Below are 71,599 nucleotides of genomic sequence, written 5' to 3'. Positions count from 1 at the left end.
TGGATGGAGCCAAATACAGGACAATCTTGGAAGAAAACCTCTTGGAGTCTGCAAAAGACTTGAGACTGGGGCGGAGGTTCACCTCCCAGCAGGACAACGACCCTAAACATAAAGCCAGGGCAACAATGGAACGGTTTAAAACAAAACATATCCATGTGTTAGAATGGCCCAGTCAAAGTCCAGATCTAAATCCAATCCAGAATCTGTGGCAAGATCTGAAAACTGCTGTTCACAAACGCTGTCCATCTAATCTGACTGAGCTGGAGCTGTTTTGCAAAGAAGAATGGGCAAGGATTTCAGTCTGTAGATGTGCAAAGCTGGTAGACACATACCCTAAAAGACTGGCAGCTGTAACTGCAGCAAAAGGTGGTTCTACAAAGTATTGACTCAGGGGGCTGAATAATTATGCACACCCCACTTTTCACTTATTTGTAAAAAATGTTTGGAATCATGTATGATTTCCGTTCCACTTCTCACGTGTACACCACTTTGTATTGGTCTTTCACCAGGAATTCCAAAAAAATTGATTCATGTTTGTGACAAAATGTGGAAAAGTTCAAGGGGGCCAAATACTTTTGCAAGCCACTGTAAGTGTACATGGGAAGGGGAACTAGGAAGCACACAGGGCGCATTTCTCTAAGTCTAGACTTTCTGAATTGTATCCTGAAGTGGAAAACAAATGTGATAAACGCCACGGCTCTCCTTGTCACCTTAGCCACATGTTTTTTCTGTGTCCTGAGCTGGAAGGTTTCTGGACTGGGTATTTTGCTATTATGTCAACTGTTCTTGGGGTAACTCTTTATTCTTGTCCCCCTGATTGCTATATTCGGGATTCCTGATCGCTCACTTACACTTGACTCTACACAAAAAGATATCATAGCTTTCACAACCCTATTAGCGAGACGTCTAATATTGTTGCATTGGAAGTCTGTTAAGTATCCTACTATTTCCCAGTGGCTTAAAGATGTTATGTGTTTTTTAAAACTTGAAAAAATTAAATATACGTTGAGAGGTTGCACAGCCAAATTTTTCCACAAGTGGCAACCCTTTATTTCTTATTTTACTGGTCTAGAGGTATTGTGTGAGTACAAGAAAACAATTATTATAATATGATGTGTTAAATTTGTTTAGATCAGAGGAATAGGGAAGGATTTGTCTGTGTTTTAGTTTGGCTTAGCTGTAGGCCTGAGAGTGTGTGTAATTGTGTAGAGGGAAAGGAATTTATGGACACTGGGGGTCTGCCTGTCGTAAAAGGAGACAGGAAGCTACAGTTGGGGGTTGCTGATGCTGATGCTTGTACCTTTAATAAAAACTCATAATTGTTATAACTTAGAAGTAGGTTTGCAGGAGACTCTCCACCTTAAATGTAAATGTAACAAGAGGCCATTGGCCCAGTGGATGCAGAGTGGGGGTCTCAGTGTTTGTAATATGTTAACTGTGTTTTGTATGTTGTCTAAAGGAATTTGGTGTGGCTTGGGTGAGGAGATTACTTTTATGACCGGCAGGAAGTCACATACACAGAGACACACACACAGTGCTTTGACTGTTACGACGCACCCACACCTACATGCACACTCACTCACGTGCACTCACACATACACACAGGTACGCGCACACACAGGCACTCACGTGCTCGTGCATACACACAAATACAGAGTTTGCAGCACACCATGGGGGTTTTATGATGGGGTCACTTCTGTAAAGCTGGCTGTAACAAACAAAGAGGTAGGAGATCTGCAGAGGGACACCGGCCTGGCACGTCTCCCCTTCTAGAAGATGCATGCTTAAATGAAGATGAATGACGATAAAGGTTTTGTGAAATGACTACTGAGTTCCGGTGCCGTCTCTGGATGCCCGAGGAATAAAAAGAACCGGGGTGAAACTGATTTCGCAACAATTGCCTGGTTAATTGTTATTCGGTAAGTGCAAGTACTGTGTTGTTTTCTTTTTTCAATAAAAATATTTGTCAAAAAAAAAATTGATTCAAAGTTTTTATTTGTATTTTATTGCTTTTCACTGTCATTTTAAAGATGAAGGCCAAAAATTATTTTAGTGTGAGTGCACACTGAAAAACAAAGCAATCGGAGCCACAACAGAAATATTAGAGACTTGAGAAACGATAGAAGACAACTGAAGAGCATGACGACAGAAATATATTCTTAGAAAAACAACATCTAACCAAGTCTGTAGGTCTTCAAAATGAGAAAGCATCATGTTGGAAATAGTTTCCAACAGGTTGTCTGTTATATGTCAATATATACGTATGTCACAAATAAAAGTGTCTTGTAAATTATGGGGTTTTTTTAAAGAATTTTCTCCCAAATCTCTTACATGCTAACTGTAACGTGTTATTTCTGCTAAAACCTGAACTTAAATGTGTATATGGTGTTTATCTGTTTTTCTCCCTGTTTTAGATGCACATATCAATTTGGAATTCTGCCTCCAAGCCAGAATTGCCAGAATGCACCACGTGTTGGCTGTTTCACTGCCCTCTGTGCCCCACTCTCAGCCCTGCTGTCAGGGCAAAGATTGAGGAGCATATAAATGGACACATTAAAAATGCTTTGCCTTCAAAGGTATGTTGGTATTAAATATACCTCAAAGTTAAAGTTAAAAATTTGCACTTCTTTTTGCACTTCTGCAGTCTCTTTGTTGACTTACAAGTTGCTTTTCACATTGTACAGTTCAGTGCATTCATCAGCAAGAAAAAAAGTGTGTTTTTATTAAATATATTTTTTTTCCTGTTCACCACATTTCTTGACAGCTCTTGTGATCCACACCATTTTGCTTTCATTATTGAGGATGGCTTGGATGTTTTTGTTAACATGTACAATCTGATTGTAAGATAAACTGATTGTATTCTATACAACTGCATTTAAATTACATGTTGGGGGTTTTTTTCTCTCTTACAGGCAAAATGATATGCTGGTGCAGGCTGCCATGTAGGACGACAGGACATGTTCAGTGCCCTGTCTGTAACATGACAATCATACGGCGTGGGGATATGGCAAGGCATTTATTGTCATGTCAGCATTCTTCAATGCCAAGACAGCCACCACTATCAGGACTGCTCCCTGCTGCACTCTCCGAGGAGCCCCGCCTCCCTCCCACTGCACTCTCCGAGGAGCCCCACCTCCCTCTGTCTTCCCCCACCTCCCTCTGTCGCCTGCTCTTCCAGGGGCCAGAGCAGGCGACATTGAAGGAAATTTAAAACTGCTGGCTAAGGGTAAACGTAAATACAGTAAGATCATAATTCACGTCGGCAGTAATGACACCCGGTTACGCCAATCGGAGGTCACTAAAATCAATATTGAATCGGTGTGTAACTTTGCCAAAACAATGTCGGACTCTGTAGTTTTCTCTGGTCCCCTCCCCAATCAGACCAGGAGTGACATGTTTAGCCGCATGTTCTCCTTAAATTGCTGGCTGTCTGAGTGGTGTCCCAGAAACGATGTGGGCTTCATAGATAATTGGCAAACCTTCTGGAGGAAACCTGGTCTTGTTAGGAGAGACGGCATCCATCCCACTTTGGATGGAGCAGCTCTCATTTCTAGAAATATGGACCAATTTATTAAACCCCCCAAAATATGACTATCCAGAGTTGGGACCAGGAAGCAGAGTTGCAGTCTTACACGCCTCTCTGCAGCTTCTCTCCTCCTGCTACCCCCCCAAAAACCCATCTCCATTGAGACTGTGTCAGCTCCCAAACAGACAAAAAACAAACCAAAAACCAGCAACAAACAACTTAAACATAAAAAATCACAAAGAAAGAACAATACAGTATCCACATCTGAACCAAAGAGTAAAACAGTGAAATGTGGATTATTAAATATTAGGTCTCTCTCCTTCAAGTCTCTGTTAGTACATGACTTAATAATTGATCAACAAATCGATTTACTCTGCCTTACAGAAACCTGGTTGCAGCAGGATGAGTATGTTAGTTTAAATGAATCAACACCCCCGAGTCATTCTAACTACCAGAAACCTCGAAGCACAGGCCGAGGGGGCGGTGTGGCAGCAATTTTTCACACCAGCCTATTAATTAACGAAAGACCAAGACAGACTTTTAATTCATTTGAAAGCCTGATGCTTAGCCTCGTCCACCCCAGCTGTAAAACTCAGAAACCAGTCTTACTTGTTATCATCTACTGTCCACCTGGGCCTTACACAGAGTTTCTCTCTGATTTCTCAGACTTTTTATCTGATTTAGTGCTCAGCTCAGATAAAATAATTATTGTGGGTGATTTTAACATCCATGTAGATGCTAAAAATGACAGCCTCAACATGGCATTTAATCTGTTATTAGACTCAATTGGCTTCTCTCAAAATGTAAAAGAACCCACCCACCACTTTAATCACACTCTAGATCTTGTTTTAACATATGGCATAGAAACTGAACATTTAACAGTGTTTCCTGAAAACCCTCTGCTGTCTGATCATTTCCTGATAACATTTACATTTACAATAATTGATTACACAGCAGTGGAGAGTAGACTTTATCACAGTAGATGTCTTTCTGAAAGTGCTGTAACTAAGTTTAAGAATATAATCCACCCACTGTTATCTTCTTCAATGCCCTGTACCAACATAGAGCAGAGCAGCTATCTGAACTCTACTGCAACAGAGGTCGATTATCTTGTTAATAATTTTACCTCCTCAAGCAAGCAAGCAATTTATTTATATAGCACTTTCAGATCAGCCCCCTCTGAACACAAAGTGCTGTACACTTGACATGCCAAAATGATATATTGAACATGTTAAAAAATAAGAAAAATAATAATATAAAATAAATAAAATATATATATATAAATGATTATTAAAATGACATTAAAATAAATAAATAAGATTAGCACAAATAGCAACAACAATAATAAAATAATATAAAAAATGATGATGAGAATTACATTTAAAACAATAAAATCAATAAAATCAGGGTCAGACTGTGTCATATGCCAAGGAGTAAAAATGGGTTTTAAGACGTGTTTTAAAAGTGGACAGTGAAGGGGCCTCTCTAATGTGCTGGGGCAGATTGTTCCACAGATTAGGAACAGCAATAGAGAACGCCCTGTCCCCTCTGAGCTTCCTCTTGGACCTGGGTACCTCCAGGAGCAGCTTGTCAGCTGACCTGAGAGACCTGGGGGGTGAGTAAGGATGCAGAAGCTCAGAGAGGTAAGTTGGGGCAAGACCGTTTAAACATTTAAACACAAACATGAGAATTTTAAAATGAACTCTAAGATATACAGGCAGCCAATGGAGTGAAGCCAGGATGGGAGTTATGTGCTCTCTTTTACGAGTTTTGGTTAAAAGTCGTGCAGCAGAATTCTGGACCAGCTGCAGACGAGAGAGAAGATGCTGACTAACTCCACAATACAGAGCATTACAGTAATCTAGACGACATGAAATAAAAGTATGGATTACCGTTTCAAGATGCAGCCTGGATAAAATAGGTCTTACCTTTGCCAAGCACCTTAAATGGTAAAAACTGGACTTGACAGTAGCTGTCAAGAGAAAATTGTATATATGTGATCAGCTACATGAAATGTATTCCTTTTATAATTAAGCATATTTCTACATGACTTTTCACCTAGTAACTTGTGTGATGAACTTATGCAGATACCAACCGCATCCTGTCGTTCTGAACATTTAGATGTAGAGAAGACTAAGCTCAGCTCTTTTACGAGAACATACAGATGTAGAAAAGGGAAAAACCCGCTGCCTTGACTGATGTTATCTTCACACACACACACACACACACACACACACAAATCATCTTGTATAAATAAAGGACGCGGACAGTCAATAGACGCAGATCCTGTGTTCATGGCTGCCCTCGCGAGTGAAAGAACTGCAGTGTTTGTGTTTTCTAAACTCAGGAGTCTTGGCTAAAGAAAGAACAGCAGGGTGATTTAAAGAAATCCCCTGTCATTTAAATTGGTCCTTCGAACCTAGAGATGGAAACACCAGACACGTTTCTGTGACTCCAATAAGGTCTGACTTCTGCATCCTGACGCCGTGGGTAAACCAGCACCGAAGTCTGTCGACAGCCCTCTCCAGGTAGAGGTGAGAGTCCTGGAACGTTGAATTCGGGTCCAGGCCGGTGGTTTAGTACTGGTCCACGACGTTGGGATCCAGATGACCTGAACAACCAGCAAAAGACGACTGAGGGTGAGAAAACACTTTTTGGTCTTAAACCGCCGGAAGGGTTTAGAAGAATGCGCAAAATAGGTTAGAAGTAGCCGGAATTACTTCAGGAAATGCGCAAAGGTTGGAAGTAGCCGGAATTACTTCGGGATACGCGTAAAATAGGTTAGAAGTAGCCGGAATTACTTCGAAAAAACACGTGAAATAGGTTGAGTTCGCCGGAAGGAACTAAGTTTAGATTGGTTCTAGAGGTAGCCGTCAAATACCTCGTGACAAATAAGGTTTAAGTTCGCCACAAGGAACTGTGTTTAGAGTGGTTTTAGAAGTGGCCGTGAAATACTTCGTGACAAATTGGCGCGCAAATGTCTATCTGTGTGTATGTATATGTGTTTTATGTATATGTGTTTTGGAAGTAAGTTGATTTTACAGCACAATAAGCTGCTGAACTACTTCCATTGTTTTTTGTTGTTTTCTTTGTGTATCCTGCAAAAGCTCAAGTACTGGTGATAAAGGGGAAAGGTAGAAGGGCGTGTCAGCAACCACCCCCGAGTTTAGTACCAGAGAAAGCTTTGCAGTTCTGTGATAATGGGGAATCAGCCCACAAAACTCACTGCTGACGAGCAGTGGCTAGAAAAGAAATGTCCAGGCGCCGGACAAATCAGTGGTTATAGATGAAGAAATCCAAAGAACACCTAAATGTCCCACGTGGGAGGGAAAATGTATAACTGTATGTATAATGTATAACTAAATTATAAGAAACCCTCCAAGCAGAAATAAATACTGAAAAGGATGCTAAAAAGAAATCAAAGCATACACAAGAGTTGTATTTTAAAGCATGGAAAGAGGAATGAAGTGGAATAAACAAAAGGTTAAATTAAGGTTAACTTAAATTAAAGTAGAGCTTATCTAGTGTATTCAACATGATAATAGGAGATAATAGGAAGGATAACAACCTGTAAATTGGTACAAATGAAACAAATTGGGAAAACCAGATAATTCACACAAAATATATCAAATAAAAAAGAGAGATGCATAAGGCATATTACGGCTGTGTCATTGGTCAGCCAAGGAAAAGCAAATGTCTCCAGCTTGGGAAGGTGTGAAGCTGCAGATTCACACAGACCCGTGATGGATACATAATAAGATATAAACTAATATACTATTGTATATTAGTAGTAAAGTAGTGTATTGTAATATACTATTGCTGTTATAATAAAGGAAAAACAATACAATGATAACATTAACAATGACATAATATTAATAATAAGAGGCACCTCAGTCAGTTATGATGTGAGGTGGATAATTGTTAAAAGTAGTCTGATTCAAGCTTAAGGTTTGCTCAAACTCAGTACAATGATATATGAGATGAAGAAAATAAGGAAAATACCAAATCTAATCAAGTGCTTAGAGACACTTGACCTGTTTGTAAACCTGTTAGCCTAGATGAGACTCTCTTGAGATGAAGAGCAATCCTATACTAACAACTAATAAGTCAAGCCCTGAATACAACAGCTAAAGCTACAGGTTTGAGACAACACAACAGTGCACTGGCTGCTGATTCTATTTTTAGACGGTGTGTGTGTGAGAATGCAAATGAGGAGCGGTGACGCGCATGCAGAGTGTTGCTTTCGGCGTAGAGTCTTATTGAGCTTTATAACTATTGTTTGCAAATATTGCTAAATGCCTGTGACTGAGATGCTGGTTTTGCTCACTACAATAGTATAAATAGAGTGTGAATTCATTACTGTGGATGTATAGTAATTGACTGAATTTTGATAGATGTATATATCTTGAGCCATAAATGCTGGTGTGTTTTATTTTTTCAGTTATGTGTGTGTGGTGAGAAGCTGTGAGAATGATGAGAGGTTTCAGTTTCTTTTTCTTCTGACTTGCTCTTTCTGATTATGGAAGGCATGTCCAAAATACGCATAGGAAAGTGTATTTTGAGTGATTTCAACTGTGTGAATGCTGTCAGTATTTGATTTGAGTGACTCTGCGTGATTTGTCTGAGTGAGAGAAAAGGCAGGGTGTGTGAGACGATTCATGGCGTCTGAAAGAGGTTAGAACATTTAAAAAGTGTGTATGAAATAAAGGAGTGTGAAATATATTTCTTTTGTGATGTAAAATAGGATGTTTAAAGTTTGAAAGTGCTTTTAATTCAAGAAATCCATGAGTGATGTTATGAGAGGTTGAGTTTATTTTTCTGATTGAAAACACATAAGTGTATACGCTACAAACTGACCTAAAGAATGGAGATGTGTGGGAAGAAGTGTTAGTTGTCCTGATGTGTGAAAGAGCTCTATTCAAAAGTGCGTGAGTGAAATGAAGGTGTATTGTTTTTAAATCAAGATTTAGGAGAATTACTGATTGTTTGTAGACTGTGAAAATTAAGGGGAGATAGAGTCTGCCTGTTGCCTGCAGAGTCTGCACAAACTCAGTGATAAGATGCATGAATCAAACCTTATTGTAACAAATACTTGCAATGAAGAAAGCAGCTTACACTCAATTAATATGAACGCAAAGCCTTGGTGCCATAGGCAATTGTTTTTTGTTTTTGTTTGTTTGTTTTGTAAGTTTGGAAAACAAATTTGTGATCATACTTGTGGATCACAGTGACATATAATGATTAGGCACATGATTTAACAATGACGAGTTTTAGAGCTGTGAGCTATGAGCTGTAAGCAATGCAAAGTTTTTCCTTAACTTAAAAGTTTGAAATATGTAAGATGTATGAATTCTTTGAGAAATAGGAATTGCCTAAAATGCCCTAAGTCAAAATGTAGTGTTGCATCTACAAAGAAGAAAGCAGAAGAAGCATTCAGTAACTTGAAACTGGCATTACAGACAAATACAGTTTTGGCTTTGCCTGATTATGATAAGCCTTTCTACTTACACGTAGATGGACGTGCAGGCCTGTGCAGCCGCAGCAGAAGCAGTAAGAAAGTCAGCTGACATTGCTTTAGAGCACAATTTAATCATCAGAATACCCAAAATAATATGATTTGATGACTTGTGAAGGTAAACCGATACTCCCCAAGTCCCTGTGCAGAACAGCAGCATTAGTGACACATGGGGTGACCCATGTGTCCTCAGAGGGGGGGGATAGTCCAGGTCCTTAATACACACTTTTATACTCTAGTGATTATAGATGTATTCTCAAAATGGCCAGATATTTATCCAGTGAAAAAAGCAGATGCAATTTCAGTTGCAAAATGTTTATGCAGTCATTCTGGCCTGAATGGCCTGAGTGCATAGGCCTAGTAAAAATGTGGATGAAATTAATACAAGGCTCTCAAAAAACTGACATCATTTGAGGTTGTTCATGGGAGACCTTTTCCACTCCCAGTGACGAGTGAACTCTTAGAAAAATCCATCAGAGAAACAACTCTGGCAGAGTGGATGGCAAAACTACTAGAAAATAAGGATATTGTTTTGAACAATAAACTGCCGTAAGACTCTCCAGTCTCTTGCAGGTTGAAACCAAGTGTTATTGACAACACCCACAGCCTGTAAAATTGCAGAGAGACCATCTTGGATACATCAGAGCCACTGCAAAAAGGTTGAGGTCCCGGGAAGCCCCGACACCGAGGAGGAAGCGCCTACGCTTGGTTGTTTCGGGGGTGAGGGTGGTAAGTGCGTTCTTGGGGCCCCCGTAGGGTAAGCCCGCACTCCAATCTCTATCCGATCAACTTTAGGCAGCCAGGTGTAGGTGTGAAGGGGAACCCTGATGGTTACCTTGACTACAAAGCTCACCCTTACAGGACCCCAGCCGATGCCAACAGCAGCTGAGCCACGAGGCAGACAGAGAAGATGGACGTACGACAACTTACACCTAATGGACATGACACAAGATCACATCCATTCTTGGATGAAAAATGCCTGATACAGAGATGTGTTTAGCAAGACCACAGAGAAAGACTGTTACGTCTGCTCGCACATGCCGAGCATATTAACACAACCATATATGGGAAACACCCTGGGACAGGTGCACTAATTCTGATCTCTGACCACCTTCAGAGTGACTTTTGCAAAGTGAACAACAACAACAACATCGTCATCCTCATCCAGGAAGAAACGCTCAACTTCAACAGTCAGACTACATGACTCAATCTGGGAAACCGACGTACCTGAAGAATTCAAACTTTGGACAACTGGACAAAAGGTACTCAACTCACTCCTCCTGTGGGCAGGAGTTGGAGAACATGCTCTCAGAAGTGAGATAATGGACTATAGATTCGGCTTGTTTCTTAAAGCATCCTGCGAGGTCAACGAGGGACAAAACAAAGAAATAGACGCTCTCAGAATTGCTGTAATGCAACATCGTGTAGCACTGCACATGATCCTGGCTGAGAACAAACACATGCTGCACTTACATATCAGATAATGTACATCCTTCAGACATGACTTCAAGTTTTAAAGAGACTGTTGATCGTCGTTGGACTTTTCCTGATTTTATTTTGTTTTCTTTATTTGAGTTATTACTTGTTTAAAGCTGTAATTTCACAGATGATAAGTTTATCATTCACAGCATAAGCAGATATACTGAAATCTATGAAGATCATGAAGACTTCTTTTCCTGTTTGTTTCATGAAGATGAAGTGTAACTTATGATGTAGTAACTAAGAAAGTGAAAGACAAGTAGTTACTTATTGTACATTTCATTTCTCTGATAAACAGGGCGGAATGTCAAGAGAAAATTGTATATATGTGATCAGCTACATGAAATGTATTCCTTTTATAATTAAGCATATTTCTACGACTTTTCACCTAGTAACTTGTGTGATGAACTTATGCAGATACCAACCGCATCCTGTCGTTCTGAACATTTAGATGTAGAGAAGACTAAGCTCAGCTCTTTTACGAGAACATACAGATGTAGAAAAGGGAAAAACCCGCTGCCTTGACTGATGTTATCTTCACACACACACACACACACACACACACACACACACACACACACACACACAAATCATCTTGTATAAATAAAGGACGCGGACAGTCAATAGACGCAGATCCTGTGTTCATGGCTGCCCTCGCGAGTGAAAGAACTGCAGTGTTTGTGTCTTCTAAACTCAGGAGTCTTGGCTAAAGAAAGAACAGCAGGGTGATTTAAAGAAATCCCCTGTCAGTAGCCCTAATTTGACTGTCTAATTTAAAATCACTGTCCATCTTAAAACCCAGGTTTGTAACAACAAATTTAAAATACTCTGCCAGGGGTCCCAAATCAATAGCAGAGGGTTCACAAGGTCCACTAGGACCAAACAGAATCACCTCAGTTTTGCTTGAATTACACCTTAGAAAGTTTAGGGACATCCAAGATTTAATGTCTTCTAGACATGCTAGAAGTGGCTTAATAGACAAGGCCTCTTTCTGCTTCAGAGGCAGATAAATCTGACAGTCGTCAGCATAGCAGTGGAAGGATATTCCATGCCTTCTGAGGATGGTTCCCAGGGGCTGTAAATATAATGAAAAAAGCAGAGGCCCTAAAATTGAGCCCTGCGGGACCCCAGACTGAAAAGTGGCAGAGGAAGACTCATACCCTAAAAAGTTAACACTAAAAGTTCTGTCACAAAGATAAGACCTAAACCATTTCAAAGCAGTACCACGAATGCCTGCAAGATGGTGCAAGCGAGACAGTAAAATGTTGTGGTGTACAGTGTGAGAGGAGTAGGAATGTTTTGCTGCTATTATTTGCTGCTATGTTTATAATCATCATTAACATTTCATGTTAATAGTGATGTTGCATTCAGATGCATTCAGATGTTCAAATATATGGGTATTATATTAGTCTTTATTACAAGTCCAAGGAGAACCACTTTAAACTGTGGAGTTGAATCTATAATTTTAAATGTTTTTAATGCTTCTATAATCTCAGTGTTTCTGTGTAGAGGGCAGAGACAGGAAACACGTCTGCAGGGCATGCTCTTGCAGAAGTGAAACTGAAAGCAGACTCTGAATGCAAGTACTGTGAGTAGGATATGAAACTTTTAGTAGAGGCTTTTGATTAAAACATTTATTCAGTAGATTACATATATAGTTCCAGTTAGGTTATTATATGTAAGGATGAGCCTCTGTTCCGGTGAAAGGTCAGAAGTGTAACGGGTGAGATGTGAGAGCATTTAAGGGCGAGACACACATACAGACACATATAGTAAGAGAGGTCACGACACGTACGCAGTACACAGCATGCACGCGCCCTCGCACATGCACACACACACAGACTCATTTAGTAGGTAAGAGTTTATAACTGCAAAGTTTGGGTGCGTACGTGGTAGTCCAGGAAGTGCACCAGATGTCCCAGAAGATAAGCGACAGCGAAGACGAGCTGAGGGGAAGCACCGACCCGAAGACAATGTTCTTTTAAAACTATGTTAAAGGTTGTTGACAGAACATTTGTGGTTTTGAGTGACGTATGCTTTGTTTAAATCTGCCTAGCAACAGAAAAGGGGGCTGTACTATCTTAACCCTATAAAACCGTTGTCTGAATATGGTAAAGCAGTTCAATACTGATTGGGTTGTTGAACTCACACATGTGTAATTCATTAAAATGCCGTCTAAATTGTACACGCCTGGATCTGTGGTTATTTATGGATTCCTCTCTCAACATTTGAACCTTAACATTTGGGGGCATCGTCCGGTGAGAGAGAGGGAGGAATTTTGAGAGATCCGGGGTCCGTGGTAATTGGACGGGCAGACGGTAATCAGTGGTGAAAGTGAGCAGGCATTCCCCGGGGCATTTAAAGGTAAGACACTGCCTGTTGAAATATATTTCCAAAAGGTGTCACATTGGGCATGTCAAATTAAAAGCCTGGTCACTGTAATTACTGGTGAATGTCTGTTTTTTAATTTTGGTGAAGTTTTCATGAAGTTTACCGGTTGAAGTAATGATAATGAAGTATAAGTGACAGTACTGAGTAATGAGAATAAAGGAATGAAAAGAGAAAGCAGTTGAAGTGAACTTAGAATGATAGGGAATTTGGTCATTTTGTGGGTTCAAGTCCCATTGGTTATGCAACCCTTAAGAAGTTTCTCGGAGGTGACGCTCCCTGCTGGATAGAGAAATCTATCCTTCACCTAGCTGCGACTAGGGATAGTTTCGGGCAACATTCGAGGAGGACTTGGGAATCTCCAAAACTGTTGAGGGTTGTCCTTAATCTTAATCCTGGTTCGGATGTAGATTGTTGTTTCAAAGTATTCTAAATTCTTCTAGAACGTGTAGAATTATAGGAATTATTTTAGGGTTACTGTTCATAACCATCATCTTTATCATTGCATTAATTATCATTTCATCCAAGCATTTATTGAAGTGCTGGCATTAGGTTATAATTTGTATTACAGGGGTTATCATAATCAAATATTAACAGGTTTATTACCGGTTGAATCTATAATTTAAAGGTTTTCGAATGTTTTATATTCTTACACATAGTCTTCAGTGGGGGAGAAGCTGAGTTGCAGGCTGACAGGAAACGGTGTGCTTTTGCAGAAGCGAAACCGAAAGCAGAGCGAGTGAAAGCCAAAGAGCCAAAGAGTTAGTATGCATTTATCTTTGATTTAAGCTTTTAGTAGAGGCTTTTGATCAAAACATTAATTCAGTAGAGTACACATATATAGTCTTGGTTCGGACATACACGTAACCACACGCACACTTAGTTAGAGGAATCACTGATAGGGGAAAGTTCAACTAAGGTTCAGAAAAGCAGATGCAAACTCTGCACGCACAGACAGACAAATAGTGAGAGGTCATGCAGTACACAGCATGCACGCGCCCTCGCACGTGTACGCACAGACACACATACACACACACTGTTAGGGTGTAGGTGAAGGTTGACTGATGAAGCAGTAGATGCACGATGCGAGAGCTGAGCTGGCTTACGGGAAACCACCGAGGAGAAGATGGAAGCCAGTGTACTTTTAATTGTGCCTTAAGTTGTCAAATAGAACATTTGTGGTTTTGAAGCTGATGTATGTGATGACGCAATGAGGGGGCGTCACTAAATATACTCTGATGCATATAAAACTGTATTTTGATGTTAGGAGGATGAGATTGTGGGGCTGTCTGCTTACAGAGTCCGCTCATTCTCCCACGCGTGTCATTTCATTAAAATCATCGTCTTTACCCTTTGGACCAGTGTGGTTACTTGCATTCCTCCTGTGTTTCCTTCCCTATATTTTGAACCTTAACATTTGGGGGCTTCGTCCGAGGGGGGAAGTGAGACAGGACGGAGAAAGGTCCGAGGCGTCAGGCGCTCAGGCATTGGTCAGTGGTCAAAGTGAGTGACAAGCCGGCATATAACAAAAGGTAGGCACCACCTGTTGATCTTATGAACCAAAGTGTGTCAAATTGGGCTGTGTAAATTGAAAGTCTACTCACTGAAACTACTGGTAGATGTCTGCTTTGATTTTGGTGAAAAGTTGAAGGTTGAAGTAATGATAATGAAATGGAAGTTTATAAGTGACAGTACTGAGTAATGAGAATAAAGGAATGAAAAGAGAATTAAAGCAGTTGGACTGCGAAGTGAACTTTTAGAAGGATAGGGAATTTGGTCATTTTGTGGGTTCAAGTCCCGTTGGTCATTTGGTCTACGTGTGATGGTCATTTTTGTGGGTTCAAGTCCCCTATGTCCACAACGGGAGATCTGCCTCAATCTTATCCGGCTCCGGGTGTAGATTGTTGTTTCAAATTATTGTAAATTTTTCTAGGACGACAGCGGCGTCTGTTAAGAAGCGCATTTTCTCCTTGGTAACGCTTGCGCTAAGACAGGACGCTGATCTTAGACCTACTAGGACAGTAGGGATAGTACCGTCGACAGCGGGGGAGAGGTTGGGAAACTCCGAAATTGCTAGGGGTTCAAGTCCCCTATTCTTGCGCTTATTGGGTATGCTGGCAAATTATGTTAGGTTTAGAAATCTGGACAGGACAGTCTGGGACCGCCCTGGTGAATTGAGCACAAAAAGTCTGGGACTGATCGGTTGGAGCCGTTATGTTCTATTATCGAAATTACATAGGAGTTGAAAAGGCCTAAAAAAATCTGTGCAGTTGTAATTAATAAGACGTCTGTAATATAAAATATGAGATCTATGAGTAAGATCAGTCTCTGTGTCAGTCATGCACAGCCGGATGTGCACTGATTGTGTGTGTAAATGCAAATGAGCAGCAGTGACGCGCAGAGAGGGTGGTTTCAGTTCTCGAGAGGACTGAGCGCTTTGCTAAATGCCTGTATATAAGAGGTTGGTTTTGCTTATTATGAGAGTGTAAATACAGTTTGAATATATTAGTGTGGATGCATAGTAAATGACTGAATTTTGATAGATGTATATTTCGTGAGCCATAAATGTTGGTGTGTTTTATTTTTCAGTTATGTGTGTGTGGGGAGAAGCTGCGAGACGATGAGAGGTTTCAGTTTTCTTTTTCTTTTTCTCTTTTGACTTGCTCTTTCTGATCATGGAAGGCATGTCCAAAATACTCGTATGAAAGCGTATTTTGTGTGATTTTAATTGTGTGAAGGCTGTCAGTATGTGATTTGAGTGACTCTGCATTATTTGTCTGAGTGAGTGGAAAATGGAAGTTTGAGAGAGAGAAGGCAGTGTGTGTGAGACGAGTCATGGCGTCTGAAAGAGGTTAGAATATTTAAAAGTGTGTGTAAGAGGAAGGTGTGTGTGACTGATGATGTCAGGGGAGCACCCAGAGAAATAGACAGAGTTAAATTCTAAGAAGATGAAGCGAATGCATGTTTTAAGAAAAAGTAATAAAGTAATAAAATTATATTAATTACAGGTTTTAGAAAAGAGACAGACTGAGAGAAATAAATACATGAACTAACAATTACATTAATGAATTGAAAATGCACATACACAAACTGTTACATGTGAAATTATTGTTGGAAAGTTTAATAAAGAAAGCAGTTTACACTCCTTTAATTTCCAGAACCAGTGTGTCCCCTAGGCCTGATAACACCCTTGCCCAGTTGGCTCCTGTAGTAGGCGGGCATGGAAGGCTGGACAGCCCATGACGGGTAAGATCCCACCTCGAAACCCTGGGACAACCTAAGGCAAGGCGCAGTCACGATTGCTCGAACCTAAGTCCCGGAGTGACCTTGGAGTCACTGGAGGAGACGGGATTTAACAGGTAAGGCCACTGGGCACAGGCGGAGGGGAAATGTCATTAACAAGGATCAGTGATGAGCCAAAGAGAGAAAACACACCCTGTCAAAAGGAGTTTGGAACACTGGAAAAGAAACATTTACAAGATCACAAAGATCATAAAGAAACATTTATAAGAATCACACATACAAACAGAAAATGCACTAACCTTACAGAGATAAGCTCATGAAGAGTAATGTATAGATAGTGATTAAAACTTGGCTAAGAACACAAACATATGTAATTAAATCAGCCTGCTGATTTCATGAGGGTTAAAATGGTGTGAATGTTGAAGAAAATACACTTAAAACACACTTGGATAAAATAGAGTTGTTGTGGAATAACTCAAACGAAGCTGTATGACAAGGGAGTGAGTTATGGAAAAAAACAAAAAACAAAAGAGAAGTGATTACTTAGGAGTGCTCTTGCACTGATTTATCAAAGTAAGTGATTAGTATAGAAAGAAAATGAAAATAATTCAATAATGTGATAAGGTTTAAACATGTATTCCTCTTGTTAAGTTGGCTGTTGAGCTGTGGGTTTATGCAAATTAGCTGGAGTGAGTGAGTGACAAAGACACTTCCTGTGTGCGTGTGTGTCGGAGGCTTTCAGTTCAAGAGAGATCGGGGCTGATGAAGAGTATTGGGAGAAATATATAATGGTAAAGTATCAGGATATTTGATTACGGTGGTCAGGTCTGTTCAGAGGGGCAGATTTGGACAGGAAATTTATAATTTAAGGATGATATGTGGTTGAAATTGGTTTTTATCTTGTGCTGAATGAACACATGGTAAAGTGAGGAAGGGTGACATTGTGCAAACGGTCTTTGATCTTTTGACGAGGTTTTCGGTGTGTTGAACGGGTGAAATTTAAGATTGTTTCAGATTTTTGAGGCTGTTGTTTTATTTCCAGAGAGGGTGTTTAATTAAGACATGGATATGTCTGAGAGGGGCCCCAAAAATTTTTTGTAGTAGTGCACTCAGGAAAAAACCTGTCAGGTGATTTTGTTTTGTACTTTGATGAGCTAATAATCAGCTCTCTTTTTCATTTTTGTTTTAAGCAGGCCTGGAAGAGAGTGAACGGACGGCGTTGACAAAATTACCAAGTACGAAAATCAGGTGGGCTTTACAGAATTATAATTGATTACAATCAGAGATTGATTGGCGGCAAGTCTCTGTCTAAAAATGGATTGTATCGATTCAATCCAGTCAAAAGTATAGAGAACTCTTTTTCTAAACAGGAAAACGAAATAAAACGAATGATTGAGCTCATTTTGCTGATGTGGAGCATCTGATGACGTGCGCAGGAGGCTGCAGATCAGCAAAAAAAAAAAAAAAAAAAAAATATCATGTGTGAATGCATGGGAGTGAATGCGAGTGGTTGGACCAAGGGGGGAAATAAATAAAAGGTTGACAAACAGGACAAGTGGGAGACTTAAATCTGGGGATGCTGATTTTGGGATATTGATGTTTGTTTTGAGAAAATTATTTACTGGGGTTGGATTATGTTATTACACTATAGAATGCTAAATGCTAAAAGGGGAAACATTGTTTGATGAGATTCAAGTTACCATTAACTGAGGTAACTCAGGATTAATAACTGTTTTGTTTAAGGTTATTTTTGTCATGACACAGACTAGATCATAAAGGGAGAGTTGAGTATGAAATGTAAGGCACAGGTTTTGTTTTCAGGAAATTCCGAGGATCCAGACTTTCCATGGAGCAACGAGTTGGAGAAGATTTGACATGATGATTAAATTGATTTTGTTCCTTAAACACAGGTTTTCAGGGCTGGAGCAAAACACCGGAGAGGAGAATTGCTGAGCTGTTCTGAGAAATGAAATGACTAACCTTTTTTCCTTTTGATTTGTTAAGCTTGGGTGGAGCATGTTGAGTTTTTTGCCACATGAGATGTGTCAAAAAAGAGAGGGATTTAAGGTTTAATTTGTTTAATTTGAAATGGGTTTTAGTATGATTTTATGACGATTGGGGTTTTTTGATAATTTAAATATGGTAAAATTCTTTAAATTCTTTAAAGAGAGGATTAAAATGAACTGAATTAGGTTTAGAAGATGAATTGCTGATAGTAAATAGATTTATTTTTAGGGTAGAGGAGAGCTTTTTATGAGGATGTTCATACACATTGCATTTTGTGCCTTTGACGGAGTTGTGGCTCAGAGAGTCGTCTCTTGAGGGTCATAAACTTTTGGTTAACGTTATGATTGGCCAATCTACTGTGAGAATGACCTGAGTTATTGAAGGATTGCACACGCTTACAGACATATAGAGCTCATTAAGACCTGACAGTATTGATTCCAGGCAAAAGGCCTGAAATCCATTTAGCATTTAACTGAATAGGAGTTTCGTTTGTAACTAAATTGGGTAACATGTAAAATATGGAGATAACACATGCAGTTCTAAATTAGTCCTCTTATATAAAATGCAGTTACAGAATAACAAATACTTGTTGAAGGGATCAAGTTTTTGCTTTAAACCAGGTCCAAGGGGGGAAAAGCTTATGTATTTTGGTTAAAACTGATAAAATATAATGACTGATAAAATATAATTAGAATGTACCATTACATTGAGAGTAGTAAAATGAAATAAAATGATATATTAAAACAGGACCTTAAACACAGGAACTGTGAGTGTTAAAATGAAGTTAGTGTCAACACACAGAAGTTGTTCCTAGGGAGCTTTTAGCTATGATGAAAGTTATTTAGGAGTAATTGATTATATGCTTAAACTTAGTTGATTAAAATGGTTGTTTTCCTTTGATCCTTTTAGTAGAATAAGCCCTTATAATGATTTTATGATGATTTTTCTTGTGAAAGGTGACTTTAGATGAGAGGCCCTTGCAGCAGTGACAGTTTGTGCACAGGATGTTGATGATCAGATAAGGAGCAAAGAGGAAGCATATGCAGAGACGTGCTTCCTTCGATTCTCTTGAAGGCAGTGCTTGAAGAGTTTTACAAATGCTGAGTACGGTTGATTAAGATTTGAAAATAAAAGTCAAAAACCAAATATGAAATTAGGTTCATGTTTTGAGAACAATCGAGGAACAGAGTAACTTAGAGCATAGTAGGGAGAAAGTGTTTTCTATCCTTTGCAGGAGGCCCAGAAGAGAGGGACCCAGAAGAGGAGCAGAGACCACTTAAGCATGAAGTGTTCTCAAGTGGGAGCGGGCATTTTATAACTAAGACCACCTAGATGACATGAGGTTGTCTGATTTGTTAAGTCACAGGATGCCAAGAGAGGGTCAGAGCTAAGAACAGTGATCCTAATGTCCATGATGTCTGGGATGGACAGGGGAGCAGCTGAATGGGCCAAGGAGTGACACCACACACAGTATGGTGACCTCTTGTGGTCAAGAGGTCAAGAGAGGGTAGTGTAGAATTATAGGAATTATTTTAGGGTTACTGTTCATAACCATCATCTTTATCATTGCATTAATTATCATTTCATCCAAGCATTTATTGAAGTGCTGGCATTAGGTTATAATTTGTATTACAGGGGTTATCATAATCAAATATTAACAGGTTTATTACCGGTTGAATCTATAATTTAAAGGTTTTCGAATGTTTTATATTCTTACACATAGTCTTCAGTGGGGGAGAAGCTGAGTTGCAGGCTGACAGGAAACGGTGTGCTTTTGCAGAAGCGAAACCGAAAGCAGAGCGAGTGAAAGCCAAAGAGCCAAAGAGTTAGTATGCATTTATCTTTGATTTAAGCTTTTAGTAGAGGCTTTTGATCAAAACATTAATTCAGTAGAGTACACATATATAGTCTTGGTTCGGACATACACGTAACCACACGCACACTTAGTTAGAGGAATCACTGATAGGGGAAAGTTCAACTAAGGTTCAGAAAAGCAGATGCAAACTCTGCACGCACAGACAGACAAATAGTGAGAGGTCATGCAGTACATAGCATGCACGCGCCCTCGCACGTGTACGCACAGACACACATACACACACACTGTTAGGGTGTAGGTGAAGGTTGACTGATGAAGCAGTAGATGCACGATGCGAGAGCTGAGCTGGCTTACGGGAAACCACCGAGGAGAAGATGGAAGCCAGTGTACTTTTAATTGTGCCTTAAGTTGTCAAATAGAACATTTGTGGTTTTGAAGCTGATGTATGTGATGACGCAATGAGGGGGCGTCACTAAATATACTCTGATGCATATAAAACTGTATTTTGATGTTAGGAGGATGAGATTGTGGGGCTGTCTGCTTACAGAGTCCGCTCATTCTCCCACGCGTGTCATTTCATTAAAATCATCGTCTTTACCCTTTGGACCAGTGTGGTTACTTGCATTCCTCCTGTGTTTCCTTCCCTATATTTTGAACCTTAACAAACGACAGCGGCGTCTGTTAAGAAGCGCACTTTTCTCCTTGGTAACGCTTGCGCTTGGGCAGGACGCTGACCCTCGACCTACCCTGAAGAGTAGGGATAGTACCGTCGACAGCAGGGGAGAACTTGGGAACCTCCGAAATTGCTAGGAGTTAGAGTCTCCTATTTTGCGCTTTTTTGGCTACGATAAATTTGGTTAGGGCATTAGCAATCGGGCCACCGTCAGGGACGGAATACTGGCTAAAATTGGTCGCAAAAAAGTCTGGGACTTGATCGGTTGGACCGTTATTATTAAATTTGTCGAAATTATATAGGTTTAAGAGGCCTAGAAAAATCTGTGCAGTTGTAATTAATAAGACGTCTCTGTGTAATATAAAATATGAGATCTATGAGTAAGATCAGTCTCTGTGTCAGCAATGCACAGCCGGATGTGCACTGATGGTGTGTGTAAATGCAAATGAGGAGCGGTGACGCGCAGAGAGGGTGGTTTCAGTTTCGAGAGTATTGAGCTTTATGACTATTGTTTGCCAATTTTGCTAAATGCCTGTATATAAGAGGCTGGTTTTGCTCATTACGAGAGTATAAATAAAGTTTGAATATATTAGTGTGGATGTATAGTAATTGACTGAATTTTGATAGATGTATATATCTTGAGCCATAAATGCTGGTGTGTTTTATTTTTCAGTTATGTGTGTGTGGTGAGAAGCTGTGAGAATGATGAGAGGTTTCAGTTTCTTTTTCTGTTGACTTGCTCTTTCTGATTATGGAAGGCATGTCCAAAATACGCATAGGAAAGTGTATTTTGAGTGATTTTAACCGTGTGAATGCGGTCAGTATTTGATTTGAGTGACTCTGCGTGATTTGTCTGAGTGAGAGAAAAGGCAGGGTGTGTGAGACGATTCATGGTGTCTGAAAGAGGTTAGAACATTTAAAAAGTGTGTATGAAATAAAGGAGTGTGAAATATATTTCTTTTGTGATGTAAAGTAGGATGTTTTAAGGTTTGAAAGTGCTTTTAATTCAAGAAACGCATGAGTGATGTTGTGAGAGGTTGAGTTTATTTTTCTGATTGAAAACACATAAGTGTATACGCTACAAAACTGACCTAAAGAAGGGTGATGTGTGTGGAGAAGTGTTTGTGTAAAGAGAGAACACAGAGAGACGGATGAGTTAAACTCGAGGGAGATGAAGCAAAACAGAGTTTTTAAGAATAAGAAATGAAAAGAATACTAATTCTATGCTTTAGTGTGCCAATACAGGTGGACTTCTCTCAACATTGGAACCTTGAGTGCAGCGGCATAACAATAGATTAACAGAATTGGGAGAAAATAAGCCAGTCTTTGGCTCGAAATTGTGCAGCTTGATCTCTCACTTTGTCCCTGAAACTGAGAAGAAACTCAAAGGACAGTAAAGGACAGTCAATTTCCTGATGAAGACCGACAGAACATCGTGGACTTGGAGAATTAACTGAAGCTAAAAGCAGTGCAAGTGAAAGCAGTAACACTGACGACCACTGATGAGTCCAGCAGTATGAAAGATGCAACATGCATGCTGGTGAAGAACAGTGTGATGTGTCTGCTTGAAGGCACTGACTCTCATATTTGCCATGCTTGGAGCAATCTTGGAAGAAGAATACTGAAAGATCAAAACAGAGAAGAAACAGACTGTGTTTGCTGGAGCTTTGAAGCCCGAACAGGACACTGTGGATGAAAAAGGACCGGTGAGAGATGAAGCTGGACGAGTTTGACTGCGAGAATATAGGAGATAATTGGATTGGAAAAATTGAAGCCGGAACTCATGATTGTTTAGGGATGTCCACCACAGCATAACAAAGAGGTAAACATTAGAAAAGGTAAGAATAATGAAAGAAAATAATTGTCATTACCTTAATGAATCGAAAACACACACACACAAGTTGTTACATGTGAGATTATTTTTGAAATGAATCAGAAGTGAAATAGTTTGAATCTAAAGCTCAGTGAAAAAAATGCATGAAGTAAAAGTGATTATAATTTAAGATGCAATGAAGAAACAGCTTACACGTAGTGTACATTAACATGAATACATAGAAATGCAACGAAGAACTCAATGAATTAATTCAATGAAGAAGCAGCTTACATTCAATTAATGTAGATTGCGAGGAAGAACACGCTTACATGCATGGCATAATTGGTATTTCTGACCAGAGAGAGGGAAATGGGTCATTTAAGCACTTGTGATAATAATGAAAATGTCTTAGTTTTGTTATTTTCAGGAGTAAAGCAGACTTGGACCAGTTCTCCAGATGCCGCAGTCGGAAGGAAAAGTGTAGGTTAACATCAATGGAGAAGTTAAGGCAAGTTTTTGGTTGAATTGTTCACAGCGTGATGTGTCTATGAACCTGAAAAGCAAGCCCTAGCTCCTGGCTGAAGACTAGGAGTGCTTTATTTAAGGTGGGAAATTAAAGTTTGGGTTAGTAATTCAGGGAAAAAAGAAAACTGACTGCTTAACTGGAGAATTGGGAAGTGTCTGGGAGACTGTGAAGCCATAGATGCAAAAATAACACATACACATACACATACAAACAGAGAATGCATTAACCTTACAGAGACAAGCTCATGAAGATTAATGAACAGATATTGAATAAACCTGGCTAAGAACACAAGCATATGCAATGAAGATCAGCTTGCTGCTTGTATGAGTGAGAGAATGGTGTGAATGTTTAATAAAATAGATGGAAAAAACAAAAGAAAAGTGATTAGTGTTTATAAGAGTGACTCAGGAGTGCTCTCGTACTGAGTGATCAAAACCAGTGATTAGTATAGAAAGAAAATGAAAATAATTCAATAATGTGATAAGGTTTAAACATGTATTTCTCTTGTCAAGTTGGCTGTTGAGCTGTGGGTTTATGCAAATTAGCTGGAGCAGAGACACTTCCTGTGTGTGTGTGTGTCGGAGGCTTTCAGTTCAAGAGAGAGCGGTGGCTGTTGAAGATTATTTGGCGAAATATATACTGGTAAAGTATCAGGATATTTGATTACGGTGGTCAGGTCTGTTCAGAGGTGCAGATTTGGACAGGAAATTTATAATTTAGTGATGGTACGTTGTTGAAATCGGTTTATATTTTATGCTGAATGAAAACATGGGAGAGTAAGGAAGGGTGACATTGTGCAAACGGTCTTTGATCTTTTGACGAGGTTTTCAGTGCGTTGAATGGGTGAAATTTAAGATTGTTTAAGATTTTTTGGGGCTGTTGTTTTTCATTTTAATAGAGGGAGTTTTGATAAACATGGACATGTCTAAAAGGGCCCATAGTTTTTGTAACAGTGCACTTAGGAAAAACCTGTCAGGTGATTTTGTTTTGTACTTTGATGAGCTAATAATCAGCTCTCTTTCTCATTTTTGTTCTAAGCAGGCCTGGAAGAGAGTGAACTGACGGCGCTGACAAAATTACCAAGTACGAAAATCAGGTGGGCATTACAGATTATAATTGATTACAATCAGAGACTGATTGGCGGCGAGTCTCTGTCTAAAAAAGGATTGCAGCGAGTCAATCCAGTCAAAAGTATAGAGAACTATTTTCCTAAAAAGGAAAACGAGATAAAATAAATGATTGAGCTCATTTTGCTGATGTGGAGCATTTCATTAGGCTGCAGTATCAGCAAAAATATCATGTGTGAATGCGTGTGAGTGAATGTGAGTGACTGGACTAAGGTGGGAATGAATAAATGTGGACAAATTTACCATGTGAGGAAAAGAAAGGGGATGCTTTGTTTTGCTTTTGCCATAAGCAGGACAAGTGGGAGACTTAAATCTGGGGATGCTGATGTTCCCTTGAGTGAATTTCTGTTTTATTGATTTGGGTTAGACCATATTATTACATTATAAAATGCTAAAAGGGAAACATGGTTTGATGAGATTCAAGTTACCATTAACTGAGGTAACTCATGATTAATAACTGTTCTGTTTAAGTTTATTTTTTGTCATGACACAGACTGGATCATAAAGGGGGAGAGTTAAGTACAGGTTTTGTTTCCAGGAAGTTCCAAGGATCCAGACTTTGCATGGAGCAACGATTTGGAGAAGATTTGACATAATAATTAAATTGATCTTATTCCTTAAACACAGGTTTTCAGGGCTGGAGCAAAATACCGGAGAGGAGGATGGCTGAAGTGTTCTGAGAAATGAAATGATATGACTAACCTTTTTTCCCTTGTTAATTTGTTAAGCTTGGGTGAAGCATGTTGAGTTTTTTGCCACATGAGATGTGTCAAAAAAGAGAGGGGTTTAAGATTTAATTTGTTTAATTTGAAATGGGTTTTAGTATGATTTTATAACGATTGGGGTTGTTTGATAATTTAGAGATGGGAAAACTGAGGCAGAGATTGTTAATTCTAAAGAAAGGAGTAAAAGGAACTGAATTCGGTTTAGAAGATAAATTGCTGGTGTTAATAAGAAGTTGTATATAAAACTTAGAGGGAAACTGTGGGAATAATAATAATGGGGAAGATTAGTGAAGATTTTATGAGAAGAAAATGTGGGATCTCTTTTTGATTTTTAGAATAAAGTTGTTATAATGTAGGCTTTAGAAACAGATAGTAAATAGATTTATTTCTAGGGTAGAGGAGAGCTTTTATGAGGATGTTAAAAGTCTCGCTGACTCAAATGAATAATATTGGAGATTATATATGTAGAAATGATTTTTTCATACACATTGCATTTTTGTGCCTTTAACGGAGTTGTGGCTCAGAGAGTCGTCTCTTGAGGGTCACAAACTTTTGGTTAGCGTTAATGATTAGCCAATCTACTGTGAGAATGACCTGAGTTATTGAAGGATTGCACACGCTTACAGACATATGGAGTTCATCCACACAGGACAGTATTGGTTTGAGGCCTAGGGCCTGAAATTCATTTAGCTTTTAACTGAATTTGAGCTGGCCCTGTAACAAGTGACAGACAAGAGGAACTGAATAGGAGTTTGGTTGTGACTAAACTGTGTGACATGTAAAATATTGGGATAACACATGCAGCTCTAAATTAGTCTTATTACATAAAATGCAGGTACAGAATAACAAATGCTTGTTGAAGTGACCAAGTTTTTGTTTAAAAACAGAAGCAAAGGGAAAAAGCTTATATATTTTGGTTAAGTCTGAGAAAGTATAAATTAGAATGTATCATTATATTAAGAGCAGCAAAAATGAAATAAAATGGTATACCAAAACAGGTTATAACACAGGAAATGTGAGTTTTAAAATGAAGTTAGTGTCAACACACAGAAGTTGTTCTTAGGGAGCTTTTAGCTATGATGAAGTTTATCTAGGAGCAATTAACTATGTGCTTACACGTAGTGATTAAAGTGGTTGTTTTTTCTTTGATCCTTTAGTAGAATAAGCAGTTTTCTTGTGATAGGTGACTTTAGATGAGAGGCACTTGCAGCAGTAGCGACAGTTTGTGCACAGGATGTTGATAATCAGATAAGGAGCAACAGGAAGCACATGCAGAGACGTGCTTCCTTTGATCCTCTTAAAGGCAGTGCTTTTTAGAGTTTTACAAATGCTGAGTACGGTTGAATGAGATATAAAAATAAAAGTCAAAAACCAAATACGAAATTAGGTTCATGTTTTGAGTGATATTAGGTTGAATCAGGTTTGAATAAAGAGAACCACTGAGGAACAGAGTAAGTTAGAGCCGTAGGAGGAGAAGGTGTTTTCTATCCTTTGCAGGCGGCCTGATTTCCACTAGAGAGGGACCCAGGAAAGGGACGGACCACTGGAGATTCACAAGTGTAAGGGGTCTCTCACCGGGTATGAGTGGGTTCAGGGGTGAGGGAGGAGTGCTGATTGAGCTCTGCTCGCACTCTTATTCTCTCCGGCCTCCGATCAACTTTAGGCTCGCTGATACTTTGGTGTGATTAACCTTAAGCATGAGTGTTCTCAAGTGGGAGCGGGCCTTTTATTATTAAGACCACCTAGATGACATGAGTTTGTCTGGTTCGCTAAATCACAGAATGCCGAGAGAGGGTCAGAGTGGGAAAAGTGATCCTAATGTCCATGACGTCAGGGGTGGACAGGGAAGCAGCTGAATGGGCCAAGGAGTGACCCAACATAATGTATGGCGACCTCTGGTGGTCCAGAGGTCGAGAGAGGGGATTGAGAGGAGTAGGAATGTTTTGCTGCTATTATTTGCTGCTATGTTTATAATCATCATTAACATTTCATGTTAATAGTGATGTTGCATTCAGATGCATTCAGATGTTCAAATATATGGGTATTAAAATCAAATCAAATCAAATCAAATCACCTTTATTGTCACATCACATGTGCAGGTACACTGGTACAGTACATGCGAGTGAAATTCTTGTGTGCAAGCTTCACAAGCAACAGAGTTGTGCAAAATACAATAACGTGCAACAAGCAAAATATAAAAATGGTTAATCTAAAAAGTAATAAATATATGTACCATATATAAAGGTATATACATTACTGAATGTGTGTACTAAATATGTTTTTCTACGTGTGTGTGTGTGTGTGTGTGTGTGTGTGTGTGTGAGTGTGTATATACATGTTTTACAAATGAAATAGAGTAAACAATAAAATAAGATATATAAAATATAAAATATACAGAGGTAGGTATGTGCAAAACAGTGGCATTAATGTACAGTATGGAGTGCATAATGTTGAAGTTCCAGTAGTGAGGGTGAGGTGTCTATGACGTGTTCAGCAGTCTGATGGCCTGGTGGAAAAAGCTGTCTCTCAGTCTGCTGGTACGGGACCGGATGCTGCAGAACCTCCTTCCTGATGGAAGTAGTCTGAAGAGTTTATGGCTGGGGTGACTGGAGTCCTTGATGATCCTCCCCGCTTTCCTCAGGCACCGCTTCCTGTAGATGTCTTGGAGGGAGGGAAGCTCACCTCCAATTATCCGTTCAGCACACCGCACTACTCTCTGGAGAGCTTTGCGGTTGTAAGCGGTGGTGTTGCCATACCAGGTGGTGATGCATCCAGTGAGGATGCTCTCAATGGCACAGCGATAGAAGGTCCTGAGGATGCGGGGGCTCATGCCGAATCTTTTCAGTCTCCTGAGAAAGAAGAGGCGCTGCTGCGCCTTCTTCACTGTCTTGTTTATGTGTACTGACCACGTAAGATCCTCAGCCAGATGTACACCAAGGAAGCGGAAGCTGCTCACTCTCTCCACAGCGGCGCCGTTGATGGTGATGGGGGTGTGTACTCCTCTGCACCTCCGGAAGTCCACTATCAGCTCCTTTGTCTTTGCGACGTTGAGGGTGAGATGGTTGTCTTGACACCAGTGGGTCAGGGCGCTGACCTCCTCCCTGTAGGCTGTCTCATCACCGTTGGTGATAAGACCCACCACTGTAGTGTCGTCCGCAAACTTCACAATGATGTTGGAGTTGTTAGTGGCCGTGCAGTCGTAGGTGTAGAGTGAGTACAGGAGAGGGCTCAGTACACACCCCTGTGGAGCACCAGTGTTCAGTGTGATGGGGGATGAGGTGGTGCTGCCCAGTCTGACCACTTGGCGTCTGTCAGACAGGAAGTTAAGGATCCAGCTGCAGAGGGAGCTGCTCAGTCCTAGATCCTGCAGTTTCCTGTCCAGCTTCGAGGGAACGATGGTGTTGAATGCTGAGCTGTAATCTACAAACAGCATTCTCACATACGTGTCTCTCTTCTCCAGGTGTGACAGGGCAGCATGGAGTGTCAGGGCTATGGCATCATCAGTGGACCTGTTGTGGCGGTATGCGAACTGTAGAGGGTCCAGTGAGTCGGGTAGTGCAGAGCAGATGAAGTCCCTGACCAGCTTCTCGAAGCATTTGCTCACGATGGGGGTCAGGGCTACAGGTCGCCAGTCGTTCAATGATGAGATGGTGGAGGATTTGGGTATATTAGTATATTAGTCTTTATTACAAGTCCAAGGAGAACCACTTTAAACTGTGGAGTTGAATCTATAATTTTAAATGTTTTTAATGCTTCTATAATCTCAGTGTTTCTGTGTAGAGGGCAGAGACAGGAAACACGTCTGCAGGGCATGCTCTTGCAGAAGTGAAACTGAAAGCAGACTCTGAATGCAAGTACTGTGAGTAGGATATGAAACTTTTAGTAGAGGCTTTTGATTAAAACATTTATTCAGTAGATTACATATATAGTTCCAGTTAGGTTATTATATGTAAGGATGAGCCTCTGTTCCGGTGAAAGGTCAGAAGTGTAACGGGTGAGATGTGAGAGCATTTAAGGGCGAGACACACATACAGACACATATAGTAAGAGAGGTCACGACACGTACGCAGTACACAGCATGCACGCGCCCTCGCACGTGCACACACACACAGACTCATTTAGTAGGTAAGAGTTTATAACTGCAAAGTTTGGGTGCGTACGTGGTAGTCCAGGAAGTGCACCAGATGTCCCAGAAGATAAGCGACAGCGAAGACGAGCTGAGGGGAAGCACCGACCCGAAGACAATGTTCTTTTAAAACTATGTTAAAGGTTGTTGACAGAACATTTGTGGTTTTGAGTGACGTATGCTTTGTTTAAATCTGCCTAGCAACAGAAAAGGGGGCTGTACTATCTTAACCCTATAAAACCGTTGTCTGAATATGGTAAAGCAGTTCAATACTGATTGGGTTGTTGAACTCACACATGTGTAATTCATTAAAATGCCGTCTAAATTGTACACGCCTGGATCTGTGGTTATTTATGGATTCCTCTCTCAACATTTGAACCTTAACAAGTGTCAAAGGCAGCTGTTAGGTCAAGGAGGACAAGAACAACATGATTACCAGAGTCACAGGTAAGGAGGATATCATTAAAAACCTTTAAGAGTGCTGACTCCGTGCTATGAAAGTTTTTAAAACCTGATTGAAAGACCTCCAGGATACCATTCTCATTTAAAAAATCCATCAATTGGCAATGTACAATTTTCTCTAAGATTTTAGACATAAAGGACAACTTGGAGATAGGTCTGTAGTTAGCCAATACAGTGTGGTCCAGGGCAGGTTTCTTAAGCAAGGGTTGTACTACCGCATGCTTAAAATTCGCAGGGACTACACCAGATATTAAACTGCTGTTTATAACAGTAAGAACAGCCTGGCCTATGCTAGGAAAAATCTCCTTAAAAAACTGTGGTGGGACAGGATCATTTGGGGAACCAGAGGGCTTCAGGTGGCCGACCACATCCTCTAAAAATAAGAAAGAGTCACAGGCTCAAACTGGTTAAAAACAGCAGAGCAAGGGATCAAGACAGAGGGGTCAGACTCAGGGGAAGAAATGAGAGCCCGCGTGGTTGCAACCTTCTTAATGAAAAAACACATAAAATCATTAGACAGTTTATGAGAGGCCTCCAAACAGCCACTTTGTGGAGCATTTAAGACTGAGTCAATAGATTTAAATAACACACGTGGATTGTGACTGTTGGAAGAAATGATCTTAGAGAAGTATTTTCTTTTAGCCTCTTTGACTGTATCCTGATAGAGGCGCCAGCAGTCCTTTAGGATTTGAAGAGACACCTGCAGTTTGTCCCTCTTCCATCTGCGTTCAGCTCTACGACACTCCCTCTTCACAGCCCGAGTGGCATCATTAAACTCACTACGTACGACTCTGGATACTGTAGCTCCTGTGAAAACTAAGGCCTCAAATCAGAAGTACCTGACTCCGTGGTATAATTCTCAAACATGTAGCCTAAAGCAGATAACTCATAAGCTGGAGAGGAAATGGCGTGTCACAAATTTAGAGGATCATCATTTAGCCTGGAGAAATAGTTTGCTGCTTTATAAGAAAGCCCTCCGCAAAGCCAGAACATCTTACTATTCGTCACTGATTGAAGAAAATAAGAACAACCCCAGGTTTCTCTTCAGCACTGTAGCCAGGCTGACAAACAGTCAGAGCTCTACTGAGCCAACAATCCCTTTAACGTTAACTAGTAATGACTTCATGAACTTCTTCACAAATAAAATTTTTATCATTAGAGAAAAAATTACCAATAATCATCTCACAGATGTAACATTATCTACAGCTACTTTTAGTACCATTGATGTTAAGTTAGACTCTTTTTCTCCAATTGATCTTTCTGAGTTAACTTCAATAATTACTTCCTCCAAACCATCAACGTGTCTTTTAGACCCCATTCCTACAAAACTGCTCAAAGAAGTCCTGCCATTAATTAATGCTTCGATCTTAAATATGATCAACCTATCTCTAATAATCAGCTATGTACCACAGGCCTTCAAGGTGGCTGTAGTTAAACCTTTACTCAAAAAGCATCTCTAGACCCAGCAGTCTTAGCTAATTATAGGCCAACCTCCAACCTTCCTTTCATATCAAACATCCTTGAAAGAGTAGTTGTCAAACAGCTAACAGATCATCTGCAGAGGAATGGCTTATTTGAAGAGTTTCAGTCAGGTTTCAGAGCTCATCACAGCACAGAAACAGCTTTAGTGAAGGTTACAAATGATCTTCTTATGGCCTCTGACAGTGGACTCATCTCTGTGCTTGTCCTGCTAGACCTCAGTGCAGCGTTCGATACTGTTGACCATAATATCCTATTAGAGCGATTAGAACATGCTGTAGGTATTACAGGTACTGCACTGCAGTGGTTTGTATCATATCTATCTAATAGACTCCAGTTTGTTCATGTAAATGGAGAGTCCTCTTCACACACTAAGGTCAATTATGGTGTTCCACAGGGTTCAGTGCTAGGACCAATTCTATTTACATTATACATGCTTCCCTTAGGCAGCATCATTAGAAGACATAGCATAAATTTTCACTGCTATGCAGATGACACCCAGCTCTATCTATCCATGAAGCCAGGTAACACACACCAATTAGTTAAACTGCAGGAATGTCTTAAAGACATAAAGACCTGGATGGCCGCTAACTTTCTGCTTCTTAATTCAGATCAAACTGAGGTTATTGTACTCGGCCCTGAAATTCTTAGAAATATGGTATCTAAGCAGATTCTTACTCTGGATGGCATTACCTTGGCCTCCAGTAACACTGTGAGGAACCTTGGAGTCATTTTTGACCAGGACATGTCCTTCAACGCACATATTAAACAAATATGTAAGACTGCTTTCTTTCACTTGTGCAACATCTCTAAAGTTAGAAATATCCTGTCTCAGAGTGACGCTGAAAAACTAGTTCATGCATTTATTACTTCCAGGCTGGACTACTGTAATTCATTATTATCAGGATGTCCTAAAAACTCCCTGAAAAGCCTTCAGTTAATCCAAAATGCTGCAGCAAGAGTCCTGACAGGGACTAGAAAGAGAGAGCAGATTTCTCCTGTTTTGGCTTCCCTTCATTGGCTTCCTGTTAAATCCAGAATTCAAAATCCTGCTCCTCACATACAAGGTCTTAAATAATCAGGCCCCATCTTATCTTAATGACCTTGTAGTGCCATATCACCCTATTAGAGCACTTCGCTCTCGCTCTGCAGGCCTACTTGTTGTTCCTAGAGTATTTAAAAGTAGAATGGGGAGGCAGAGCCTTCAGTTTTCAGGCCCCTCTTCTGTGGAACCAGCTTCCAGTTTGGATTCAGGAGACAGACACTATCTCTACTTTCAAGATTAGGCTTCAAACTTTCCTTTTTGCTAAAGCATATAGTTAGGGCTGGACCAGGTGACCCTGAATCCTCCCTTAGTTATGCTGCAATAGACGTAGGCTGCCGGGGGATGCAATGAGATTTTCCTTTCCAGTCACCTTTCTCACTCACTATGTGTTAACAGACCTCTCTGCATTGAATCATATCCGTTATTAATCTCTGTCTCTCTTCCACAGCATGTCTTTATCCTGTCTTCCTTCTCTCACCCCAACCAGTCGCAGCAGATGGCCCCGCCCCTCCCTGAGCCTGGTTTTGCTGGAGGTTTCTTCCTGTTAAAAGGGAGTTTTTCCTTCCCACTGTCGCCAAAGTGCTTGCTCATAGGGGGTCATATGATTGTTGGGTTTTTCTCTGTATCTACTGTACAATATAAAGTGCCTTGAGGCGACTTTTGTTGTGATTTGGCGCTATATAAATAAAATTGAATTGAATTGAAATGCCCTCACTGTGATCTTAGTCTTCTTAAAAAACACAAGGCTCACATGATGAGGAGGCATTCAAACAGATCAATATATGTTTGCCTGGCCTGTCATCTGCACTGTGTTTGTGTACAGGGACTTCCTTCTCTTTGCTTTTCAGTTTGCAGAGGACATGGAGCTCTTTTTAAAAGCATGTGCTGACGAGCAGGGACTACGGGTCAATGTGATGTTTGACATTTAATGGACAGATGAAGGCACTGGCTGTTTGTTTTTTGTTTTTTTTTATGTGTTGTTGGGTTTTTTTTGTTGTTGTTGTTTTCTTTAAGGAGTGCTACCGCAGGTCATTCTTACCAGCAGCTGTCAGATTCTGTAACAGTAGGGTGGACATTAGGTAAGGCTGCACTTTTTGCAGCGATCTCGTATAGAAAACTATTCCGTGCGTATATAAAACAGGTCCGCGGCTCCGAACCGTAGTAAAGGGACCTCTGGCTAATATGTCGGGTTTGTGTCGGGTTCATAGCCGAAAACTAGCTTTACTTTGTTGTCTGGGTCAACTTTGCTAGCGAGAGACAGAGAGAGACGTTGAAAGGCTGCTCCAACGGAACTTATTGTTTCGGAGGAAAACACGAACACAGTGTACAGTCGAGTCTTAATAGCTTACTTACAACTGGACTACACTGCCCATGAGGCTACATTCTTAAGGGCTATGCCTGTAACACTCTGCCTATTATCTTCATATTAAATGAGTTTTTGAATAATAATTTTAAACAATATTTCTTCAAGTCATTATGAGGGCTGCAAGTAGGGGTGACATGGGCCGTGAGATTGAGACACAGACATTAGAGCGTCTTAATGCATGTTTTGTTTGGGTTTCCACCGGCGTGGAATTACCAGAAATAGAGAGAGCATAGCCTAACATATGAAACAGGAAAATACCGCCCTGTAATCCATTTATTTCAACAAAGTAACTGTATTCTGAATACCACCTTTTTAGACGGTAACTGTAACGGAATACAGTTACTCCTTTTTTGTATTTTAAATACGTAACACCGGTACATGTACTCTGTTACTCCCCAACACTGCCTGTAAAGCGCTCACTAACAAAACAGGAAACTGAATATCTGCTGAAACTGATCAGAGCCCCTGGAGCTGTAACCAAATTGGACCACCTTAAAGGTTACTGGCAAGTCTTCTTAACTGAACATGCTTCCAACATTTCAGCCTTTGTGACATCAGATGACTTTTTATAGTCTCATTGCATTTGATATCAGTAATGCTCATGTTACCTTTCAGAGGCTGATAAAGTTCTGAGTGGCCTCTCCAACTGCAGTGCCTATTTGGATGACCTGGTGGTTTATCCGGAAACTCGGCAAGATCATTTGCAAATGCTACGCCAAGTATTTCACCATTTGGCTCAACCTGCTCTGACTCTCAACCTGGCAAAGTGTGAATTTGCCAAGGCCACTGTGACATACTTAGGCAGGGAAGTGGGACATGGTCAGGTACGGTCCATGAATTTCAACTTTGTTGCAATTAATGATTATTCCACAACTAAAACAAGGCGTGAGCTGCATAGGTTTCTGGGAATGGTTGGTTATTACAGCAAATCTGCAGAAATTTCTCCTCCATAGTCCAACCACTAACCATTAACTAGTCTTAATTGCCCCTTGGGGATAAATAAAGTCTTTCTGATTCTAATCTACTGTCCAAAGATTGATTTTGTTTGGTCAGGTGAGTGTCAGGGTGCTTTTGAAAGTGCTAAATCCCTCCTTTGCCACACCCCATGCTCGCTGCACCTGAGTTGACCTGACCTTTCAAATTGGAAGTTGGGGCTGGAGCAGTGCTGTTGCAGGAAGATGTGCAGGGTTTGGACTGCCCCGTTTGCTATTTCTCCTGCAAGTTTAACAAAAATCAGCTCAATTATTCCACTATTGAAAAGGAAACTATGGCTTTGTTGTTGGCTCTTCAGCACCTCCAAGTTTACCTGCAGTCCAGTATTTTGCCTATCGTTGTGCACACTGATCGTTTTCCTTTCACGTATATTCAACAACAACCAGGGCCTCATGTGACAGGCTCTGCTGACGCAGGAATACACTCTAGGCATTCGACATAAGAACGGAACTGAAAATATTCTGGCTGATGACCTTTTCAGGTTGTGAGTATGATTTTGGTTTTTGTTTTTCATAAGCTGCAAACCCTGTTTTTTAATTTAACCTGAAGGGGGCTTGTCCGGGATTGCAGTTTTTCATCCGATTATAAACTACAGATGATGGAATCACTTAAACTGTTGAAGCTATTCAATCACAAAGTCTTTCACAGATAGCTGAACACTCGACATCTTTACTTCTAAGATTTGTTATTGCATCAAAGTTAAAATTGGCACCAGTGAGGTTTCTCAACATTTCATATGTTTTCTTGGCTTCACAATTTAATTTTCTGAGTGGAAAGGTTTGCGCTTGATGCTTTCTGGCAGAAATTTAATCTTATTATTTTCAATGTTTTGGCATTTGATGAGGTTTAAGCAAAGATCTTGTCTTGGGTTAAAATTTAAGTTTTCAGCAATGCTTACCATATTTAGAGAGCCCGATTGGCAACAAGCATTAAAAGTAACCTTCCCCTGATGTCTACTCTGAAATCACAGCAGCAGTAACTTTGCAGCAGGTCTATGAAGCATGGAGTTGTTGGAAGATTATGTCTTATTTATTATCTTTCAAAATACATAAGCATGTGTGTTAGCACTGACCTCAGGCTGTTATTAACTATCAAATCGTCCATACAGTCTTCCAAAAACACCTGGGGAAAAAACAATAACCTGCTAAAGATTACATGTAGTAGATGAGCAGATGCAAGCTGATAGTGTCACAGTAAGAAGATGCTCCAGTGACAGTGCAGAGTCACATTTAGTTAAATAACCAGAATATTAAAAAACATATAAACAGAGTTCATTGATACTGCTGCAGCCTCTAGAAAGCAGAATAAGAAACAGATCCCGTACATAGCCAAAGTTACCTGAAAGCTCGTGGTTCACCTGAAAGTTAAAACCCGGCAGCTCCGGATCTACTTCCTAAATTTTGGACAGGAAGTAGATAAACAGCAGTCTGGTGCATCTTTCCAACTTTTCTTTGTTTAATCAATTAATAAATGTATTGATGAGCTGAGATTATGTGATAGCATTATTTTACATATAGAAACAAGCAACCAATCAGGTGAAAGCATGTCCCAGCAGTGTGCCAGTCGGTGACAGTGTGGACAGATGTTTGCCGTGCAGAATCTGTCACGTAAATCGTACCATCGTGGGTGCGCCCGCTGAGCACTGTCCATAATAATCCTTTGCTGTGAGCCTCCAGCTGGTGGTTTAAATCTTCATGTTTACTTTTTATTCACATTTTGATAAATACTGTAAATGTTCTGCTGGTTGTGACTCTGGATTTCTCTCAGCTTCATTTGGTTCCAGTCCAGGCCTGGTCCGAGTGCGGCGACGGGACACAGAGCTCGGAGTCAGAGTCTGACTCCCCCTCAGCGATGTAGGACCGGACGGCGGTGCAGCAGGCAGCTCCTCCCCCACCGTGGTGATCTCCCAGGTTGTTGGAGGAGTAGAATCCATTGTTGAGGAAGTCCAGGTTGTCCCTGGACTGGGAGATGGAGAAGCCACTGAAAGAACGCTCCAGCTCCTCGTGGTCCACCGATGGAATGGAGATAGAGGTGTCACTGTCAGGCTTCCCCTCCTCGCCTCCTCCTCCCATCCCATTGGACCCCTCTCCTGCCCTCTCCTGTTTCTCCGCCCCCCCTCGGTCTCCGGTGCTGTGTCGGTTCGATCGGTTCCCACCGTGTCTCTCCCCGGATGGAGGAGGGGGCAGTCGAACCAGTGACCCATCCCCCACCGGACTTGGAGTATTACCCTGGCTACAATGAGGAGGGGGCGGAGCCTGCTGGTGGAGCTGGGAGCTGATGGGCTGCCAGGAGGTGGAGGGAGGACATGCGGGGGGATTGTAGTCCCTGTGTCCGGTGGAGCTGCTGGAGCGAACCATCCTCATCACAACCCGAGCCTTCTCCGCATGTTCACCTGGCAACCCTCTGTGCAAGATGTAAACACGTTAGTAAGTAACCGCCATTTTATCAACAGGCAGTTCTGAGATTATCAAAAGGAAGTTGTTTATGAACAGCCAGATCTGAGGTCAAGTGGAAGATAACAGATTCCTTTTTGCTAAAGCATATAGTTAGGGCTGGACCAGGTGACCCTGAATCCTCCCTTAGTTATGCTGCAATAGACGTAGGCTGCCGGGGGATTCCCATGATGCACTGGGTGTTTCTTCTTCACTAACTATGTGTTAATAGACCTCTCTGCACTGAATCACACTTGTTATTAATCTCTGTCTCTCTTCCACAGCATGTCTTTATCCTGTCTTCCTTCTTTCACCCCAACCGGTCGCAGCAGATGGCCCCGCCCCTCCCTGAGCCTGGTTCTGCCGGAGGTTTCTTCCTGTTAAAAGGGAGTTTTTCCTTCCCACTGTCACCAAAGTGCTTGCTCACAGGGGGTCATATGATTGTTGGGTTTTTCTCTGTATGTGTTATTGTAGGGTCTACCTTACAATATAAAGCGCCTTGAGGCGACTGTTGTTGTCATTTGGCGCTGTATAAATAAACTGAATTTAATTGAATTGGATGGTCGGGCCTTCAGGTCAGGTTCAAGTTAGATTAAAATTGGGAAACATTTATTATATTTTTCTCATCACTACTGTGACTTTGATGACGTTACCCTTTACTTGTATTTTCATTTACATTAATGACATGATGAACAAATAAAAAGACACTGACTGCATGATCTTGGCGATGGATTGGCTCTTCTCCAGCTGATCCACTGGACTGTGATAGGGTGGTGCTGGGTCTGGCTCCTTGGATCCAAAGTAGGCGTCGGTCTCAGCCTGAGGGATTCCCATTCGCTGGATGTAGATATTAACCAAAAAGTCGAGCTTTCTCTCCATGGACAGGACCTAAGGGAGAAAACACCAGCAAAACAGACTCATGTCTGAAACCATAGCAGAAAAGCCACCAGGTGTACTCTTTATAGTCTGTTGGTTACCTGCTTCTCCACCTTCCCCAGGCGTCCCATCATGCTCGGGTCTTCAGGTAGCTCCTCACTGGCTGCTTTGGGACGATCCTTATCTGCAATTGGTGTTCCTCTGCCAACGATCTGATCCACCCTGCCAGTCAGGAGACAGAGTGAGTCAAGCTGTTCAAAACCTCATAAAGTCTTACCTCATGCAGTTTTACCTAGACTGGAGGTTCTTGATACGGGCAAGCATGTCCAGGTGTCCGGCTGAATACTGTTCAATCACATCCATGACATCATAGGGACGAAGACTTTCCTTAAACTTCCTCTTGGATACCATGAAGCGCATGATGCTAAGAGAGGAAACAAGACAGCCAGCAGTCACACCACATAGACTTGTCTGAAATCAAAAAACTGAATCTGAATACTTAGAAGATATTCTGGGGCTTTTCTGTACAGGGTGCTGTGTGGTTTCTTTATCCAAGTCCTGGTGACCAGTTTGAGTTGCACGCTGTTTACCGGCATGCTTTGGCATAAGTGCCTGGATTGCTAATGAGGTCAATCAAGTCTTGACCACATCCATCTACAGTCTGTGGAATGGGGATAAGGAATGGTCCGTATCTCTACTTCAGTCCTGAAAACTGTGGCTCACAGTCCTGCTGATAAGCTCTGGGCTCAGGGTCACCACTATGGAGAAACATGTTAAAAGTAACGGTTTAAGCTTGGCCCAAAGATGAAGACGAGATCAAAGCTACAAAGAGCAGGCAAAGACTGTTTCGTTCTCTGACAGTCAAGTCAACCAGAACTTTGAAGGGTTATCTTTAAAAACGTCAGTGATACCTGGGATGGAACAGTAACGTTAGGGTAGGCCACATTGTGTTCATCTTTTTAATCACATTTTGTAGACATTTATATATTCCATCCATCCATTCACTTCCGCTTATCCTTTTCAGGAGCCTATCCCAGCTGTCTTAGGGCGAGAGGCGGGGTACACCCTGGACAGGTTGCCAGTCTGTCGCAGGGCTAACACACAGAGACAGACAACCATTCACACTCACATTCACACCTATGGGCAATTTAGTTTCCAATTAACCTATCCCCACTAACTGCATGTCTTTGGACTGTGGGAGAACCCACACAAACAGGGGAAGAACATGCAAACTCCACACAGAAAGACCCCGGCCTGATGGTGGAATTGAAGTCAGGACCTTCTTGCTGTGAGGCAACAGTGCTAACCACTGTGCCACCGTGCTGCTCCATGATATTTCTATATTTTACTACAATGTTGGCTTTATTCTGGGGGTTTTAGGAGGTGAGGTTATAGCAGGTGTAGTGTGCCTTGCAGACGGTGGGTCATGGAAGTCACCTCCATTCGCACAAGCTCCAGGATCAAAACAAACATGGAAGCTAGCCCACAGCTTGTTTTGTTTACATGCCGCAACATTTGTGTTTCTAATGTTGGGCTTACACTGTGCGATTTTTGGCCCATTTTTCAGTCGTGCAACCGTTTTGGTGATCGGCCCGAGTTTGGCCTTCATCGTGCGTCGTGCATCGTGTAGTATACGGGGTAACGAGAAGCGATTAACACCGCACGACCAGCTGCCGATCATCAATCGCTTGGTCGGGAGGATTTCAAACAGGTTTGAAATCCTCCCGACCGTCGTGAGGGCGTCACCGCAGCTGCTCACACTGCGCACGTGCAAACACATAAATGTCGGTGAAAAAGACGGAGTAGCACAGCTGTGCAGCGTGTTATCTGGACACAAGCGATGGAGGCACTTGTAGAACTTTGGAAAGCTCATCTGAGTCTTTTCGATGTGGCCTCACAAAATTATCACGACCACAACAACCATGAAAATAGTTGGATCTACACCGCTGCTCAATCACAACTGCCTGATCAATGGTTTTCATTAGCAATTTAGCAAAGTTGATGGTGGTGGTGGTGTGCGTGTCTGTGTGAGTGAAAGAGAGAGAGGGAGAGCGAGCGACAGAATTTCCGTTATAACCTTCATTTTATGGACGCACAGTGTGAGCACTCAGATCGCATCAGAGCATCGGGCCGTATAGTGTGAGACCCTGCATCGTGACCTACGAACTTATAACCCCTGCGAGTCAATTGTGCAGTTTGAGCTGAAGCTGAATAACGCGACTGAAAAAAATCGCACAGTGTAAGCCCAGCTTTAGTCTCTGCTCTGAATTGAGCTGAGGGGGGTAGCATACAGCATACAGCAAACTAAGGACAGCCAACACTTCTGGACATTCAGCGTACGTCCTGAGGGAAGCTGGTTCTCTTTGAGGAGGTTTTATTTCTACTGGAGCTGCTGCATGTCTCATTCAGAATTTAGTTCTGATCCAGATTCCAGAACCAGACAGCTGGACTGCTGGAGAGCTGCTGAGGCAAGACCTGAAACTTCAGATAACTGATGTGCCTGAATACACCAACAAAAACCACATGAGAAATGATAATAACAATAATAATTGTAATGTCTTAGCAGAGGTGCTTTTATAACACAACAGAACACAGTGAAACAACATAAAGCAATGAAGCTAACTGAGGTCAGACTGACTGCTCTTACCCAACAGCTGATGGGGACCTTTGACCCTGGGGTGAGTAGAAATTGAAAAAAAAATACAAAAAAAACAAATAAAAGTAATGTGAATAAAAAACATGATTCAGTGCAGAATAAACAGCAAATAAAGGGTGAGCAAAGCGATGAATGGTGGCAGAAAAACGAATATATGCAGGAAACTGTTCGTACCAGATGGCTCTAATGGTAACCTTTAACGCTGGGGTCAGGTCCTGAGGGACAAACTCACAGTGACAGCTCTTGTTGTCATCAGCCATATCTTCTCCAGGAAGGCTGGCCTCTAAAACGGCAACAAACAGAATGGATGTAATTGACCACACACACACGGGACTGCAGAACCTGGGGGACCCAACGTGTCATTACAACGAGAGACCTCAAACTAGTTCACATGATGTCTGGACAACAAAAAGAAAACAACTAAAACAAAACTAAAATGTTGTCACAAACATGACCTGCAGGTGGCGATATAGCCCCTCACGTCATAATGTCCAACAAGACACCACTGCATGTAAACAAAGTAGGAAATGTGACTGGCTTTTATCCTGCTGAAACGCTCATGGTAACCAAAGCTCTGCACACAGACTGAAACCCCATGTCCCTGTTTACCTCTGCCCTGATGGCCTCCCTTTGTGTATTCTGGTGTGTGTGAGTGTGTGCTGACCTGGGGAGCTCTTCTGTCTGAACTCTTCGTCCTGCATCTCTATCAGCACTACAGGAGGAAGAGGAGAGAGGAAACACCTTCATCACAGACGATCACACTCATCATCACGGTCACCCAGAAAACCAAACGATTACCAAATTTTATACCTGCAAGTGTTAGCCTAGTTTAGCACACACCGAATGTGTTAGCCTAGCTTAGCACACACCCAATGTGCTATCCTAGCTTAGCACACACAGAATGTGTTAGCCTAGCTTAGCACACAGAATGTGTTAGCCTAGCTTAGCACAGAGAATGAGCTAGCCTAGTTTAGCACACACAGAATGTGCTATCCTAGCTTAGCACACACAGAATGTGTTAGCCTAGCTTAGCACACACCCAATGTGCTATCCTAGCTTAGCATACAGAATGTGCTTGCCTAGCTTAGCACAGAGAATGTGCTAGCCTAGTTTAGCACACACAGAATGTGCTAGCCTAGCTTAGCACACACCCAATGTGCTATCCTAGCTTAGCACACACAGAATGTGTTATCCTAGCTTAGCACAGAGAATGTGTTAGCCTAGCTTAGCACAGAGAATGTGCTAGCCTAGTTTAGCACACACAGAATGTGCTATCCTAGCTTAGCAGACACAGAATGTGTTAGCCTAGCTTAGCACACAGAATGTGCTAGCCTAGCTTACCACACACCATATGTGCTAGCCTAGCTCAGTGTGACTGGAAGACGAGGAACGCTGTGATCTGAAATGGATGCAGAGCTTAAACTTGACAGTCAGGTTGTAAGATCTAGCTTTTTTTAATGTGAGGCACTTTATCTAAAATAGACCCCATTTTATCAAGGCAGCTTTTTGAGACGGTAATCCATGCCTTTGCTACATCGAGGCTGGATTACTGTAACACACTTTATTGTGGGGTTAGTGATGCGTCCATCAGGCATCTGCAGGTTGTGCCTAATCCTAACCCTGCAGTGCGACGTTTAACTGGCACATAAAAATCTGAGCACATTTTTAATTAACTCCACTGGCAACCTGTACATTTCAGGATCCTTTATAAATCTCTTAATGGCCTGACTGCCCCCCCCCCGAACTACTACAGCCATATACACCTGCCCACTCCCTTAGGTCTGCCAATCAGCAGCTTGTTAAGGTACCAAAGACTAAGTATAAATTTAAAGGTGGCCGTGGTTGTGCTGTAGCTGCTCCAAAATTGTGGAATGATCTGCCCTCGCAGTTTAGGCAGGCCTCTTCCCTTTCTGACTTTAAGACTCTTCTAAAAACAAATTTTTTTATTTTAAATTGCTTTATAAAGGTGGTATGGTAAATGGACCCAACAATGGACTATGGGAAGCGCTTCGGCTCCCTTAAGGCCAAAAAAGAGAGAATGAGGAGGAGCTTCTTCCCTCAGGTATCTGGTCCCTCAACCAGGTGTAGGACTGGACTCTCTCTCATTCCTGTACATCAGCAGCTGTTTATTCCACTGCACACGGTTTATTTGCACACTTTTATAACTTCTTAATTTGTTTGCACATATAGAATCTGCACATTCTATTTGTTTTTATTTATAATTTTTTTACCTTCAATTTTACTGTAAATTTTTACATTCTAAACGTGTATAATATACAAATTTCTGGCTAGTTTAAAATTTGAATGTGTAAATATTAGAAGCAGAGGGAAGTTTATCTGAAGAGCAGAACCAGAGGGATCCCACGAGCTTTTCTATAACGTTTGAAACCGAGGGTTTACGTGAACTTTACATGAACGCCGTGAACTTGAATGCTATAAGTCTGATATCACGTCTCAGATTACAATTCCTGAAACATCCAACAGCTAACTGCTCATTAAAGGGACGTCCACACAGGAAGAGGCTGCACAGCCAACCGGAGAACATAAATATCACAAGCATTCAGGTAAACGATGACACGTGAAATGACTTAGCACTTTGAGGTGCTCTAAATGCTGATATAAAAACCATTGAAACTGTAACCAGAACCACTTAAACCAGTCAGAATCATTCACACACCAAGACTCCACTGACGCTCAGATGATGAGCGTGGATCAGTCACACCTCCAGTTTCCTCTCACGACCTTCTCCTCTTCCCTCGTTCTTTGTTTTTCCCTGCTCTCATGTGTCCTGCATGTCTCAATGACCTCAGGTGATGTCTAATGAAAACAAAGAGCTGGGTTCCTCTTCCATTTTTGTAGAACAAATTCTTTATTTGACACAAACGTTCGTCCCACAGCAGAGTGAAACGGCTCCGGCCTCGCTCACATCCACTGTGAAGCTTTGGACATTTGCACCTGTGCCATTGTAGTGTTGTGAGCCCACACATGACGAGTAGAGATGGCGCCATACCACTTTTTTATGTCCGATACCGATATCATAAATTTGGATCTGCGAATACCGATATGAATCCGATACAGTCGATTTTATAATCAATAAAACTGTTTTTTAATGTCTCGCTGCATTTTGTACAAGTTCATACTCACGTTTTAAAAAACAAAACAAGCTATTCTGTTACACTGTATGCAAAAAATACACCACACCCCAAATATTTCACAGTTCAGCAATACTGATCTTTGTATTTACACTTTTAGCAGAACTTTAAATCTAAGTATTTAAAGTAAAATTCAAAAATAATTTAAAATGCAAATTTATGCAGATTTCAAAAACTCTTTGTTCTGAAAAAAGTGCAATATCAGCACAAAATAATGTTTATATTCAACAACTAAAAAAGTGGAGCCTTTTATACTTAAAGCTGAACATAAACAGACATCCAGAGTGGAAAGCAGTGCAAATAAATGCAAACACTTCATGACACTCACCTTTGATCAGGATGGATGTCAGTGTGAGCTGTTTCTATCACATTTGAATTTTTGTGTCATTTACATACATAAAAATACACATTTTTCATAGTTTTTTTTCTGGACCATGAAACTGTTTGGCCATGTGTCGTCCCTGCGTGGGGGAGCACACGCTGGGCTCTCCAAATCATGGACAAACAGTATCCCACATTCCTGATTTTTAGTTCACAAACACTTCTTATAACGACTAACTTCTCCTGAAACGTTGGAGGGTTTAGCTCTTTATAAAGTAAAGTCACAGGATAAAAATAATTATCAGTCGTTTGTTAAAATAATAATTTTCTGTCATAACCCTCAAACTGAATGGTAATGTAACAACACACATTTTTCACTTTTTCACAAAACTAAAACACACTACTTCCACATCTAATGTCTGTAATGGAGTCGGACTAAACTGGATCCGCACTCCGTGCCAGCGACTGCTCGTGGTGTGGGGGCAGCGGGTTTCTCCCCGATATCCGATCCAGTAATTTAGGTCAGGATCGGATCGACAGAAGAGTTTGTTCACCCTGAGTCGTCATCACTGGAGCTCAGATTCCTAATTTCACCTTTGATTTTAATCTGATGATCGAACTCTGACCGGACAGATCGGAGAAAGTTTGCTGATGGAGGTGTGACAGCAACAGACTCTGGATCAGTTTGAATCCAACAAAAACTGTCCTTCCATGCAGGTGAACCCTGATTCACTGATTCCTTCGGATGGATTCGGTTCCAGGCTGACAAACACGATGATGATGAAGTCTTCTAAATCAAACATTTGATCTCAAAATAACAGCAGTTTAGTGACTAATGCTTAAGTAAAGACAGACCACATCTTACAGAGTGTCCTGGTATGCAAACAGGAGAAGCTGCTGATTTTTCTGAAGATGTGATTTTAGTACAGATTTTTGGGTGACTGGTATCGACACTGCTCGGCTTGGCCGGTCTTACCTTCGGAGTTCTGACGGGATGCTGCTCCCCGGATCCTGAAGGCCTGCCTAGTTCTGCTGCGTTCTCCAAAGCTCCAGCTCTTTGGAACCTTGCTGGGACTCTCTTCCAAATTGGGCTCTATGCTGGGGGACCGCCGCAAGGCCTGGACTCCCCCAGGACCTCCAGGTACTCCAGGACCAATGCCAGGAACAGGACCCATTCCAGGTGCAACTCCTGGGCGAACGGGAGGAACCAGTAAGGAAGGAAGGAAGACAGAGTGCTATTTCAGGTCCCGATTACAAGTAACGTTCTTTGCTTAAATGGCTCCTCCTGGATATGACTGCCAGTCCTTGATGTGCACAAAGCAGTAACCACCAGCTCACAGGGGTGAGGAGGTTAGCTATGTTGCCTCACATCCTGGGGTTCAACCCATCCTATAAAAGGTCAAATAGGCTGACCCCCCCCCAAACGAACAGTGGATGGCGTGTTATCTGACTCTGTGTTTAAAGGCTCATTTAGCAGGTAGCTGACATCAGGATCAGGATTACTCCCAGACCAGAAACGTTAACATTAAAAAAAATCAATCCTCTACAAGACGGTGAACACCCACCGTGCTGAGGAGAACCTTTGCCTTTGGTTCCTGAACTCCGAGGAGACGAGAAGACCCTCTCCTTTAGACTCACCTTCTGACTGTGGGAGGGAGCAGACAGACCAGGAGATTTTTAGTCACATATGGAAAATGATCAGCTCTTAAATCCCTTTAGGTTAGGGTCATATAATTACACAACTAACCAAACAGATAACATTCAACCCTCTGACACTTTAGTCTTCACAGCTGATAAAAACTAAGGAGCTTGGAAAGAAAACGACTGGAAGACGTTTCATGTCTCATTCAACAGTCTTATTCAGCTGTGAGACCTCACCCCATCATGTTTGGTCTTACAGTGGTTTCACCCGAAACCTCTGGTGATAATGACCGACACCTTTGTTCACACCTTGGCTCATGAGATGAGGAACGTGATTAATAATGGGTCAACGAACCTCAACCAAGACACCTCTTGGATGAGAGGTGAAAGGTCATCACAAACATGTAAGAAGTCCAGGTGCTTTCTTTCCAAGCTCCTCATAGTACCATGAACTGATGCCTCAAAACCTACACAGACACACAGGTGTTAAACCTGGAAATATTTCTTTGTTCCCTGATTGCAGAGACTCAGAGGAACCATTTAAAACAAACAAATTTAGGGTGATCACTGCTGATGATTTAGACATCAGAGGGTTCACCTCCTGAACTTCACCAAAGGAAATATTCTAATAGAAGGATGTAAGGCAACACGGATCTAAAAGGATTTATGCGACAGCTGAACGTTTCTAAAGCGATGGTTGAGTAAGATGTTGGGAAATCTGATGTGAGTCCTTGGAGAAGAGAACACGGACCTGGGAGAAGATTCAGGCTGAACATCCTTCCTGCAGGGAGATAAAGATTGCCATTAATCACTGACTTTAAAGATGATTATTCATCAGATTATTAAAGATTATTATTGTTCTTCAGTTAAACACCAATGAGCCAAACAGTGACATGGTCAGCATGACATCACCCTTTGGTTTTGGATGTTCTGAATTCAATTCAGTTTAGTTTTATTTATTTAGTTCTAAATCAAAGCACCAGTCGTCTCAAAGCACTTTGTATTGTAAGGTCAAGACTCTACAATCAAATGACCCCCTATGAGCAAGCGCTTTGGCGACAGTGGGAAGGAAAAACTCCCTTTTAACAGGAAGAAACCTCCAGCAGAACCAGGCTCAGGGAGGGGCGGGGCCATCTGCTGTGATTGGTTGGGGTGAGGGAAGAAAGACAGGATAAAGACATGCTGTGGAAGAGAGACAGAGATTAATAATAACTATTAAATGCAAAGTGTCTGTTAGCATTTTAGCTCCTGAAATGTTGTTCTCAGGTGTTCTCAGGTTAGTCCGAGGAGGGTTTTCGGCTCACTGGTGCAGTTATGGCGCAGTCGTTGTGTGGAAACGTTCAGACCTGAATGAGAGTCCTGATTTGTTCTTGAGGTTCCTTAGTAAGTCCAACTGATTGAGAGGAGGGATCAACCTGCAGACACAAGTTTCACAATCACACAGTTTAAGAATCCCTGAGGAGTGATTGGCTGCAGGTGTACAGGTGCAGTCTTACCTATACATGGGGACAGACACTGTCCTCTCGTAATAATCCCAGGTAGATGTCAGATCGGTTCGGCTCAGATTTGTGGCGTAAACCCTCCAGGCTGCCTGTCGACACAGGAAGGAAGCAGCTGACTCCTAAAAGGTCTCACGTGAGGGTGCCAGTGTAGATTCTCACCGCACAAAGTCAGTGTGATGTCAGAGCGTGGGCTCACCTGTATGAGTCCTGCTGCGGGGTTTCGTCTCTTCTCAAAGTGTTTCTGCCTGTGCTGCTCCTGAACCTTCAGAGCAAAGCCAGAACCCAGAATCCCCTGAAGAGAAACACAGACAGGTGAGCTGGCACGAACAGGTGTCTCAGGTAAACCCAGGTAGATAAAAGACTGACTCACAGCCGGCAGAGCAAAGAATGAAACTCCAATCAGAGTGAAGGTTGCAGCCAGCAGACGTCCATTCCAGGTGATGGGGAACTTGTCTCCATAACCGATGGTTGTCAAGGTGATCTGAGATACAAACAAACCGACTACATCGTCCCATCACGGAGGAGGAAACACCAGTTGGTTCACACCTGTACTACACCTGTGCTGGATGTCCTGTCTGGACTGATTAGGTGAACGTGTTTTTTACTGCCATACTTTTAGTTCATGTATTTTGTTTTGCACTATGCATATTTTATATGTCAGTCGGTCATTTATTGCGGGAATTCTCATGTAGGAACTATTGTACTGCATGTTGGTTCTGCTGGTGCACCTGAGTGAGGTGCACGCCCATGTTGAAGCAGGAGAGGCCCATTTAAGTTGGAGGAAGTTCAAATGTTCTTAAAAGTATGTGTGACGTGCTCAAAGCGGGGGTCAGCCAGCGAGGTATGTTGTAGTACAGCGGTCCCCGACCTTTTTTGCTCCACGGACGGTTTAATGTCAGACAGTATTTTCACGGACCGGCCTTTAAGGTGTGGCGGATAAATACGACAAAATAAAACGATACGACCGAGACAAAAACTGTGGTATTTTGTAAATATAACAATAAACATGAATTCACTGTGTAACTGTGTAACTTTATTAGCAGCGTCCTCCTGAAATGCACCAACAACATTGAGAGTAACATCCTCCTCTCTGCCCCTTAATGCTCTCCGGTTGCTATGGTAATGCGTAAACATTTCTTTCAAAATAAGACACACAACTACAACACAGGAAAGACCCAGGGAAACAGAGTTAACGATAAAAACCCTGAAAACCATCAATTTCACACCCGAGCCTCAACTCTCATGGCCCGGTACCGGTACTGGTCCGTGGCCCGGGGGTTGCGGATCGCTGCTGTAGATCATTTATGTCTCTATTTTGCCCGTCTTACTATTTCATTGAATTTTATGCTGTGTTTGAGTTCGATGGTGGCGTAGTTTGTGATCAAGGTGATGCTGTAACAACATCAATCCGGAGATTTTACAGCTCAGTAAAGCCGACCTTATGCCATCAGCAAAAAGAACTCTTTGTTGTCCTGGAGAAGAGGTGGAAGTGATACTGTTTATACCTGCTGCTTTGCAGCTCAGATAATTAATCACAGGCAAACAGCACCTCACCTGATCTCAGGTGAGGTGTGGGTGTGTATGTGCATTCATCTTACCAGTCCCCACCAGAGGGCGTCAGCATATGTCTCAAACTGTTCATTATCTTCTTTTTCTGCCAGGTAAACGAGGAAACTTGCCAGAATGAGACACAAGAAGCCGATATACCAGGCTGTGATCAGCTCCTGCAGTGGGCGAGAGACTAGAGGGTAAAGTCAGGAAGGAGGAGAGCCCGGGAGGCATCCTGCTCATGTGCTGAAACGCCTCAATTGGCTTCTAGCAGCACAGCAGCTCTACTTTAAGCTCCTCCACAGCTCGAGGTTCAGAATCTATGACACACTGAAAGTTAAGGATAATCCCTTAAGACTAATTTCCTCGTCCATTAAGAGAAAAAAACTACTACACCTGTGAACTAGTCTAAAAGTAAGAAAAAAGGTTCAACTACATGACCTGACAGTTTATGACATCAAGGTTTGGAGGTGCCGGTCAGTGAGTGTACCCTGAATTTCTAAAAGTTTGTGGACTTGATGAATTTGAAGGGTGAGCCCTGCGTTTATGAGCTCTCCACCGTGGACATGAAGCTGGTGCATGGTGACCTCTGCAGCACCAACTTGAATAGAATAGAATAGACTGTTATTGTCACTGTTACAAGAACAATGAAAGACAGTTTGGAATCTCTGCGTTAGCAGCCTGTTGATTTTTACATTGAAATTCCTTTAGAATAAAGAGAAACCAAAAAAGAGACTTAAAGATGTACCTGCACAGGTCTGTACAAGTTATATACACCATATAAAGGAGCAGTGTGATGATCGGTGGTAGTGCACACAGGTAGAGACCAGAGGTAGGAATGTTGGTTCCATTATAATAAATACGGTGAAAATGTCCATAAATGTTAACAGCACAGTCGACGTTAAATCAGGGTGGAGGCAGGACATGATCGGCTGGAGGTAGCTGGGCTCTGCTGCTTGGCAGTGCAGAGGTTTCACTGGAAGAAGGTTTCTGGATTGTTTTCCACAAACTTTTTCTCCGTACATATTGCAGTTGATTGTGTCGGTCCTTCTCCAGTTGTTGCGTCCCAGGCCGACAACTTCATCCCCAGATGTAACTAACCCAGATGCTCCTTTAGTTGACTGGCTAGTTGAGGGTTAACGTTTTTCAAAATCATTTTAACAACATCACCTCCACTTATAGTTGGCTTCCAGCGTTTGCAGAGTGATTGATACATGTAGGCAAAGTGTCGGCCTCTTTTTGGACTGTGCTCCGCACTCTCTCAGCCAGCTCATCCTCATAGTCTCCTGATAGGAACACATTCTTTCCAGGTTTGGATTTTATGGGATCCCTTGAAGTTCCATGTAGAACATTACGAAGAGTAGCCATAAGCCTCTCATCAGTGAGTGGGTTGAGGCCCAAGAAGTCTTCCCCCCTCTCTAGGTACTGAAGAGGATCAGACTCATCAGCTTTTCCAAATTTTGGAAACGGCACTTTGATAGGGCTCTTCCCCTCATTCTACTCCTTGTTTCACCTCGGATGGTTAGTTGGTTACAACCTGGGTTGGCCGGCCACTCTTAGATGTTTCTCTCCAAATAAGTCATCTGAATAGGTTTGCACACCTGCATGTCCAGGTGCCGGGACAGAGAGAAGGATCCTCCTTTATCGGTTGGATGACATCAGGTATGAGTTTTGTGGTTATTTGAGTGTACTGATCCTTTAAACTTCACTCGTTTGACAAGTTGTTTTCTGTGAGATCTCATTTTTAGCTCCTCCTCCTAGTCGTGTTGGTTCTCCACAGTTTTTTAGGCCGTTCCAGAATATCCTGATCAGCAATATTTGATGACCTGAAGAGATTCACTTCCTGTGTTCTTTAATCGATTTTCCAGGAGGAGAGTTGGACGAGTTTAAAGGAGCACCAAGCTCACTCAGTTCCATACCCCGCAGTGAATTATGGGAGGAGAGTTTGAATTAATTGATTGATTGATTGATTGATTGATTGATTGATTGATTGATTGATTGATTGATTGATTGATTGATTGATTGATTGATTGATTAATCATACTTTATTCATCCCGTGCTGATACCGTCTCCATTTCCAAGGATGACCCAGCATTGGGAGCCATTTTGTGTTTCTGTTGGGTTGTTTTAAATAAAGTTTTTTCTTTCTTTATTTAATGGGTTTATAATTCATGAATGAGTTCCATCCGAGGTGTCATTTTTCTATTTGTCAGTTTATATAATGAAGGTTTGGGAGTAGCAGTCAGGTACAGCAAACCTCACAAAGGATGTAAACATGTGACAGAGATTACCACCCTCAGCATGAAACAAACCACAGTTTCTCTCATAAAACTGAAACATATTCACACACTGGAAATACTAATTCTTTAACTTAAATGTAGTTCATGGCTCATGTTTGGTCCATGTTTTATCGCTCACCAGTCCACTGCAGTGACAAACAGCACAGAAAGAAAAGTCCACTCCGCTTTTTCCAATCACTCAACGCAAGGAGTCTTAAACCAGCTGTGCACAGCTGCACACAAAGTACAGCCTGGGGCAGTGACCGCGCCTCACTGCCACCTCCATCCACAAAGAAATCCTCCTGCTTCAGAGCCAGACGATCCCCGGTGCTTTCCACTGGCATGCTTCTTTTGAAGGCTGACAGCGGGGCTTTCCACCCGAAAACACTGGGCTGGGCCGCTCCGTGTCGAGGACCACTCCAAAAGGAATTGGGGGCTTGGCAGTGAGTTTGCACGAGGTGATCCGAGTTCAGAGCAGCAGACAAGTGAGCACTGGCCATACGTTCATCCTTTGATGAACACGCATACGAAGTCAGATTCCTTTACAGAACATAAATAATTCAGCATTTTCAGCAGGTTCCATTCCACGCAGGTTCTGGTCCACACGATCACGCATTCGGAGCCACACATTGCTGAACGTCTTCATGCGTTCTTAAGTCCATTGTCAGTTCTCTCAGTCACAGCTCGCACTTTCGTTATACACCTAACGGCTCATAACAGCAGCCCCAATGTCCTGCTTCCCCACATGTCTACAAACCAAATCCAAAAGACTGGATGGTCAAACCCCCACGATCACTCCAGAGTCCAAGGTCCAATGATCACTCTGAGCCTGCTTCCTAACACTGTAGACCACAGGTGTCGAAGTCCAGGCCTCGAGGGCCGGTGTCCTGCAGGTTTTGGATGTGACCTTGATCCAACACAGCTGATTCAAATGGCTAAATTACCTCCTCAACATGTCTTGTAGTTCTCCAGAGGCCTGGTAATGAACTACTCATTTGATTCAGGTGTGTTCACCCAGGGTGTTATCTAAAACCTGCAGGACACCGGCCCTCGAGGCCTGGACTTCGACACCCCTGCTGTAGACCAAACTTTCCTGAGATCCGGTCATCTTCCAGGATACTCTGACAGGTAAACAGATAACCAACAAAAATAGACTGACTCTAAATTTTATTTATACTCTTTTATATTTTGAGGCATATGTGAAACATTGATCTAATAAATAACTCCGATCAATACAGATGAAAGTAATAAACCAATACTGCAGCTCATTGTTGTGGTTTCTCTAATACTGTAGACCTGGTATAGAAAGTTCTCAGATGTGGGGTTAAGCACAAGCTTTGACCTTTGACATCCATCAGTCTGGGTGCCAGCTGAGCTCAGTGGGTGAGCGGGCGACCACACGACTGCAGAGCAGCGGCTCAGGTTCGAGCCCAACCCGTGGCCCTTTGCTGCATGCCGTCTCCACCCTTTCTATTCAACCTTCACTTTCAACATCCAATAAAGTCCTAAATACTTCAAATAATGGACCAATCTTGGATCTGTAAATATTCTGATTCTTCGATTTCAGTCAGTTTTTAAACTTTCGTGTCCTGTTCCAGATTCTCAGTGTTTCATCACAGTGAACATTAGCTGATCTATAACCACCGACAAGTCAGCGCCACGTCAGCTGGCGTCACTCACACATACGAGTTTTACCTTGCTGTGAGCGTAGACCACCGATCCCAGCAGCTTCCAGGTTCCTCCTCGGCGATCCATACGGATCATTCGGAGAATCTGAAGGAACCGCAGCGACCTGATGGCCGATGTGGCGAAGACGTTTCCCTGAGTCCCTGCAGCCAGGACTGATATGGATGCTATGAGCACCATGATGTCTGCAGACAGACAGGTTACAGGTAGGTCAGAGATGGCTTTTCTAATTGTACCATCATGAACTGGTCCTTTCCATTAGCACTGGTAGTTATTCTTCTAACATTGCCCCACTGGCACATCTCAGGGTTTTCTGCTTTCATTATAGACGCTGCAGCTTGGGTCTGTATTTGAAATCATCATGTTACTTACCACTTTTAATAATAATGATGATAATACATTTTCTTTTATGCACCTTTCAAAACACTCAACGACACCTTACGCAGAAGAATAAAACAACAACAGACAAAAATACCAATTTGATATTTAACCAGAAGCCAGTGAGTTCCAGTAAGTATCCAAGTACAGATGAGCTGGCAGAGAGTTGGGTGACAGAGCAAAGGGCCCTTGTGTTCCCTTGGCCTTAACTGATTAAAACTGCGTAGTAAGCACATTTTGCAAAATGACACTGTTATTGTACATTTCTTTGTGGAGGACGAGTCGAGATCTTGTATAGATTTTATGTTCCAGGTGACAACCTTTAGCTTTAAGCTGACTGAAATAACCCATGGTGCAACACATTTGAAGGAGACAAGGTGTCTAAAATGTTATCAAGTCCATCATTAAATGAGCGTTTAATCAGGGAAGAACAGAGGATTTATGCTCGGGAGGCAGTCAGTACGACTCAAAAGAGTGTTCAAATTAATGCCCCTGATGTTGCGAAATGAGATGACAAATGGAGTTAAATTAACATTAAAGATATTCACATGTGGTCAGAGGTGGGGAGATAAGCTGCTGTACAGCAGGGGTGGGGAACTCCAGGTGTCCTGCAGGTGTTAGATATCACTCTGTGTCACACACGATTAGTATATTAGCAGGCCTCTGGAGAACTACAAGACATGTTGTTGACTGGATCCTATCCAGGCTACCATGTGGCGAGAGGCAGGGCTAACACAGACAGCCATTCACATTCACACCTATGGGCAATGTAGACTCCCCAGTTAACCTAACCCCACCAACTGTGTGTCTTTGGACTGGGAGGAAGCCGGAGTACCCGGAGAGAACCCACACAGACCAATGACATCCAGACAGCAATGGAACAATGGCAGAGAGTCGGAGAGGGCGACTGTGGCCAGTGGACTATGTAGGAAAAGCAGGGTAGTCCAGATGAGCACAGACCCCCAAAACAACACGTTAATCCACATAGCTGCTGAAGATGAACCACAGGAGGGCTTCGGACCAGTGAGAACACACAGGTTATGGGTGGGATAGAGCTGGGCGATATAAGATTTTTTCATATCACGATATGTTTTTTTCATTTCAGGCGATAACGATATACAAGGAGTGCAGAATTATTAGGCAAACGAGTATTTTGTCCACATCATCCTCTTCATGCATGTTGTCTTACTCCAAGCTGTATAGGCTCGAAAGCCTACTACCAATTAAGCATATTAGGTGATGTGCATCTCTGTAATGAGAAGGGGTGTGGTCTAATGACATCAACACCCTATATCAGGTGTGCATAATTATTAGGCAACTTCCTTTCCTTTGGCAAAATGGGTCAAAAGAAGGACTTGACAGGCTCAGAAAAGTCAAAAATAGTGAGATATCTTGCAGAGGGATGCAGCAGTCTTAAAATTGCAAAGCTTCTGAAGCGTGATCATCGAACAATCAAGCGTTTCATTCAAAATAGTCAACAGGGTCGCAAGAAGCGTGTGGAAAAACCAAGGCGCAAAATAACTGCCCATGAACTGAGAAAAGTCAAGTGTGCAGCTGCCAAGATGCCACTTGCCACCAGTTTGGCCATATTTCAGAGCTGCAACATCACTGGAGTGCCCAAAAGCACAAGGTGTGCAATACTCAGAGACATGGCCAAGGTAAGAAAGGCTGAAAGACGACCACCACTGAACAAGACACACAAGCTGAAACGTCAAGACTGGTCCAAGAAATATCTCAAGACTGATTTTTCTAAGGTTTTATGGACTGATGAAATGAGAGTGAGTCTTGATGGGCCAGATGGATGGGCCCGTGGCTGGATTGGTAAAGGGCAGAGAGCTCCAGTCCCACTCAGACGCCAGCAAGGTGGAGGTGGAGTACTGGTTTGGGCTGGTATCATCAAAGATGAGCTTGTGGGGCCTTTTCGGGTTGAGGATGGAGTCAAGCTCAACTCCCAGTCCTACTGCCAGTTTCTGGAAGACACCTTCTTCAAGCAGTGGTACAGGAAGAAGTCTGCATCCTTCAAGAAAAACATGATTTTCATGCAGGACAATGCTCCATCACACGCGTCCAAGTACTCCACAGCGTGGCTGGCAAGAAAGGGTATAAAAGAAGAAAAACTAATGACATGGCCTCCTTGTTCACCTGATCTGAACCCCATTGAGAACCTGTGGTCCATCATCAAATGTGAGATTTACAAGGAGGGAAAACAGTACACCTCTCTGAACAGTGTCTGGGAGGCTGTGGTTGCTGCTGCACGCAATGTTGATGGTGAACAGATCAAAACACTGACAGAATCCATGGATGGCAGGCTTTTGAGTGTCCTTGCAAAGAAAGGTGGCTATATTGGTCGCTGATTTGTTTTTGTTTTGTTTTTGAATGTCAGAAATGTATATTTGTCAATGTGGAGATGTTATATTGGTTTCACTGGTAAAAATAAATAATTGAAATGGGTATATATTTGTTTTTGTTAAGTTGCCTAATAATTATGCACAGTAATAGTCACCTGCACACACAGATATCCCCCTAAAATAGCTAAAACTAAAAACAAACTAAAAACTACTTCCAAAAACATTCAGCTTTGATATTAATGAGTTTTTTGGGTTCATTGAGAACATGGTTGTTGTTCAATAATAAAATTATTCCTCAAAAATACAACTTGCCTAATAATTCTGCACTCCCTGTATATCACGATATAGGCCAAATAACTATATTTGTAAGATTTAAATGTGCCGTTGCTCACAAGTAAAATGTGAAATAATTAGCAGCTTGTTTTAATTAAAATATTTATTTCCCATAATAAGTTCAACAGGGTAGATGTACTTAAGGAACATGAGACTTCAGTTTCAGATAAATAAAGGCAAATATTGCAAACTACACAAAAGGCAGCCGCTAAAGCGTTTAAGTTTCAAAATAGAACAAACAAAACAGACTAAATTGTCAATTCCACTTAGAAACAAAATATTAATTCTAAAAATAAATCTTAGGTCGTTTTACAGAAGAACAGACAAAATTGACTAACTTTTGTCAATATCAAATAAACTGAGAACTAAAAGGAAATTCTCAATCTCTCCTTGTTGTATAGCTTAGCTTTTCAAACAGTTTTAACAGTTACTTTAGTCTGACAAAAGCCGAATGACGAATCAGCGCTTTCAGTCAGAGATTGAGCGTGCACCGCTTTATTGTATTTCCAGACTTGCTTTCGGCACAATTTACAGTGCGCGCTACTCTGTTTTTTGTCAGACTTGAAATAGCCGAAATACCTTCACACTACGGAACTTCTGTGGCCCTTCTGTTCGACAAGCTCTCCGGCATTGGAACCATCATCGGTTTTTTCTTCGGTAACCTTCGCTCACGCTCTCGGTTGATTTTTCTCTAGTCGGCAAACTCATTTCCTTCATTACCCGGGCTGCACGGCTGCAAAAACAAATACACATGTGCGCCTTGGCGCTTGTGCTGTACGTAACAAGTCACGTGACGTGACGCTGCGGCTGTGATTGGTTCGGCTCTGCGCTACTTAATTTGGATTGGCTGTTCTTTTTTTTCTTTTTTTTTTTAAGAGGACAAGAGAGATGAGGCCTATCACAATAGTTTAATTTTTCTATCGAGAAAAAGTTATTTCGCAATACATATCGTTATCATTTTATCGCCCAGCTCTAGGGTGGGAGTTAACAAACATTAACAACAGGTAATACAAGGCTCACCAACATGCCAGCAGCAGCTAGTCGCACCAGTGTGCACTCCCACGAAGAATCTGTTATGAAGACAACACCCAGATTTCCTTCCCTCTTAAACCCGCCTCCTGCTCTCTAACCTGCTGTGGAGCTGAGGTTAAAACCTGGCTCTCACAAAAGTGCTCAAACTCAATGAAAACATTTGTTTTAGTGATTTATCCCACTCACTGACAGACCGTGACATTTCCCACTCTCCCTGCGTATCTACATGTTGTATAAAAAACATGTGTAACACGACTGCACCTGCTGGACTCCTGGCACATGCATGTTTAGCTCAGTCTTAAACTACTGCACCAGCTTCCAGCTTAGTTCTGTTGATCAGCACCTTCTAATAATTCCAAACTGATTGCTTGACTCGTACAAGCAACCATGAATTCCCAGCCCCGAAACTCTGGAATCATCTCCGTCTTCCCAACTGCAAACATACTTCCTCTCATCAGCTGTTTCAGCTTCAGACTAATTTTAACTGACCCCAGTGCAGCTTCTTGGCTTTTATTATACTTTTACTCGGGGGGGGGTAACACCCAGTGTGCCGCAGGGCTAACACACAGACAACCATTCACACTCACATTCACACCTATGGGCAAATGACCACTTACCCCAACCCTATGATAACTCCTAAATCATTTGTGTTGCATTGTTTACTCGTTGTGCAGCACTTGGTGAACATCTGTTGTGTTTCAGTGTGCTGTATAAATACTGTGTTGTCCCTGCTAGCAGAGGCCTTAGCTGTGAGGCAGAGCTTTGTTGTACGATCTGACCTTGAGGTGAAGGTCCACTCCTGTCTGTAATGTTTTTCACCTGTGGATAATTTCTTTCTCTGTACAACGATGAACTTCACTTTGTTTAGCAATACTGTTAAAACCCTTCTGGGACTGGGCAACAGTTGCTTCTCTACGATCTCTTTGATGTCTTTCCTCCTGTGTTAACACGCCTGAATGCTGCAGAGCAGCTGATTTCATCAGCAGCTCGTGAGTTCATCAGCAGTTAGGCTGGATGGTCCACCTCCACCCTAAACACAGTTGGAGATGCTGAGATGAAGGGTTTGTAGAACTTTGGAAGTCCAACAGGTCCTTCTCACCACCCACTGAACTCTCTCTTGTTGAGGATGAAGAAGAGGAACAGAGTAGCAGAGGCTACATAGCAAACAAACGAGGGATCGGCTTTGGCGTGACTTTAAAACTGTACAAACCTTCTAGAGACCAGAGGAAGTAAAGACCTTTAGAAGGTCCTCAGGGACATTTGTGGATGAAGCTCAGAGATAAGCAGACGTGAGACGGACTGAACGTGACCAACAAACACACTCTGACCCACCGATGACGCAGAAGGGCTTCCTGGCGAATTTCAGTCGACCTCTCCACCCTCTGTACCGACAGCAACACCCGGCAGCCCAGATCCTCACCATGTACTCCACCCCGAACACCACGATGGTCACCACCTCCTGTTACACCACAACAACACGCTGTTAACAATCAGAGCAGCACGTGTGTGTTCAGAAGAATATATCCAGCTTTACGTGAAGAATGAAACACTGAAGCTGAACAGAACCGTCTCTAACTTTATTGTATATTTGTTTCATCTCCGCTTCGAGCACCATCACGTGTGCGATCAGCTCCACGCCGAGCCAAACCTTTGACCAGGGGTCCCCAATCCCAATCCCAGTCCACGAGGGCCGGTGTCCCTGCAGGTTTTAGATGTGTCCTTGATCCATCACAGCTGATTTAAATGGATAAATTACCTCCTCAACATTTCTTGAAGTTCTCCAGAGGCCTGGGAATGAACTAATCATGTGATTCAGGTGTGCTGACCCAGGGTGAGATCTAAAACCTGCAGGGACACCGGCCCTCATGGACTGGGATTGGGGACCCCTGCCTTTGATGCTAGCTAAGCAAGGGTGTCCAACATGACGGTCTTAAAAGAGATGGAAGTGGGACCCTTTCCCCGCCTGGATCTCTGATCTGGGACCGACACATTCAAACTGTCTGCAGTTCAAATATGACAAAATCTTTATATATGTGCTGCTGAGGACTCGGGGGGGGGGGCAAGTTGTCCTGTAACGTCCCATATTGGAGAATACAGTAATAACAAACATCATATTGCAGAAGACAACAAGTAACATTTGTGAATTTTATATAAATATTTTCAGGCTTTTGTCTTTGAAAATATTCTTGTTCAAACATTGCCTCGAGTTTCAGTGTTTGAAAAAAAGGCCTGAAAGTTGGTCGATCTTAAATATTCACACTGTGGACATAAAATGTAAGCAAACTGGCGATGGTCGAGCGTGATGTTTGCGTGGTTACCAGGATGTAAAGCGCGTCCTCTGAGCTCTTCTCGTACTCTCTGATGGTGGAGAACACAGACAGAACCAGGCAGGAGAACACCAGCAGGAACCTGAACACAGAACAGGAAAGATCTGTGTTTCAGGGAAAATAAACATTAGTGTGAGGTGACCTCACTCTGAGAGACGGTTGTGGGGAAGAGAGGGCGGGAATATTAAGGACCGCCCAGCTGTCCCCACCTGCCAAATCCCACTTTTCTCCTGCTCGATACATTGGTGCGCGCACGCAGGTGTGCGGACAGGTACGTACACATAGGCGTGGTAGATAAAGGCCCATCCTCGGGGTCTCTCCAAGACGTTGTACAGGAAGTTCTGCAGGCGTCTGTAGAGGGCGTTTCGTTTGGGAGGTTTCTTCCCCCCAGAGACGCTGCTGCGCTGCCGCCGAGGCCCCTCGTCTCCACCTGGACACAGAAACATGTCAGACAAGCACACGGACGCTTATATGTGCTGCTGAGGACTGGGGGGCAGTATGGGAGTGATGTGGGAGTAAATCTACTGTGAAACCCTCTGTCTGTGACGGGCAGCCAATTAGAGGAAAGCAGAATCAGAAATACTTAATTATTAATCCCAGCATGTGGTCACAGTAAGAACAGTAACGAACAAGGAAAAACAATACAGTTATTATTTACTAATTAATAATATAATTACAGAATAGCTCTTAAAGGGGTAGGAGCTAAAACAGCCTGTTTCAGACTGAGAATGATCTGAGGCGTCCAGAGCAAGATAAAGAAGGATTATTCTGAGCTGTGAATTGTGCAAAGCTGCTCTGGTGGATCAGCCAATCACATTCAAGCCTCCTCTCAGTAAACACCTGCACCATGAAGCTGATTGGTCCTAACCTTCAGGAGAAAGGTTTGCAGGTTTTAGTCACATAGTCACCACGTGACATGTCCCGTATACTTTTAAGTGAAATCAGCTGTTCTGGTTATTAAAGATAACACACACAGCTGCTCACCCGCTATGAGCAGAGCACCGTCCCTGCTGGAGTCCGTCCCTCCGGCCTCCAAACCCACGAAGCCGACCTTCAGCTTCTTCTGGTCGGCCTGTGCTCCGGGGAACACCCCGCCGTTGCGGGATTTCTGCACCATGACGAACCGACGATGTGCACCGATTCACCGAGCTACAGCCAGCCCGCGGACCGAGCATCGAGGCCGGGTAGGGCCGGCGGGAGCATCGGGGCCGAGGAGGAGGAGAAACGGAGAGGAGGAAGAGGAGGTGCAGGGAGGAGGAGGAGGATGCAGCAGCACAGACGAACTGCAGATTGGCTGATCAGGAGGTTTTTTGACTTCCCGCACGAAGAAGGAAACAGAATGACGTCACCGCGTCAGAAACATTGATCATTTCGATCAGCTCCCAAAAAAAAAAAAAAAAACAAGAAAAAAAGGCAGCATAAACATGAGCCCGCGTTTTCTTGTGATCGCTTATCACCGTCTCCACGGTAACGTGATGTCGACGGCGGTCACCATGGCAGCACGAGGTGTGGGCGGATGGAGATTGTGGCGACAACATCATTAACCATAGAACAAATCAGGTTGGTGATGACGACAGACCCTGCAGCGTCAGCAGAGCCTGGTGACAGTGGGAATGAAGAACCCTTCTCTATCCTCAGTAAACTGAAGCCATTTTCCTGCTTCAGTGCTTCTTAAAGCGATCTCCGTCTCCTAGATTGATGAAGAGGAGGTAGAAAGGGTATTTATTTATTTATTTATTAACGTTTATTTAACCAGGAAGATCCCATTGAGATTAAAAACCTCTTTTTCAAGGGAGACCTGGCCAAGATAGGCAGCAGCAAGTGTCTCACAGTTACAGAAATTACTCAATTAAAGTGAGGCAGCAAAAACACACCTGCAAAAATAAATGAAAGAATAAATAAATAAATAAAATTCAAATAAAAATTTAAAATTCTGTTAAAATGACAATCTAATTGAAACAGTTGCATGTTATGGACTTGGACTCAAGGATTCTTAGTTTAGATTTAAAAGCACTTAATGAAATGAATTCAGTCATTTTCCATTCGTTCTACAGTTTGTTCCAAGCCAAGGGTGCTAAATGAACAAAAAGTCTTTTACCAAATTCAGTTCGGGCAAATGGAACAGAAAGCAACAAGTAACCATGCGGCCGAAGAGAATACCGACCAGCTTGTTTCATTGCAAGCAGGGAACCCAAGTATTGCCTTATATATATAAAACTATATAGATGGTGAATGGCCTGTATTTGTATAGTGCTTTACTAGTCCCTAAGGACCCCAAAGCACTTTACACATTCAGTCATCCACCCATTCACACACTGGTGATGGTAAGCTACGTTGTAGCCACAGCCACCCTGGGGCGCACTGACAGAGGCGAGGCTGCCGGCCACTGGCGCCACCGGGCCCTCTGACCACCATCAGTAGGCAACGGGTGAAGTGTCTCGCCCAAGGACACAACGACCGAGACTGTCGGAGCCGGGGCTCGAACCGGCAACCTTCCGATTACAAGACGAACTGCCAACTCTTGAGCCACGATAGATGAGAGTTCCTCCGACTTTACGAAGCAGGCCATCCTACCTGAAAGTATAACTCACAGTGGTGAGTCTGAAATTTACGGTTAGTGATGAACCTTAGAGAAGCACGATACACAGTATCAACCATTTGAAGACACTGAGCAGAAGCATTCATATATAGAATATCTCCATAATCCACCATAGGCAAAAATGTTGCAGCAACAAGCTGCTTCTTTGTATTAAAAGAGAAACACAACTTATTTTGAAAATACAATCTCAGTTTTAACTTCAGATTCTCTACATGTGGTTTGAAGTTGAGCGAGTCATGATTTAAGATACCCAGATATTTGTACGTGTGAACCAACACTGTTTTATTACCCTCAAGAGTAGTTACTGATGGGATTGTTTGGGCCCATTTCCTTGATTTAGAAAAAAACATGAGCTTTGTTTTGTCTGCGTTGAGAACAAGTTTAAGCTGAAGTAATGAGTGCTGGACAGCAAAAAAGGCTTTCTGCAAGGAGTCAGTGGCTTGGACAAGAGTTGAACCACAGCCGTAAATAACTGTATCATCAGCATGGAAGTGCAAGTTTGCATCTGGCACATTTAGACCAAGATTGTTTATGTAAATGATAAATAGAAGGGGACCTAATACAGAGCCCTGTGGCACTCCGTTGTGCACTGTAACAAAGTCAGAACATAGACCGTCAGATTTAATGCAATGAAGAAAGCTTTAAGTTCCTCAGAGTCCACATCTTGGCCGACCTTACCTGGTTCGCAAACATTTCCCATCAGGAAATAAAACCGCAACAAAGGCTGTACTTCCTCAGGAAACTGCGTCAGGCCCAATTACCTCAGAGACCGCATCAAGAGCCTTCTGACCTACTGCTGCACACTCTGGTTCAACTGCTGTACTGTGGAGGACCAGAGGAAACTGCAGCAGGTGGTGAGGGCAGCAGAGCGGGCAATTGGCACCTCACAAACCCCCCTCAGAGACATTTATACTGGCAGACTTTAGCGGAGAGCCAGCATCATCATCAAAGACCCCTCCCACCCTGGACACTCACTTTCCCCCCCTACCCTCTAGTAAACGCTACAGGTCCATCAGGTCAAACCATCTTTATTATAATAGTAACCATCTTACTCAATGTGCATTACATTGCTTCCTTATATGGCAAAAATAACTTGTACATATCTGTGTAGATACATACGTTATCATATAAATTCCCTGTGCAGGTACCTCTTAAACTTTAAGTCTGTTTTTCGGTTTCTCTTATTCTAAAGGAATTTTAATGTAAAATCTACAGGCTGCTAATGCCGAGATGCCAAACTGTCTTTCATTGTTCTTGTAACAGTGACAATAAAGCTCTATTCTGTTCTATTCTATTGTTCAGTTCCAGTCTGCTGTTCTTACTGTTCTGCTATTGATCTTTCTGGGTTTTTGGACCACATAATGGCTGGTCCTTGGTCCGTCAGGTTTATTCTGTGTGGTGCAACCATCCCTGGTAAATGGAGTGGTTCTTATGTAGGGCTCTTTCTACTCTGCGCACTCAAAGCGCTTTAATCAACTTGCCTCATTCACACAAATCCTTTATTCTATGTAAGAGCTTTCTATCACATACGTTCTTACTCCAATGGATACATCAGAGAGTTCTCAGCCCCCTACTGTCCGCCATGTACACCTATGACTGCACGCCAACCCCCCCAACCAGCATCATCGTCAGGTATGCTGATGACACCACATCTCTGATGGTGATGAGACAGCGTACAGGGTGGAGGTAGAGAAGTTGTCCTGCTGGTACCTCAGGAGGCACAGACAGCTCCACTCCTCCCTCATTATAAATGGAGAACAGGTGGACTCTCTCTCCACCTTCAGGTTTCTCCACTGATTTCATCTGGACCCACAACACCATCGCCGTGGTAAAGAAGGCCCAGCAGCGGCTGCACCTTCATGTCCTGAGAAGAACCTGGACCAGGAGCTGCTGCTGCCCTTCTACCCTCCTCAGTGGAGAGGAACAGGAAGGCTGCACAGAGGGTCATTAAGACCACCCAAAAAATCATTGGGTGCCCTCTGACCCCCCTGGAGGCCATCGCCAGATCATCCTGTCTCAGGTAAACCAGGGCCATCACAGGTGACCCCTACACCCCGCCCTGCCAACCCACCTCACCACCTGATCACGTGACCCTCATCACTCGGGACACACTGTTGTGTGTGGTTGAATGTGCACAGTGTCGTATGGTGTAACAAACCAATGACACGGTGCTGGATGAATGGAGACGAGCCTGAGAGCGCTGAAGCTTTGAGTAACACAAACTTAGCGTACGTCAGTTTGTTCTGCAGGAAGTTTCACAAATACTTCACATCATACAGTATCAGTATCTGACGATATCACATGTAATCTACAAAGTCACTAAGAGCAATGCTTTAACTCTGACCTCTGTTGCTGCTCTCCTGTCATGTTCCTCTGAGTGAACTTTGGAAATACAGCGAGTCTGCTCACTGAAGGTCCAGGCGCTGTATTTTCAAACAGTTTGTGTTTGCTGAAATGCTGCATTTGAAACTACCTGACACAAAGTCATTACCGTCTCTATGCTCGCTGCTCTGCTAGATGCTGAAGTGCTACAACCACAGCTTGTAGGCATCTGCAACATGAACGCTGTCCTGGATTGTTCTGTCTTTAAGCCCTGAGATATAAATGATGCACCAATAGGACTGTCTTTACCCATTATTGTTTCTCCATTGATGATGATGATGGTGAATCACCTACTTTTAAAAAACTAAATAAACAAGCGAGGGGACGATCACGGAGGCCTGCGTGACAAACTGAAGGATTTCCACACAGATTTAATAAAAACATGGACATGCAGGAAGACTGTGTGTCTGATGGCTTCATAAAAATGTCCCTAAATTACTGTCACACTCGTGGTGCTCACCATGGTGTCCTGTTAGACTGTGGAGTAGAGCGCATATAAAATCATGCATGCCTGCAGGGCACTCATTCCTCCTTCAGTTCCTTGATTCATCTGCAGTCTGAGACACACTGGCCTGCTCCACCACACTGTCAACAGCCGGAGCGACAGAATGATGTAAAATAACTTTAGTCCACATCTTTAAAGAGCCTGATTTGGTTTGTCACACTGCTAAAGACAAGATGTAAAGTCCATCAGGTGAGAGAGCAAAAGGAAATTCTTATAATAAATTACAGGATCATGTCAACACAAGGAAAAGCTCAGCGCTAATCATCACACACATTTAACACCAACATCCTGAATTATTTAAACCTGAACTTTACATTTAACCAAAATTATGACAAACATATTTATTTTATGTGTAAGGTAAATACATGCATATCAAAATAAGCCAGTGACCTCATGTTTACAGGCAGAATCACTGAGCCTGTGAACATGAGGTCATTGGATTATTACGCCGGCTCAGATCTGACGACTTCACCCAGAAACTGCAGGACAGGAAGTTCAGGAAGACGCGACAGGAAGAACCCTGATGGTTCATCCTTTTAGAAACAGCTCACCTGTTCTGACTGTTGGACAGCCTCTGAGTTCAGTCTGCCCCCTGCTGTTTAAACAGGGGGCAGTCTTTATATTCTTAAATATTCACACTTTTAAACAGCTCCACATCTCTTCTGTGCCTTTGGATCCAGGTATCCTACAGTCGTGTTCTTCACTCGAGTTCCTGCTGCTGATCAAATACAGTACTGCAGCATTATTACACAAAATCACTGAGAAATTGTTTGTTCTCACTAAAGACAGGCTCAACCTGCACTCGGCCACGCCCCCGTTTGTACATAAAAAGGAAAAAGGTGGAGCTGGAGGTGACGGAGGAAATGAGACACAAGATGTTTTATGATTTTGTGCATTCTCGCGTCACGCTGCAGAGGACCCAAGATGGTGGTGGAAGGGGGTGGAGTCTGTCCATTTAAACATAAGATGAACCTTTATTAGTCCCACACGTGGGAAATATTTGGTCACAGCAGAAAGAAGGAGCTGCTCAGTGCTGTCAGGGTGTCCTGAGTGCACTGGGAGATGTTGGACGCCATTTAGAGACGACATCAGAGACGAAGCTCGTTAAAAATCAGTTTTTATTTCCCTTTAAATCAAACAAGCAGCAACTTCCTCATTTACAATAAAAAGAAAAAAAAAAAAAAAAAAAAGGAGTGGTGCCAGTGCTCGTTTCCATGACAACCAAGAAGATGACCAGGTGACAAGCTGGTCCGGAGGAGTGACATGATTGGCTGAGGTCTGGAAGGTGGTTGCAAAGCAACACAGAAGAGAGACGTGATGATTTGTTGACAGTGTGAGAAAAGAGGTCAGGGGTCGGAGGTCAGTAGGGCAGCTTCTTGATGAATCTGGTGAACATGGTGAAGGCAGCAGCTGGCTTGTCTGTTGGAACCATGTGACCTGAACCCTGCGGGAAGACAGCGGCACAGGTGAGAACAGTCGCCGGAAATCAGGCCTCAGTTGTTCACACGGAAACACCTGAGGCGGAAACACCTGAGGCGGAAACACCTGAGGCGGAAACACCGGCCGTTTCTGCCATCTGGTGGATTTTCTGTGAACTGCAGTAAGTGTCAGACTACATTTACCAGGAAGGTGATTTTTCTTCATCTACAAAGACAATTTGATTTGACGACGTTTAAAAACAAACAAACAAACAAACTGAAATATTAAAGCAGATTTAAACCAAACGAGACATTTTTGTTTGTTTCTTTTTTATAAATAAAGATACTTTAGAAAACTTAAGTGGTCCGATGATGAGAGAAACTAAACATTTGACACGACAGCTGACCTGAAACATATCCCCACCCCCAAAACATGACATCACACAGTCAGTGAGGATGATGAAGGTGGCATTTACCTTCACAGTGAGGAAGACAATGTTATCAAACTCTTTGACGAAGCCGCCGACTTGCTGACCGTCCACATCTTCGTAGATCCACGGACGCCTCTGGACTTGCACCTGAGACACAGGTAAGCACACCTGAGTGTCAGCTTATAGATCAGGTGACTTTGCAGAGGAAAACTCAATAAGAGCTGAACTCCACCTGCTGCTGCAGAGACTCCACAAACCACTCGTCCCCCATGAAGTTGCACGCCATGTCCACGTCGCCATTATACACGAGGATGCGGTACTTCTGCACAGAGAACACAACCGTCAACACTTTCCAGTCCATATTAGACAGGTGAAACAGGTGAGTCCTGTTAAAGGCTGGAAACATTTACACTGGGGGAAAAAATGAAAATAAAATTTAAAAAATGGGCGGAGCTTCACTGACTAGAGCGCCAAGCAGCTTCAGGTACTGTTTCCTGACATCCATGTAGAGCCGATCGTAGTTCAGGTTCACCTCAGAGCTGCGAGCGCAGAGCAGAGAGTCAGTGAGTCGGCACAGGTGAGGTGGACAGGTGAAACAGAGGTCAGGTGTGTGCCTGTGTTACCTGCAGATGACCCAGTCCAGAGCTTTGGGGCTGATGTGGAGGGCTTTTCTGACCAGCTGGTTGTTCAGGTATAGGTTGGAAGGGGTGGAGTTGGTGCAGGGGGGGTCCAGGCGGACAGACGGGAGCAGCGCCACCAGACTTTTGACTTTCTAAAGTGAGAAAACCACCTGGTCAGGTGAGCGCTTTATAGATACTGTTTGGATCATCAAGTGACCGGAACTCACCTGCGTCCACAGCCGGTTCCACTGATGGTGAATGAACGAGTTTCCCAGATCTCGGATCACCAGCTGGCCCCGCTCGACACTGACAACAAACAGGAACACACCTGGTTGAGCACCATACCTGCTGCAGGTTAGCTCACTGACAAAAAAAGATCACAGGCCGAACGTTAAAGGCCACAGCTCACCTGAGTCTCTGCGGGACTCCACCTGGACAGGAAGCGTACAGGTTGTATATGTTCAAACCTGAACTGTAGACGATGGTCTGAACCTCCCCCACCTGCAGAGGAAAACGGGCAAAACCTGAGACATAAAACAGAGCACCAGAGAGCCTACAGGTAGACGTCGGGTGCACCGCAGGTGAACCAGGTCGCACTCACGCTGTCCATGCAGTTCTGGTTCGGGTTGTCATAGAAGTTGCATTTCCCATCACTGCAGCAGTAGGTCTGAAGCTCCGCCCACAGGTGGCTGCCAAGCAGGCCGTGGTAGTAGGCGAAGTACACCAGAGAGTTGTCGTTCATCTCGTAGCTCGACATCCCATTCCCCACGGCGATGCCCTGCACCACAGGTGAGTCGAGTGAGGCAGGCATGAGGAGGCTGCTGATGTTTCCACAGCCTGAATATGACACTCCTGTTTTACCACAGGTACACCCGCTGCAGCTCAGGTGGGACACCCCATTGATCACATGGTCCTCTACAAGCACCATGTCACAGGTACACCTGTCTGCAGTGTTTTCTAATGATGTCACTACAGGAAGCACGTTCAAAGTGAACAGTGTCACCACAAACTCAGGTAAGAACAGATTTTTTTTAATGTTTTCACACCTGAGTGAGTTTTTCTGTGATTTGACGCTGTGTAAAGAAAACCGCTACTAATAACAATAATAACACTAAATGGAAAGGTGGAGGCTTTATCCAGGTTTGGAGCAGCAGCCTGAGCAGAGAAGCCCAGACCTCCCACACCTTGGCCACCTCCTCCAGCCCACCTGAGCAACATCGAGGCGTTCAAAGGCCAGGCGAGAGAGTAATCTCTCCATCGTGTACTGGGTCCGCAACACCTCACCTGCCTCGTTTTCATGTGGAGGAAGCAGCTCTACTCCGAGTTGCTCTCCAGTGACTAAACCCGACATCATGTCTCTAAGCCACACTTCACAGAAGCTCATTTCAAACCTCAGAGCTCAGCACCGAAGCTGTTTATGCTCCGAATTGCAGTGGAAGCAGTAACGCTGGACTCTTTGCAGTCTTTGGAAAGCCATTTTCACAGGTGCATCAGGTACGATACAAACCACTGCAGTGCAGTACCTGTAATACCTACAGCATGTTCTAATCGCTCTAATAGGATATTATGGTCAACAGTATCGAACGCAGCACTGAGGTCTAGCAGGACAAGCACAGAGATGAGTCCACTGTCAGAGGCCATAAGAAGATCATTTGTAACCTTCACTAAAGCAGTTTCTGTGCTGTGATGAGCTCTGAAAACTGACTGAAACTCTTCAAATAAGCCATTCCTCTGCAGATGATCTGTTAGCTGTTTGACAACTACTCTTTCAAGGATGTTTGATATGAAAGGAAGGTTGGAGATTGGCCTATAATTAGCTAAGACAGCTGGGTCTAGAGATGCTTTTTAAGTAAAGGTTTAACTACAGCCAGCTTGAAGGCCTGTGGTACATAGCCGATTATTAGAGATAGGTTGATCATATTTAAGATTGAAGCATTAATTAATGGCAGGACTTCTTTGAGCAGTTTTGTAGGAATGGGGTCTAAAAGACACGTTGATGGTTTGGAGGAATTAATTATTGAAGTTAAGTTCAGAACTGTTACCTGCTGCGTGTCAGGTGCATCATTACCTGCAGGTTGAGGCTGGCGTCCTCCATCACCCTCTCAGCGAGCGTTGGGATGTAGATTCCTCCATAGCTCTCTCCGGTCAGGAAGAGCTCATTCTTGCTGTACTCTGGAAACAGGCGGAAGAACTCCTTCAGGGCCAGGTAGTTGTTCATCGACACCTGCAGAGAAAAAGAAAAAGCTGAACACCTGACCTCCAGGCAGCCAACCGGCAGCTGAGTCACTGAGGGTCACTGACCTCGGTGTCATTGGTGGCGTATTTCTGATCGTCCGAATACGAGAAGCCGACTCCTGCTGGGGACTCCAGGTACAACATGTTGGCAATCTGCACACAGATAGTCGACCAATCAGCTTTGACCTCAGTCATGCGACCTCAACAAAAGTCACATGACAGCATACCTTGTTCCAGGCGTACGGGTTGTAGTCCAGCGTTGCACCGTCGCTCTGGATCTGAAATGACAAAAGGTCAGATCAGGAGTGGAGTCATAGTATACCTGTAGGGGGCAGGTGGGCAGAGTTCACCTACCAGGAAGGGTCCATGTTCGGTCAGCAGTCCGTCCAGCGAGCTACAGCCGGGGCCGCCATTCAGCCACAGCACCAGTGGGTCCGAGGACGGTTTGTTCTGCGACTCAACGAACCTGAGAACAGAAGAAGTGGTCAGCTGACGGTCAGGTGAGGCGTGTCTTCAGGCGTGTCTCAGGTACTGACCAGTAGTGCAGGTGTTTGCCGTCAGCCACACTCAGGTATCCAGAGTACTGCTTGAAGCTTGGCTGTTTCTGCAGACCCGGCAGGTACGTGATCTCGTCGGCCGCTGGGGCCGCTTCTGCGCCGAGCCACGCGGACAGGAAGTAACACGACAACAGCAGCAGCTGCATCTGATAGCAGACAGGAAGTAAAAACATCCAATAAAAATGCTCCTCCTGAGATTTCACCTTTATAATACTGAGGTAACGTCCAGCAGCTGACGTCCACGTGTTCCTTTCACTTTTATCACATGATCACATGACACAGCACCAATTATGTCATCTCTCCTGCAGGAAGTTACCGACTAGTTTTACTGTCAGTTTTACTGACTACTGACTCGCAGCTGGTTAGCACTGAGCAGGTTATCACTGACAGATCACCAGAAACAATCAATAACTGATCAAATGTGATGATTTCACAGAGCTGTCGGAGCTCTGCCAGAAAATAAAATAAAAAACCCTAACAAATCCAAACAAAACAAAAAAAAGTCAAACTAAATAAATACAAAAGCAGGAGGCTGCCCTCAGCATCAGCCTTTCAAAAATTAAACAAACTAGAAACTAAAAAAAAAAAATTAAACCTCAGTGATGATGTTAAAGTTTTAAAAAGGAGTTTTCATCACTCAGTTTTATTACATCCGACCCTGATTTTAAAAAAGAGAACTTAAAAAAACAAAGTTCACCTGTCCTCTGAGGTAAACCTGTAAAACAGGAGCTGCGCCACAGCAGGATCTCACACGCACCCGCACGCACACGTTAAATTAGGCAGAAATTTAAATGAAGTCTGGTGAGTTCCTCTGACGGCCACGAAACACGTGATTTCAGCAGGAAGTGAGATTTGTGTTCGCGGATTGATCACGACGAGACTTTCTGATTGGGGATCGATCAGAAGTCACGTGATCACTTTCCCCCTGAATGAACGAAAAGTTACGTTTTGGTTGAAAAGTTGATTCTGTTCATCTGGACGTTTTACTTTCGGACGTGACTGAGCATGCGCCAAAAAAATTTACATTTGCAGGTTTTTGAACGGAGTTTGGCAGAAACACGCAGTTCGTCATAACAGCAGTTCGAATAACTGCTCAGCGACTGGAAACGGGTTTCAAATAAGAGAAACGGAAGTTTCAGTTTCAACACGAAACGTTTTCGACTCACAATCAGTTCGATTATCGATCAGAAAGCGATCAGTTTCTCTCAGAGTGCTCGTTAACTGTCATGAAACAGATAGAAGGCTGTGTGTGTGTGTGTGTGTGCCCTGATACACACACACACACACACACACACATTTTAAACCCGGAAACGTGGACTATCACGCGCAGCAGCAACTTTAACGTCTTAAATCAGACAGAATCCAAACGGACCTCTGAATGGAGACCTCCCGCTTTCACTCACCTCTTCTCTATGCGTCCACCTGCTTCACCTGGGCTCGTGCTCTGCACTGGACACACCACGGTGAAAGAAGACAGCAGGTCATATGACAGGGGCAGGTCACATGACCCCTCCCTCCCTCCGTTTTTTTTTTCAAACTTTATTTGTAGGTTTTTTTAGGATAACTTTTTTTTTTAAATTAACGATTAAGAACAATACGAATACAGACTCTCGTAGAGGATAAAACAGTAGAATAATATCAAAGACTCCAAAAACAACAGAAAGAGTACCAGAGGGGCTAAATCAAATTGACAGTGTTAAAAGTGCAGAATAACAAAAAGGGAGCACAGGGTAAGCAAACAAACACTGGAGGCAAAGATCGAAACAGTAACAGATGAGAAACACATCGGCTGGATTTCAGTTTCTTTAGCCACATGATGTTTAAAGTCACTAATGAACCATGTGAAGGACGGTTTACTATTTCTCCACTTGCTACAATGTATATGGTATTTACCTATGTTAATCACAGCAGAGATACATGGATGTAAATTATCCATATAGAAGGTAATATCAAATATATTAAACTGTGAGATATCATTGACTTACAGTGATAACCAGCTGTGCAGTTCTTTTTTTAACTCCATTTTTATTTA

The 71,599-nt window shown here is 42.7% G+C and overlaps 2 protein-coding genes and 1 long non-coding RNA gene across 7 annotated transcripts; 1 reads left to right on the top strand and 2 right to left on the bottom strand.

The window, feature by feature from the left end:
* Window positions 1-12,978: 12,978 nt before the first annotated feature.
* Window positions 12,979-15,169, top strand: LOC109200606 (uncharacterized). The gene is made up of 2 exons (XR_002060766.2): window positions 12,979-13,016; window positions 14,560-15,169. It is a non-coding gene; the product is annotated as an uncharacterized LOC109200606 (long non-coding RNA).
* A 20,147-nt stretch (window positions 15,170-35,316) lies between these two features.
* LOC100701336 (potassium voltage-gated channel subfamily KQT member 2) lies at window positions 35,317-60,356 on the bottom strand. Of its 4 annotated transcripts, XM_013267310.3 has the most exons (19): window positions 59,805-60,356; window positions 59,100-59,250; window positions 58,812-58,902; window positions 57,826-57,952; window positions 52,412-52,587; window positions 48,488-48,613; window positions 47,260-47,370; window positions 47,086-47,181; window positions 46,884-46,978; window positions 46,734-46,802; window positions 46,139-46,168; window positions 45,312-45,391; window positions 44,723-44,935; window positions 40,938-40,985; window positions 40,448-40,556; window positions 37,910-38,041; window positions 37,719-37,839; window positions 37,454-37,629; window positions 35,317-36,712 (listed from the first exon to the last, which is right to left on the bottom strand). In XM_013267310.3, exons 1-19 carry the CDS (start codon window positions 59,935-59,937, stop codon window positions 36,079-36,081), a joined length of 2,718 nt encoding a protein of 905 aa, XP_013122764.1. In that variant the 5' UTR covers window positions 59,938-60,356; the 3' UTR covers window positions 35,317-36,078. The 4 variants fall into 4 exon arrangements, with proteins under 4 accessions (XP_013122764.1, XP_019211503.1, XP_025762813.1 ...); XM_019355958.2 differs by lacking the exon at window positions 40,938-40,985 and having other exon boundaries at window positions 59,805-60,354; XM_025907028.1 differs by lacking the exons at window positions 57,826-57,952; window positions 58,812-58,902; window positions 59,100-59,250; window positions 59,805-60,356 and adding exons at window positions 56,482-56,531; window positions 56,680-56,908.
* A 5,120-nt stretch (window positions 60,357-65,476) lies between these two features.
* On the bottom strand, window positions 65,477-71,076 carry ctsa (cathepsin A). 2 transcript variants are annotated; one of them, NM_001311320.2, is made up of 14 exons: window positions 70,971-71,076; window positions 69,547-69,713; window positions 69,365-69,476; window positions 69,238-69,288; window positions 69,077-69,163; window positions 68,844-68,999; window positions 67,377-67,553; window positions 67,185-67,276; window positions 67,003-67,081; window positions 66,779-66,927; window positions 66,619-66,694; window positions 66,388-66,477; window positions 66,201-66,302; window positions 65,477-65,750 (listed from the first exon to the last, which is right to left on the bottom strand). In NM_001311320.2, exons 2-14 carry the CDS (start codon window positions 69,711-69,713, stop codon window positions 65,667-65,669), a joined length of 1,422 nt encoding a protein of 473 aa, NP_001298249.2. In that variant the 5' UTR covers window positions 70,971-71,076; the 3' UTR covers window positions 65,477-65,666. The 2 variants fall into 2 exon arrangements, with proteins under 2 accessions (NP_001298249.2, XP_005465409.1); XM_005465352.4 differs by lacking the exon at window positions 70,971-71,076 and adding an exon at window positions 70,265-70,410 and having other exon boundaries at window positions 65,516-65,750.
* Between the last annotated feature and the right edge of the window lie 523 nt (window positions 71,077-71,599).

The sequence above is a fragment of the Oreochromis niloticus genome, linkage group LG5, assembly GCF_001858045.2.
Source record: "Oreochromis niloticus isolate F11D_XX linkage group LG5, O_niloticus_UMD_NMBU, whole genome shotgun sequence".
Classification (NCBI taxonomy): Eukaryota; Metazoa; Chordata; class Actinopteri; order Cichliformes; family Cichlidae; genus Oreochromis; species Oreochromis niloticus.
This window is presented reverse-complemented; position numbering and strand designations above follow the sequence as displayed.

Excerpts from the sequence above, each read along its gene's own strand:
- LOC100701336 (XM_013267310.3), bottom strand. The coding sequence starts at position 59,937 with ATGGTGCAGAAATCCCGCAACGGCGGGGTGTTCCCCGGAGCACAGGCC. Across the intron at positions 48,614-52,411 it reads TGGTCTACGCTCACAGCAAG|GAGCTGATCACAGCCTGGTA; the intron begins GTAAAACTCGTA and ends CGCCCACTGCAG. Across the intron at positions 47,371-48,487 it reads ACGCCCTCTGGTGGGGACTG|ATCACCTTGACAACCATCGG; the intron begins GTAAGATGAATG and ends TTTGTATCTCAG.
- ctsa (NM_001311320.2), bottom strand. The coding sequence starts at position 69,713 with ATGCAGCTGCTGCTGTTGTCGTGTTACTTCCTGTCCGCGTGGCTCGGC. Across the intron at positions 69,289-69,364 it reads CCGAACATGGACCCTTCCTG|ATCCAGAGCGACGGTGCAAC; the intron begins GTAGGTGAACTC and ends TTGTCATTTCAG. Across the intron at positions 66,928-67,002 it reads GGAACCGGCTGTGGACGCAG|AAAGTCAAAAGTCTGGTGGC; the intron begins GTGAGTTCCGGT and ends TTCTCACTTTAG.